The sequence below is a fragment of the Carcharodon carcharias genome, chromosome 19 (assembly GCF_017639515.1).
Source record: "Carcharodon carcharias isolate sCarCar2 chromosome 19, sCarCar2.pri, whole genome shotgun sequence".
Taxonomy (NCBI): Eukaryota; Metazoa; Chordata; class Chondrichthyes; order Lamniformes; family Lamnidae; genus Carcharodon; species Carcharodon carcharias.
The window spans coordinates 66349636-66421724 of NC_054485.1; positions in this window are offsets into that span (position 1 = coordinate 66349636).

The following is a 72089-nucleotide window of genomic DNA, read 5'->3' on the forward strand; positions in this document are numbered from 1 at the left end:
GAACATACATCATTAGGTAAGAATGTTTGACAACCCCTTCCACAATCCAGCGTTCCCCAAAGCGTTGGACAGCCAATCACATCCATGTGGAAGTTCAGTCACTATTGCAATGTAGGAAATATAGTAGCCCATTTATACACAGTAAGCTCCCACAAACAGCAATGTGACATTGACCAGTTAGTCTGTTAGTTGAATGTGATTGAGTGATTGAATTTGAAAATCTCTGTTGACTAGATAGTTAGAGTATAATGCAGAATAAGACCAACTGCACAGGTTCCATCCCAATACTGGCCCAGGTAGCTTTTAAGGCCCACCTCCACACTTTGGGGCTTGTTAAACATTCACCTGAAAGAACAGATGTGGCTGCCATTTAAAAACCCTCCTGAAGAAAATGATCTCCGACTGCACCACTCCCTCAGTGCGACACTGGACTGTTAACTGACGGATTTAGTTCTGGAATGGGACTTTAAATCAGCACATTCTATCTTACAGGCCAAAGTGCTACCAGCTGAGCAGCAGATGCAACCTAACAGAGTTCATGTGTGTGTTACATTATACACAGAGGGGTGCCAAATACATATTAACACAATGTTTATGTTTTCTATAGTGTTCATAATATATCCAGGTGATCTCTCAAAACTCTGCTGCCTGTGTCTTAACCCAATCAAGTCCCGCTCACCCATCACCCTGTGCTCACGGATCAACATTGGCTCCCAGTTAAACAATGGATCAATTTTTAAATTCTCATCCATGTTTTCAAATCCCTCAATTGCCTTGCCCCTCCCTGTCTCTGTCACCTCCTCCAGCACTACAACCCTCCGAGATCTCTGCACTCTTCTAATTCTGTCCACTTGCACATCCCTGATTGGAATCTCTCCGGCCTTCAGCTGCCTGGATCCTAATTTCAGGAATTCTCCCCCTCTCCGTCTTTTGATCTACTTGTGAAAAACAGTCACCTGTCCTAATATCTCTGCAGGTGACCCCCTGTTAAGATTTAGTTGATAATATTCTTCTGAGTCATCTTGAGGAGTTTTACTATATTAAAGGTGCTATATAAATGTAAATTGTTGTTGTCCTCATCGTTCTGTTCACTTTCTCTACCTCTATCTCACATTCGCTCTGTCTATTCGTGTCTCAGGTTCCCTCTCAGTCTCTGTCCTGTTGTCTTTTTCTCTATCCCTCCCTCTGACTGTCTTTCTCTTTCACACTCTCTCTCAGTTTCTCTCTCTCTCATAACCTCTCTCCGCCTCTTTCATACTCTCTCCATCTGAGCCTTGATAATATTCTTCTGAATCATCTTGGGAAGTTTTACTATATTAAAGGTGCTATATAAATATAAATTGTTGTTGTACTCATTGTTCTGTTCGCTTTCTCTACCTCTATCTCAAATTCGCTCCATCTATTCCCGTGTCAGCCTCCCTCTCACCATTCCTCTGTGTTGCTCTCTTTTTCTCTATCCCTTCCTCTGTCTTTCTCTTTCACACTCTTTCTCAGTTTCTCTCTCTCTCATAACCTCTCTCCGCCTCTTTCATACTCTCTCAGTTTGAGCCTTCTTTTATTTGTCTCTCTAACATACTTTCTTTCTCACCATCTCTCTGCTCTTACTCTCTCACTCACTCTCTCTCCACATCTCCCTGTTGCAGTGTTTCTCTTACACTCTATCTTCATTTCTCAGTCTCTCTGGCTTTTTCCCTGTCTCGCTCTCTCAGTACAGAACATCCCCAGCTCCAGACACTGTTTTGCCTTAAAGCAGCCAGGACTTTATTTCTGGGGACATTGAGCCTCCTCCTGTCCCCGTGTTACATAACATTGTCCCCCCTCCGCCATAGTGTGAGCAGCTCACACCCACCCTGACACACTCAGTCTGTTAGAGCAGCTCAATCCAGCCCTGAAATAGACTAAAGAATCAGAATAAAGAGCTGACAGGGATCATCTGTTGTCGGGTAGAGTCTGACAATTCAGGTTTGTTCCAGTGCCACGAGCAGTGAAACAGCCTCTGCCGCCCCTTGTGGAGAAAGGAGGATCTGCAGCGGCTCCTTTCAGCAATGCTGGAGAATGGAGAGACTGGGCAGGGCTGGGAACAATGTCCTCACCGGGAGGCTAACTACTTGTTATGGACTTGATTTTCCAGACAGGTTTCTCAGAAGAAACAGTGAACTTTATTTACAGGGCTTCAGCAGCAGTTACATGCTTCCATCAAGATGCACGAGACACAAACTCCACTCCTCAGGTTCCCCATTCTTCAGGCAGTTTCATTCGCACTGTCTCATGATACCACATAGTACAAATGTCTTAAAGCTACAATCACTACATTCCTTAAAGTGATAGTCAGTACATTTCTTAAAGTGACAGTCACTACATTAAATTGGGCTAAATTGATTTGGCAAATGGAGAGGAATCCGAATGAAGCATCCGAGAGCAAGGAGAGGATTCGTAGAGGAATGAGAGAGACAGACAGTGCGAGAATAAAGAATAGTTCAGCAATAGGAGGGATCAGACAGGGAGGACAATCCAAAGGAGATTAATACAGTATTTAGATATGTTAATACACAGAGATAATTAAATAGGTTTGGAGATCTGCAGGCTGAGGGTGTCACATAGGTTTACCAAATCATAGAATCACACAGGACAGCGGGAGGACATTTGGCCCATCAAGCCTGTGCTGGCTCTCTGGTAGCCCACGCTGCACCCTGCTGCTGTTCCTCCTTAACCATATACATTCACCCAACAATTTATCCCAATTCCTATTTGGAAGCTATCATTCAATCTGCTTCTATCTCGGCCCGCATACTCCCTGACATTTCATCTTCCTATCCAGATATTCCCTGAGATTCCATCTCTCTTTCCAAATACTCACTGACATTCCAACTCTCCATTTGCACTCTCACTGATATTCTGTCTCTCTATCCAGACACTCCCTGACATTCCATCTCTCGATCCAGATACTCCCTGTCATTCCATTGCTTTATTCAGATAATCCCTGACATTCCATCTCTCCATCCAGATATCCTCTGCCATTCTATCTCTCTATCCATTTACTTCCTGACATTCCATCTCTCTGACCAGATATTCCCTCAAATTCCATCTCTCTATCCAGATATTCCCTGACATTCCATCTCCCTATCCGGACTCTCCCTGACATTCCATATCTCTAGCCAGACACTCCCTGACATTCCATCACTCTATCCATATATTTCCTGACATACCATCTCTCTATGCAGATACTCCCTCACATTCCATTTTTCTATCTAGGCTCTCCCTGACATTCCATCTCTCTATCCAGATACTCCCTGACATTCCACCTCTCTATCCGGAGACTCGCTGATATTCCATCTCTTTATCCAGAGACTACCTGACATTCCATCTCACTATCTGGATACTCCCTGACATTCCATCTCTCTATCCGGAGACATCCTGACATTTTATCTATCTATCCAGACATTCCATCTCTCTTTCCACACATTCCCTGACATTCCAGCTCCCTATCCCGATACTCCCTGACATGTCATCTCTGAATCCGGACATTCCTTGATATCCCATCTCTCTATCCAGATACTGCCTGGCGTTCCATTTCTCTATCCAGAGACTCCCTGACATTCCATCTCCCTATCCGGATACTCACTGACATTCAATCTCTCTATCCGGATACACCCTGACATTCCATCTATCTATCCAGACATTCCATCTCTCTTTCCACACATTCCCTGAAATTCCATCTCTCTATCGGAATACTCCCTGACATTCCATCTCTCTGTCCAGATACTCCCTGACATTCCATCTTTTTATCTAGACACTCCCTCATATTCCTTCTCTCTATGCAGAGACTCCCTGACATTCCATCTCTCTATCCAGAGACTCTCTGACATTCCATCTCCCTATCCGGATACTCCCTGACATTCCATCTCCCTATCCGGATACACCCTAACATTCCATCTATATAACCAGACATTCCATCTCTCTATCCAGATACTCCCTGAAATTCCATCTTTTTATCTAGACACTCCCTCATATTCCATCTCTCTATCGGGATTCTCCCTGACATTCCATCTCTCTATCTGGACTCTCCCTGAAATTCCTTCTCTCTATCCAGAGACTCCCTGACATTCCATCTCCCTATCTGGATACTCCCTGACATTCCATCTCTCTGTCCGGATACACCCTAACATTCCATCTATCTATCCAGACATTCCATCTCTCTTTCCATACATTCCCTGACATTCCATCTCTCAATCTGGATATTTCCTGACATTCCATCTCTCTATCCAGATACCCTCTGACATTCCATCTCTCTATCCGGATACACCCTAACATTCCATCTATGTAACCAGACATTCCATCTCTCTTTCCACACATTCCCTGACATTCCATCTCTCTATCTGGATACACCCTGACATGTCATCTCTCTATCCAGATACTCCCTAACATGTCATTTCTCTATCCGGACATTCCCTGACATTCCACCTATCTATCCAGACATTCCATCTCTCTTTCAACACATTCCCTGACAGTCCAGCTCTCTATCCGGATACTACCTGACATGTCATCTCTGAAGCCGGACATTCCCTGACATTCCATTTCTCTATCCATATACCGCCAGACTTTCCATCTCGCTATCCAGAGACTCCCGGACATTCCATCTCCCTATCCGGATACTCCCTGACATTCAATCTCTCTATCCGGATACACCCTGACATTCCATCTATCTATCCAGACATTCCATCTCTCTTTCCACACATTCCCTGAAATTCCATCCCTCTATCCGGATACTTCCTGACATTCCATCTCTCTATCCATATACTCCCTGACATTCCATACTTTTATCTAGACACTCCCTTATATTCCTTCTCTCTATGAGGAGACTCCCTGACATTCCATCTCTCTATCCGGATACACCCTAACATTCCATCTATGTATCCAGACATTCCATCTCTCTATCCAGATACTGCCTGACATTCCACCTTTTTATCTAGACACTCCCTCATATTCCATCTATCTATCCGGATTCTCCCTGACATTCCATCTCTCTATCTGGACTCTCCCTGACATTCCTTCTCTCTAGCCAGAGACTCCCTGACATTCCATCTCACTATCTGGATACTCCCTGACATTCCATCTCTCTATCTAGACACTCCTTGACATTCCATCTCTCTATCCGGAGACATCCTGACATTACATCTATCTATCCAGACATTCCATCTCTCTATCCAGACATTCCCTAATATTCCAGCTCCCTATCCAGATACTCCTTGACATGTCATCTCTGAATCCGGACATTCCCTGACATTCCATCTCTCTATCTGGACTCTCCCTGGCATTCCATCTCTCTGTCCGGATACACCCTGACATTCCATCTATCTATCCAGACGTTCCATCACACTTTCCACACATTCCCTGACATTCCATCTCTCTATCCGGATACTCCCTGGCATGTCATTTCTCTATCCAGATACTCCCTAACATGTCATCTCTCTATCCGGATATCCCCTGACATTCCATCTCTCTCTCCAGAGACTCCCTGACATTCCATCTCCCTCTCCGGATACTCCCTGACATTCAATCTCTCTATCCGGATACACCCTGACATTCATTCTATCTATCCAGACGTTCCATCTCTATTTCCACAGATTCGCTGAAATTCCATCTCTCTATCCAGATATTCCCTAATATGTCATCTCTCTAACCGGACGTTCCCTGTCATTCCATCTCTCTATCCGGACACTGACTGACTTTCCATCTTTCTATTCGGACACTTCCCGACATATCATCTATCTATCCAGATACACCCTGACATTCCAGCTCTATATTCGGACTCGCCCAGACATTCCGTGTCTCTATCAAGACACTCCCTGACATTTCATCTCTCTATCCAGAGACTCTCTGACATTCCATCTCCATATCCGGATACTTCCTGACATTCCATCTCTCTATCCGGATACACCCTAACATTCCATCTATGTATCCAGACATTCCATCTCTCTATCCAGATACTCCCTGACATTCCATCTTTTTATCTAGACACTCCCTCATATTCCATCTATCTATCCGGATTCTCCCTGACATTCCATCTCTCTATCCAGATACTCCCTAACATTCCATCTCTCTACCCGGAGACTCCCTGACGTTCCAACTCTCTATCCAGAGACTCCCGGACATTCCATCTCCCTATCCGGATACACCCTGACATTCCATCTATCTATCCAGACATTTCATCTCTCTTTCCACACATTCCCTGAAATTCCATCTCTCTATCCGAATACTTCCTGACATTCCATCTCCCTATCCAGATACTCCCTGACATTCCATCTTTTTATCTAGACACTCCCTCATATTCCTTCTCTCTATGAGGAGACTCCCTGACATTTCATCTCTCTATCCAGAGACTCTCTGACATTCCATCTCCCTATCCGGATACTCCCTGACATTCCATCTCTGTATCCGGATACACCCTAACATTCCATCTATGAATCCAGACATTCCATCTCTCTATCCAGATACTCCCTGAAATTCCATCTTTTTATCTAGACACTCCTTCATATTCCATCTATCTATCCGGATTCTCCCTGACATTCCATCTCTCTATCTGGACTCTCCCTGACATTCCTTCTCTCTATCCAAAGACTCCCTGACATTCCATCTCACTATCTGGATACTCCCTGACATTCCATCTCTCTATCCAGACACTCCTTGACATACCATCTCTCTACCCGGAGACATCCTGACATTCCATCTATCTATCCAGACATTCCATCTCTCTTTCCACACATTCCCTGACATTCCAGCTATCTATCCGGATACTCCCTGATATGTCATCTCTGAATCCAGACATTCCCTGACATTCCATCTCTCTATCCGGATACTGCCTGATGTTCCATCTCACTATCCGGATACTCCCTGACATTCAATCTCTCTATCCGGATACACCCTGACATTCCATCTATCTATCCAGACATTCCATCTCTCTTTCCACACATTCCCTGAAATTCCATCTCTCTATCCGGATACTCCCTGACATTCCATCTCTCTGTCCAGATACTCCCTGACATTCCATCTTTTTATCTAGACACTCCCTCATTTTCCTTGTCTCTATGCGGAGACTCCCTGACATTCCGTCTCTCTATCCAGAGACTCTCTGACATTCCATCTCCCTATCTGGATACTCCCTCACATTCCATCTCTCTATCCAGATACACCCTGACATTCCATCCATGTAAGCAGACATTCCATTTCTCTTTCCACACATTCGCTGAAATTCCATCTCTCTATCCAGATATTCCTTAACATGTCATCTCTCTAACCGGACGTTCCCTGGCATTCCATCTCTCTATCCGGAGACTGACTGATATTGCATCTTTCTATTCGGACACTTCCTGACATATCATCTATCTATCCAGATACACCCTGACATTCCAACTCTCTATTCGGACTCACCCTGATATTCCGTCTCTCTATCCAGACGCTCCCTGACATTCAGTCTCTCTATCCAGATGCTCCCTGACATTCCATCTCTCTATCCGGATACTGCCTGATGTTCCATCTCACTATCCAGATACTGCCTTACATTTCATCTCTCTATCCTGATACTCCCTGAAAAACCATCTCTCTATCCATGTAATTCTTGAAATTCCATTGCTCTATCCAAACACTACCTGACACTCCAGCTCTCTATCCAGATGCTCCCTGACAATCCATCTCTCTATCCGGAATATCCCTGATGTTCCATCTCTGTACCTGGACTCCCAATGACATTCCATCTCTATATCCGGACTCTCTCTGATATTCCATCTCTCTACCCGGACTCTCCGTGACATTCCAACGCTCTATCCAGAGACTCCCTGACATTGTATCTCTCTATCTGGAGACTCCCTGACATTTCATCTCTCTATCCAGACACTCCCTTACATTCTATCTCTCTATCCGGATGCTCCCTGACATTCCATCTCTCTATCCGGACTCTCCCTGATATTCCATCTCTCTAACCGGACTCTCCATGATATTCTATTATCTCTATCAGCACTCTCCCTGACATTCCAACTCTCTATCTTGACACTCCCTCACATTCCATCTCTCTATCTGGACTCTCCCTGACATTCCATCTCTCTATGCAGATACTCCCTGACATTTCATCTCTCTACCCAGAGACTCCCTGACATTCCATCTCTCTACTCGGAGACTCCCTGACATTCCATCTCTCTACCCGGAGACTCCGTGACATTCCATCTCTCTATCCAGATAATCCCTGACATTTCATCTCTCTACCCGGAGACTCCCTGACATTTCATCTCTCTACCCAGAGACTCCCTGACATTCCATCTCTCTACCCGGAGACTCTCTGACATTACATCCCTCTACCCGGAGACTCCCTGACATTCCATCTCTCTATCCAGATACTCCCTGACATTCCATCTCTCTACCCGGAGGCTCCCTGACGTTCCATCTCTCTATCCAGATACTCCCTGACATTCCAACTCTCCATCCGGTCACCTCCTGACATTCCATCTACATTCTCAGAAGCAACAGTGAACTTTATTTACAGGGCTTCAGCAGCAGTTACATGCTTCCATCAAGATGCACGAGACACAAACTCCACTCCGAAGGTTCCGCACGCCTCAGGCTGATTCATTCGCACTGTCTCATGATACCACACAGTACAATAAGTCTTAAAGCGACAGTCACTACATTCCTTAAAGAAACAGTCACTACATTCCTTAAAGCGACTGTCACTACATTCCTTAAAGTTACAGCTACTACACAAGTGCCGCTGGGCGATCGACTAAATTGATTTGACAGAGGGAGAGGAACCCGACTGAAGCGTCTGAAAGGAGAGAGAGGATTCATAGAGGCAGGATAGTTCAGAAATAAGAGGGATCACACATGGAGGACAATCCAAGGTAGATTAAGATAGTTTTTAAATATGTAAATACACAGAGAGCAGTAAATAGTTTCATTGAGCTAGAGGCTGAGGGTGTCACTTAGGATTACCAAAAAATAGAATCACACAGGACAGAGGGAGGAGATTGAACACATCAAGCCTGTGCTGGCTCTTTGTTAGCCCAATCCACTCTCTGCTGCTTTCGATTCCTTTACGCTGCACATTTACCCATGAATTTTACCCAATTCACAATTGAACATTATCATTCAATCTGCTTCTACCTCTGTCCACACACTCAGTGACATTCCATCTCTCTATCCAGACACTCCCTGACATTCATCTCTCTATCCAGACACTCCCTGACGTTCCATGTCTCTATCCAGACACTCACTGATGTTCCATCTCTCTATCCAGACACTCACTGACATCCAATTTCTCTATTTGGACTCTCCCTGACATTTCATCTTTCTATCCAGGCGTCGCTGATATTCGATCTCTCTGTCCACAAATTCTGAGCGTTTCATCTCTCTGTGCAGATACTCCCTGTTATCTCTCTATCCGAACACATCCTGATATTCCACCCCACTACCTGGACTCTCCTTTACATTGTATCTCTCTATTCAGACACTCCCTGACATTCCATCTCTCTATCCGGACACCTGCCTGACATTCCATCTCTCTATCCAGACAACTCCTGACATTACATCTCTCCATCGGACACTCCCTGACATAACAACTCTCTATCCGGAGTCTGCCTCAGGTTCCATTTTCCTGTCCGGACAAAACACTGTTGAACACCTAGAGCAGGAGTAAAACCTGTGAGTGTCTAATATTGGATTATATGTCGAATGTACAATAGAACTGGAATGCTGAATGTACAGTGTGTCTGTATGTTAGATATTATGTAGTGTGAACAGGAACACAGTGACATACAGAACATACATCATTAGAAAAGAATGTTTGACAACCCCTTCCACAATCCCAGCATGCCCCAAAGCGTTGGACAGCCAATCAAATCCGTGTGTAAGTTCAGTCACTATTGCAATGTAGGAAATGTAGCAGCCCATTTATACACAGGAAGCTCCCACAAACAGCAATGTGACATTGACCAGTTAGTCTGTTTGTGTGAATGGGATTTAGTGATTGAGATTGAATATCTCTGTTGAACAGATGGCTAAAGTATGGAGCAGAATAACACCAACAATACCCGTTCAATCCCCATACGTGCTCAGGTAACTCTTGAGGCCTACCTCCTCACTTTGCGATTATTTTAAACATTCATCTGAAAGAGCAGACAGCCCTCTGTTTTCATATTCTTTCTAAAAAAGAAAGCATCTCTGACTGCAGCACTCCCTCATTATGATGCTGGTGTGTTAAACAAGGGCTTTATGTTTAAGTCTTGGAGAGGAATTTGAACCCAGACCTTTCTGTTTCAGAGACTGGAGTGTTACCAGTTGAGCCACAGATCCAACATAACAGAGTTCATGTGTTAATGTTATCTACATCGTGTACAGTATACACAGAGGGGTGCCAAATACATATTAACACAATGTTTATGGGTTTCTATAGTGTTCACAATATAGACAGGTGTCTGAGTCTCTGTATCTCTCTCTTTCTCTCCCAGTTAGACTCTCTCTCTTATTCTCTCCAACTTGAGCTCTCTCAAAACTCTGCTGCCTGTGTTTTAACCCACACCAAGTCCGGTTCACCCATCACCCTGTGCTCACGGATTTACATTGGCTCCCAGTTAAACAATGGATCAATTTTAAAATTCTCATCCATGTTTTCAAATCCCTCAATGGCCTTGCCCCTCCCTGTCTCTGTCACCTCCTCCAGCACTACAACCCTCCGAGATCTCTGCACTCCTCTAATTCTGTCCACTTGCACATTCCTGATTGGAATTTTTCTGGCCTTCAGCTGCCTGGGTCCTAATTTCAGGAATTCTCCCCACTCCACCTTTTTGCCCTACCTCTGCTAAAGAGTCACCTGTCCTAATATCTCTGCAGGTGACTCATTGTCAAATTTTAGTTGATAATATTCTTCTGAATCATCTTGGGAAGTTTTACTATGTTAAAGGTGTTATATAAAAGTCAATTGTTGTTGTCCTCATCGTTTAGTTCGCTTGCTCTACCTCTATCTCACATTCGCTCCATCTATTGCTGTTTTAGCCTCCCTCTCACCATTTCTCTGTGTTGCTCTCTTTTTCTCTATCCCTCTCTCTGACTGGCTTTCTCTTTCACACTCTCTCTCAGTTTCTCTCTCTCTCATAACCTCTCTCCACCTCTTTCATACACTCTCCGTCTGAGCCTTGGTCTATTTGCCTCTCTAACACACTTTCTTTCTCACCATCTCTCTGCTCTTACTCTCTCACTCACTGTCTCTCCACCTCTCCCTGTTGCAGTGTTTCTCTTACACTCTATCCTCATTTCTCAGTCTCTGGCTTTTTTCCCTCAGTCTCTCTCCCTCTCTCTCCCAGCTCCAGACATTGTTTTGCCTTTAAGCAGCCAGGGCTTTATTTCTGGGGACATTCAGCCTCCTCCTGTCCCCCTGTTACACAGCATTGTCCCCCCTCCGCCACAGTGTGAGCAGCTCACACCCACCCTGACACACTCGGTCTGTTAGAGCAGCTCAATCCAGCCCTGAGAGAGACTAAAGAATCAGAATAAAGAGCTGACAGGGATCATCTGTTGCCGGGTAGAGTCTGACAATTCAGGTTTGTTCCAGTGCCATGAGCAGAGGAACAGCCTCTGCCGCCCCTTGTGGAGAAAGGAGGATCTGTATTGCTGGAGAATGGAGAGACTGGGCAGGGCTGGAAACAATGTCCTCACCGGGAGGCTAACTACTTGTTATGCACTTGATTTTCCAGACAGGTTTCTCAAAAGAAACAGTGAACTTTATTTACAGGGCTTCAGCAGCAGTTACATGCTTCCATTAAGATGCACGAGACACAAACTCCACTCCTAAGGTTCCCCACGCTTTAGGCTGATTCATTCGCACTATCTCATGATACCACACAGTACAATAAGTCTTAGAGCTACAGTCACTACATTCCTTAAAGCGACAGTCACTACATTAAATTGGGCTAAACTGATTTGGCAAATGGAGAGGAACCCGAATGAAGCATCTGAGAGGAAAGAGAGGATTCGTAGAGGAATGAGAGAGACAGACAGTGCGAGAATAACGAATAGTTCAGAAATAGGAGGGATCAGGCAGGGAGGACAATCCAAAGCAGATTATTATAGTATTTAGATACGTTAATAACAGAGAGAAGTGAATAGGTTTGGTGAGCTACAGGCTGAGGGTGTCACATAGGTTTACCGAATCATAGAATCACACAGGACAGATGGAGGACATTGGGCCCATCAAGCCTAAGCTGGCTCACTGGTAGCCCATGCTGTACCCTGCTGCTGTTCGTCCTTTAACCTGCACATTCACCCAACAATATATCCCAATTCCTATTTGGAAGCTATCATTCAATCTGCTTCAATCTCGGTCTGCACACTCCCTGACATTCCATCTCCCTATCCAGATACTCCCTGACATTCCATCTCCCTATCCAGATATTCCCTGACATTCCATCTCCCTATCCAGATACTCCCTGGCATTCTATCTCGCTATCCAGATACTCCCTGACATTGCAACTCTCCATTCGGACTCTCCCTGACATTCCATCTCTCTATCCAGATACTCCCTGACATTCCATCTCCCTATCCAGATACTCCCTGACATTCTATCTCGCTATCCAGATACTCCCTGACATTCCATCTCTCTATCCAGACACTCCCTGACATTCCATCACTCTATCTGGTCTCTCCCTGACATTCCATGTCCCTATCCGGACTCTCCCTGATGTAACAGCTGTCTATCCGGAGTATGCCATAGATTCCATTATCCTCTCCAGAGCCTTACTGAAGTTCCATCTCAGACATCGTAGAACAGAACACTGTTCAACATCTAGAGTAGGAGTAAAACCTGTGCAGTGGGTGTCTAGTATTGGATTATATGTCGAATATACAATAGAACTAGAATGCTGAATGTACAGTGAGTCTGTATGTTAGATAGTATGTATTGTGAACAGGAACACAGTGACATACAGAACATACATCATTAGGAAAGAATGTTTGACAATCCCTTCCATAATCCAGCGTTCCCCAAAGCATTGGACAGCCAATCACATCCTTGTGGAAGTTCAGTCACTATTGCAATGTAGGAAATGTAGCAGCCCATTTATACACAGGAAGCTCCCACAAACAGCAATGTGACATTGACCAGTTAGTCTGTGTGTTGAATGTGATTGAATTTGAATATCTCTGTTGACTTGATAGTTCGAGTATAATGCAGAATAAGAACAACTGCACAGGTTCAATCCCCATTTGGGCCCAGGTAACTCTTGAGGCCTACCGCCTCACTTTGGGGCTTGTTAAACATTCACATGAAAGAGCAGATGTAGCTGCCATTTTTCTCTTTTTCTCTAACCATCCCTCTCTATTGTCTTTCTCTTTCACACTCTGTCTCAGTTTCTCTCTCACTCATAACCTCTCTCCGCCTCTTTCATATTCTATCGGTCTGAGCCTTGTTCTATTTGTCTCTCTGACACACTTTCTTTCTCACCGTCTCTCTGCTCTTACTCTCTCACTCCCTCTCTCTCCATCTCTCCCTTTTGCAGTGTTTCTCTTACACTCTATCTTCATTTCTCAGTCTCTCTGGCTTTCACCCTGTCTCTCTCTCTCTCAGTACAGAACATCCCCAGCTCCAGACACTGTTTTGCTTTTAAGCAGCCAGGGCTTTATTTCTGGGGACATTGAGCCTCCCCCTGTCCCCCCTGTTATACAACATTGTCCCCCCTTCCCCACAGTGAGTGTGAGCAGCTCACACCCACCCTGACACACTAAGTCTGTTAGAGCAGCTCAATCCAGCCCTGAAATAGACTAAAGAATCAGAATAAAGAGCTGACAGGGATCATCTGTTGCCGGGTAGAGTCTGACAATTCAGGTTTGTTCCAATGCCATGAGCAGTGAAACAGCCTCTGCCGCCCCTTGTGGAGAACGGCGGATCTGCAGCGGCTACTTTCAGCAATGCTGGAGAATGGAGAGACTGGGCAGGGCTGGGAACAATGTCCTCACCGGGAGGCTAACTACTTGATTTGACTTGATTTTCCAGACAGGTTTCTCGGAAGAAACAGTGAACTTTATTTACAGGGCTTCAGCAGCAGTTACATGCTTCCATCAAGGTGCCCGAGACACAAACTCCTCTGTTAAGGTTCCCCACGCTCCAGGCTGATTCATTCACACTATCTCATGATACCACACAGTACAATAAGTCTTAGAGCTGCAGTCTCTACATTCCTTAAAGCTACAGTTACTACACTAAATTGAGCTAAATTGATTTGGCAGAGGGAGAGGAACCCGAATGAAGCATCTGAGAGGAGAGACAGGATTCACAGAGGAGTGAGAGAGACAGACAGTGCGAGAATAAAGAATATTTCAGAAATACGAAGGATGAGACAGGGAGGACAATCCAAGTCAGATTAAGAAAGTTTTTAAATATGTAAATACACCAAGAGCAGTAAATATGTTCGGTGAGCTAGAGGCTGAGGTTGTTACATAGGATCACCAAAAAATAGAACCTCACTGGACAGAGGGAGGACATTGGGCCCATCAAGCATGTGCTGGCTCTTTAGTAGCCCACTCCGCACTGTGCTGCCACTCCTCCTTTACCTTGCACATTTACCCAACAATTTATCTCAATTCCTATTTGGAAGCTATCATTCAATCTGCTTCTATCTCTGTCCGCAAACACCCTGATATTCCATTTCCCTATCCAGATACTCCGTGACATTCCAACTCTATATTCGGACTCTCCCAGACATTCCGTGTCTCTATTAAGACACTCCCTGACATTCCATCTCTCTATCCAGACACTCCCTGACATTCCATCTCTCTATCCAGACGCTCCCTGACATTCCATCTCTCTAACCAGACACTCCCTGACATTCCATCTCTCTATCCAGAGACTCCCCGACATTCCTCTCTCTATCTGGACAGCTCCTGACATTTCATCTCTCGATCCGGACACTCCTTGACATTCCATCTCTCTATCCGGACACCTACTGACATTCCATCTTTCCATCCGGACACTTCCTGACATTCCATCTCTCTATCCATACTTTCCCTGACTTTGGAACTCTCTTTCTGAAAACTTCCCGACATTCCATCACGCCAACTGGACACCTCCCAAAATTCCATCTCTCTATCCAGACACTTCCTGTCATTCCATCTCTCTATCCAGATACTCCCTGACAGTCCATCTCTCTACCCGGTGACTCCCTGACATTCCATCTCTCTATCTGGACTCTCCCTGACATTCCATCTCTCTATATGGATGCTCCCTGACATTCCTTCTCTTTATCCAGATACTCCCTGACATGCCATCCCTCTAACTGGAGACTCCCTGACATTCCATCTCTCTATCCAGGTACTCCCTGGCATTCCATCCCTCTATCTGGAGATTCCCTGACATTCCATCTTTTTATCCAGAAAATCCCTAACATTCCGTCTCCCTATCCGGATACACCCTGACATGTCATCTCTCAATCCGGACATTCCTTGACATTCCATCTCTCTATTTGGAATCTCCCTGACCTTCCATCTCTCTATCCAGATACTCCCTGGCATTCCATCCCTCTATCTGGAGATTCCCTGACATTCCATCTTTTTGTCCAGAAAATCCCTGACATTCCGTCTCCCTATCCGGATACACCCTGACATGTCATCTCTCAATCCGGACATTCCTTGACATTCCATCTCTCTATTTGGAATCTCCCTGACCTTCCATCTCTCTATCCGGAGACTCCCTGACATTCCATCTCTCTATCCGGAGACTCCTTGACATTCCATCTCTCTTTCCGGAGACTCCCTGACATTCCATCTTTCCATTCGGATACTCCCTGCCATTCCATCTATCTATCCGGACATTCCATATCTCTTTCCACACATTCCCTGAAATTCCATCTCTCTATCCAGATATTCCTTAACATGTCATCTCTCTAACCGGACGTTCCCTGTCATTCCATCTTTCTATTCGGACACTTCCTGTAATATCACCTATCTATCCAGATTCACCCTGACATTCCAACTCTCTATTCAGACTCTCCCTGATATTCCATCTCTCTATCCAGACACTCCCTGACATTCAATCTCTCTATCCAGATGCTCCCTGACATTGCATCTCTCTATCCAGATACTCCCTGACATGCCATATCTCTATCCAGATATTCCCTGACATTCCATTGCTCTATCCAGACACTCCCTGACACTCCATCTCTCTATCCAGATGCTCCCTGACATTCCATCTCTCTATCCGGACTATCCCTGATATTACATCTCTGCACCCGGACTCCCAATGACATTCCATCTCTCTATCCGGACTCTCCCTGATATTCCATCTCTCTACCCGGACTCTCCGTGACATTCCATCTCTCTATCCGGAGTCTCCCTGACATTACATCCCTCCAGGCGGAGACTCCCTGACATTCCAACTCTCTAACCAGAGACTCCCTGACATTGTATGTCTCTATCCGGAGATTCCCTGACATTCCATCTCTCTATCCAGATATCCTCTGACATTCCATCTCTCTATCCAGATACTCCCTCACATTCCATTTCTCTATCCAGATACTCCATGATATTCCATCTCTCTATCCGGACTCTCCCTGATATTCCATCTCTCTATCCGGATTCTCCCTAACATTCCTTCCCTCTATCCAGATACTCCCTTACATCCCATCCCTCTATCCAGAAACTCCCTTACATCCCATCTCTCTATCCTGATACTCCCTGACATTTCATCTCTCTATCCAGACACTTCCTTACATTCCATCTCTCTATCCAGATGCTCCCTGACATTCCATCTCCCTATCCAGATACTCCCTGACATTCCATCTCCCTATCCAGATACTCCCTGACATTCTATCTCGCTATCCAGATACTCCCTGACATTCTATCTCGCTATACAGATACTCCCTGACATTCCATCTCTCTATCCAAATACTCCCTGACATTGCAACTCTCCATTCGGACTCTCGCTCACATTCCATCTCTCTAACCAGACATTCCCTGACATTCCATCCCTCTATCCAGATACTCCCTGACATTGCAACTCTCCATTCGGACTCTGCTTGACATTCCATCTCTCTATCCAGACACTCCCTGACATTCCATCACTCTATCTGGTCTCTCCCTGACATTCCATGTCCCTATCCGGACTCTCCCTGATGTAACAGCTGTCTATCCGGAGTATGCCATAGATTCCATTATCCTCTCCAGAGCCTGACTGAAGTTCCATCTCAGACATCGTAGAACAGAACACTGTTCAACATCTAGAGTAGGAGTAAAACCTGTGCAGTGGGTGTCTAGTATTGGATTATATGTCGAATGTACAATAGAACTAGAATGCTGAATGTACAGTGAGTCTGTATGTTAGATAGTATGTATTGTGAACAGGAACACAGTGACATACAGAACATACATCATTAGGAAAGAATGTTTGACAATCCCTTCCACAATCCAGCGTTCCCCAAAGCATTGGACTGCCAATCACATCCTTGTGGAAGTTCAGTCACTATTGCAATGTAGGAAATGTAGCAGCCCATTTATACACAGGAAGCTCCCACAAACAGCAATGTGACATTGACCAGTTAGTCTGTGTGTTGAATGTGATTGAATTTGAATATCTCTGTTGACTTGATAGTTCGAGTATAATGCAGAATAAGAACAACTGCATAGGTTCAATCCCCATTTGGGCCCAGGTAACTCTTGAGGCCTACCGCCTCACTTTGGGGCTTGTTAAACATTCACATGAAAGAGCAGATGTAGCTGCCATTTTTCTCTTTTTCTCTAACCATCCCGCTCTACTGTCTTTCTCTTTCACACTCTCTCTCAGTTTCTCTCTCACTCATAACCTCTCTCCGCCTCTTTCATACTCTATCGGTCTGAGCCTTGTTCTATTTGTCTCTCTGACACACTTTCTTTCTCACCGTCTCTCTGCTCTTACTCTCTCACTCCCTCTCTCTCCATCTCTCCCTGTTGCAGTGTTTCTCTTACACTCTATCTTCATTTCTCAGTCTCTCTGGCTTTCACCCTGTCTCTCTCTCTCTCAGTACAGAACATCCCCAGCTCCAGACACCGTTTTGCTTTTAAGCTGCCAGGGCTTTATTTCTGGGGACATTGAGCCTCCCCCTGACCCCCCTGTTATACAACATTGTCCCCCCTCCCCCACAGTGAGTGTGAGCAGCTCACACCCACCCTGACACACTCAGTCTGTTAGAGCAGCTCAATCCAGCCCTGAGAGAGACCAATCAGAATAAAGAGCTGACAGGGATCATCTGTTGCCGGGTAGAGTCTGACAATTCAGGTTTGTTCCAGTGCCACCAGCAGTGAAACTGCCTCCGCCGCCCCTTGTGGAGAATGGCGGATCTGCAGTGGCTACTTTCAGCAATGCTGGAGAATGGAGAGACTGGGCAGGGCTGGGAACAATGTCCTCACCGGGAGGGGAACCACTTGATTTGACTTGATTTTCCAGGCAGCTTTCTCAGAAGAAACAGTGAACTTTATTTACAGGGCTTCAGCAGCATTTACATGCTTCCATCAAAGTGCCTGAGACACAAACTCCACTCCTAAGGTTCTCCACGCTTCAGACTGATTCATTCACACTTTCTCATGATACCACACAGTACAATAAGTCTTAAAGTGACAGTCACTACATTCCTTAAAGCTACAGTTACTACACTAAATTGAGCTAAATTGATTTGGCAGAGGGAGAGGAACCCGAATGAAGCATCTGAGAGGAGAGACAGGATTCACAGAGGAGTGAGAGAGACAGACAGTGCGAGAATAAAGAATATTTCAGAAATACGAAGGATGAGACAGGGAGGACAATCCAAGTCAGATTAAGAAAGTTTTTAAATATGTAAATACACCAAGAGCAGTAAATATGTTCGGTGAGCTAGAGGCTGAGGTTGTTCCATAGGATCACCAAAAAATAGAATCTCACTGGTCAGAGGGAGGACATTGGGCCCATCAAGCCCGTTCTGGCTCTTTGGTAGCCCACTCCGCACTGTGCTGCCATTCCTCCTTTACCTTGCACATTTACCCAACAATTTATCTCAATTCATATTTGGAAGCTATCATTCAATTTGCTTCTATCTCTGTCTGCAAACTCCCTGATATTCCATCTCCCTATCCAGCTACTCCCTGATATTCCATCTCCCTATCCAGATATTCCCTGACATTCCATCTCTCTATCCAGATACCACCTGACATTCCATTTCTATATCCAGATACTCCCTGACATTCCATCTCTCTATCCAGATACTCCCTGACATTCCAACTCTTGATTCGGACACTTCTGGAAATTCCATTTCTCTATCCAGACACCTCCTGACTTTCTCTCTGTGTATCCGGACACTTCTGGACATTCCCTCTCTCTATCTTGACAGCTCCCGACATTCCATCTGCCTATGCGTACTCTCGCTGACATTCCATCTCTCTATCCAGAGACTCCCTGACATTCCATCTCTCTTTGTGGAATCTCCCTGACATTCCATCTCTCTTTCCAGACACCTCCTGACATTCCATCTCTCTATCCAGACACATCCGGACATTGCATCTCTCTATCCAGACAACTTCCGACGTTCCATCTTTCTATCCGGTCAGCTCCTGACATTCCATCTCTCCATTCGGACACCTCACGACTTTCCATCTCTCTTTCTGGACACCTCCTGACATTCCATCTCTCTATCCGGACACTTCCTGACATTCCATCTCTCCATCCGGACACTTTCTGACATTCCATCTCTCTTTATGGAAACTTCCCGATATTCCATCACCCCAAACGGACGCCTTCCAACATTCCATCTCTCTATCCGGACACTTCCTGACATTCCATCTCTCTATCTGGACTCTCTATCCGGAGTCTGCCTCAAATTCCATTTTCCTGTCCGGTCCCCTTCTGAAGATCTATCTCAGACATTGCAGCAAAGAACACTGTTCAACATCCAGAGAGCAGGAATAAAACCTGTGCAGTGAGTGTCTAATATTGGATTATATGTCGAATATACAATAGAACTGGAATACTGAATGTACAGTGTGTCTGTATGTTAGATAGTATGTATTGTGAACAGGAACACAGTGACATACAGAACATACATCATTAGAAAGGAATGTTTGACAACCCCTTCCACAATCCCAGCGTTCCCCAAAGCGTTGGACAGCCAATCACATCCTTGTGGAAGTTCAGTCACTATTGCAATGTAGGAAATGTAGCAGCCAATTTATACACAGGAAGCTCCCACAAACAGCAATGTGACATTGACCAGTTAGTCTGTTTGTGTGAATGTGATTTAGTGATTGAGATTGAATATCTCTGTTGACTAGATAGTTAGAGTATAATGCAGAATAAGACCAACTGCACAGGTTCAATCCCTATTTGGGCCCAGGTAGCTCTTGAGGCCTACCTCCACACTTTGGGGCTTGTTAAACATTCACCTGAAAGAACACATGTGGCTGCCATTTAAAAACCCTCCTGAAGAAAATGATCTCCGACTGCACCACTCCCTCAGTGCGACACTGGACTGTTAACTGAGGGATTTAGTCCTGGAATGGGACTTTAAATCAGCACATTCTATCTTACAGGCCAGAGTGCTACCAGCTGAGCAGCAGATGCAACCTTACAGAGTTCATGTGTGTGTTACATTATACACAGAGGGGTGCCAAATACATATTAACACAATGTTTAAGTTTTCTATAGTGTTCATAATATATACAGGTGTCTGAGTCTCTGTATCTCTCTCTTTCTCTCCCAGTTAGACTCTCTCTCTTGTTCTCTTCGACTTGAGATCTCTCAAAACTCTGCTGCCTGTGTCTTAACCCACACCAAGTCCGGTTCACCCATCACCCTGTGCTCACGGATCTGCATTGGCTCCCAGTTAAACAACGGATCAATTTTAAAATTCTCATCCATGTTTTCAAATCCCTCAATGGCCTTGCCCCTCCCTGTCTCTGTCACCTCCTCCAGCACTACAACCCTCCGAGATCTCTGCACTCCTCTAATTCTGTCCACTTGCACATCCCTGATTTGAATCTTTTGATCTACCTGTGACACACAGTCACCTGTCCTAATATCTCTGCAGGTTTTAGTTGATAATATTCTTCTGAATCATCTTGGGGAGTTTTACTATGTGAAAGGTGCTATATAAATGTAAATTGTTGTTGTCATCACTCTGTTCTCTTTCTCCACCTTTATCCACACTTGCTCTGTCTATTCCTGTCTCAGGCTCCCTCTCACCATGTCCCTGCTCTCGCTGTCTTTTTCTCTATCCCTCTTGCTGACTGCTTTTCTCTTTCACACTCTCTCTGTCTCAGTTTCTCTATCTCTCTGTCTCTCTCCACCTGTTTCATACTTTCTCAGGATTAACCTTGTTCTATTTGTCTCTCTAACACACTTTCTTTCTCACTGTTTCTCTGCTTTTACTCTCTCACTCCCTCTCTCTCCACCTCTCCCAGTGTTTTTCTTACACTCTATCTTCATTTCTCAGTCTCTCTGGCTTTTTCCCTCAGTCTCTCTCTCTATCAGTACAGAACATCCCCAGCTCCAGACATTGTTTTGCCTTTAAGCATCCAGGGCTTTATTTCTGGGGACATTGTGACTCCCCCTGTCCCCCTGTTACACAACATTGTCCCCCCTCCCCCATAGTGTGAGCAGCTCACACCCACCCTGACACACTCGGTCTGTTAGAGCAGCTCAATCCAGCCCTGAGAGAGACCAATCAGAATAAAGAGCTGACAGGGATCATCATGTCCTCCTTCTTCCTTAACCGAGGTTTTCCACCCACGGTCGTTGACAGGGCCCTCAACCGTGTCCGGCCCATCTCCCGTGCATCCACCCTCACGCCTTCTCCTCCCTCCCAGAAACATGATAGGGTGCCCCTTGTCCTCACTTATCACCCCACCAGCCTCCACATTCAAAGGATCATCCTCTGCCATTTCCGCCAACTCCAGCACGATGCCACTACCAAACACATCTTCCCTTCACCCCCCACTGTTGGCATTCTGTAGGGATCGTTCCCTCCGGGACACCCTGGTCCACTCCTCCATCACCCCCTACTCCCCAACCCCCACCTATAGTACCACCCCATGCCCATGCAAAAGATGTAACACCTGCCCCTTCACTTCCACTCTCCTCACCGTCCAAGGGCCCAAACACTCCTTTCAAGTGAAGCAACATTTCACTTGCATTTCTCCCAACTTAGTCTACTGCATTCGTTGCTCCCAATGCGGTCTCCTCTACATCGGAGAGACCAAACGTAAACTGGGCGACCGCTTTGCAGAACACCTGCGGTCTGTCCGCAAGAAATGACCCAAACCTCCCTGTCGCTTGCCATTTTAACACTCCACCCTGCTCTCTTGCCCACATGTCTGTCCTTGGCTTGCTGCATTGTTCCAGTGAAGCCCAACGCAAACTGGAGGAACAACACCTCATCTTCCGACTAGGCACTTTACTGCCTTCCGGACTGAATATTGAATTCAACAACTTTAGGTCTTGACCTCCCCCCTCCATCCCGACCCCCTTTCTGTTTCTTCCCCCTTCCTTTTGTTTTTTTCCAATAAATTATATAGATTTTTCTTTTTCCCACCTATTTCCATTATTTTAAAATATTTTTAAATCTTTTATGCTCCCCCCACCCCCACTAGAGCTATACCTTGAGTGCCCTACCATCCATTTTTAATTAGCACATTCGTTTAGATAATATCACCAACTTCGACACCTATGTGTTCTTTTGTTCTGTTGTTTGTGACATCTTTTGATGATCTGCTTCTATCACTGCTTTTGCCTACAACCACACCCCCCCCTCCACTTCTCTCCCCCCACCCAACCCCACCCCCCCACCACCTTAAACCAGCTTATATTTCACCCCTTCCTTGGGTTCACCTAGTTCTGTCGAAGGGTCATGAGGACTCGAAACGTCAACTCTTTTCTTCTCCGCCGATGCTGCCAGACCTGCTGAGTTTTTCCAGGTAATTCTGTTTTTGTAGAGAATAGATAACCCTGCTTGACCTTATCTATGGTGCTAGGGGGTGAATATGCTAAAACACAAATGACCATTGCTTGATCCTGTCCCTTTGTGTTGGGGCAGACATCCCATCCTTGCGTTAAGGATTCCAGGCAGCTTGTTTATGATGCTCCTTTCCTCCTTTCCTGCTCAATGAGCTGGCAGCTGCAGGTGTGCCTGCGAGAACCAAGACGGAACTGTGCTGTAGTATTCCACTGTGATTTTAACCGTTTAACCCTTAGTTGTCCTGTAGATATATTTTATTCTTCCACAATCCCTCCTTGTTAATCTTTTAGATTAATACCAATGAGGAATGGTATCTTCATCATCATAAGGGGGCTCATAACCATAAGAAAAAGGCCGCTCCCTGGCAGGGTAAACATTTTCTCCCCACCAGTGGGTTTCACTGGGGCCGATGCATACCAATTGAGGGAGAATGGGAGCTCCTCCTAATCCAGTGGTGACTCCATTCATCGCTCCATTAATACACCGGATACAGCAAATCCTCAAAGTAGCACATGCACAACACCCTATAACACCTATTAAAACTAACCCGATTAAAACATACAGCAGCCAACTTCCCCAACCGGAGAACCACCCTGTTACTGTAGCCCACCAGGAATCCCTGTTATAAAAATTACTCAGTCTTTCCCCAACTTTCTTTATTTCTCGCACTTTATCCATAACATGTTGTCCTAAGTTAGTAATGTTCTCAGAAACATCAGGTACATAAGTGCAGCACTCTGAACCTATCATGGCACAAGTGCCACCTTTTTCAGCTAGGAGGAAATCAAGGGCCATTCTATTTTGCAGAGTGGTCAGGCGTAGGGCTATCATTTCAGTAGTGGTAGCTGAAATCTGTTTCTGTGTCTCAATCAAAGCATCAGCCGTTGAATTAGCGACTTTTTCAAGCGCAGCTGCCAGGTTGATAATCTCTCGGGAATTACGAGCAGCTACATAAGGGGATAGCAATCATCCAGAATCGTTCAGATTTCGAGATGTCACGGCGATGTAGATGCAGATGCGGGTGAATATCTGATGTTATTGGACTGCCGGACAATGTTCTTTTTTACAACGAGTGGCGTGGACCCAATCTTCCTTCCCTTTAATCTTCAGGGCCGTTCGAGTTGTTAGCAGCACAAGGTAGGGTCCTTTTCACTCTCGCATGCAATTCAGCTGCTGTTTTGCATAGAGGAAAATGAGTACAAATCCAACATTTAGTCCGATTAACTTGCGAGGCTATGGCCTGCATTCGTTGAACTGCAGAATTGGTCGTCCATGCCCCCCGCAATGACCACACAGGACAGGATCCAAATCAGAGTCAGCATTCCTACGGCTCAGTTAAAGTTCTTGCACAAGCACTTCTGTCCGAGGTCAGCGTCCGCTTGAAGTGCCTTGCGTGGATCCACGAGGGCGACCTTCAACCTTTACGACCATATGGGTGGTGAGCAGGACTTGGAAAGGTTCTTCCCATTGAGGTTCCAAACAGTTCTTTCTCCTGAAGGTCTTTACTAGGACTAGGTCCCCGGGCTGGTATTGATGGCAATCTTCAATGGTGGGCTTTTTCTGAGCTTCTACTACCTGTATATGCAAGATCTTGAGACAGTTAGGGTGAGGGTGCATAGTCATGAGCACCAAGGGTAGAGCTTCAGGCCCTTTCAAACTGGTTTCTTCACATAATTTAGCTAGTTTGTTTTTCAGAATACCAATTTGTCTTTCCACGGCTCCAGTAGACTGGGGATGGTATGGACAGGAAAGGTGATGGTTGCATTGTAAGGCCTTCAACAGTTCCTTTATCACTTTAGCAGTAAAATGAACAACAATTTTACAACAATAACAGCATTATTTCGTCGGGTGGGATATGCCTCCACCCATCGCGAGAACAAACATACTAGAACTGAAACATAATTATATCCCATACATTTAGGCATTTGTATAAAGTCCATTTGTAGGTGTACAAACGAGCCCCATGGCTGGGGTCCCATACCAGCAGTCACTGTGGGCGTCTTGCCTGGGTTATGTCATTGACATAGGTATGACAGGTATTACTAATACAATGCCTATTAGCATATTACTATTCACTATACATTCAACATTCATTCTATATACACGTGTTAAACCCCTGAGCTGGCAACCGGTCAAGTCATGATTCTTGTGTCATGAGAGATTCAATAAATGCTCATTAGTTACCCATAAAGGGACTACCCTTTTTTTAATCTGTCTTAAATTTTCTCAGGCTTGTTCCAGTGCCCAAGATCCATAGGTGTTGCATACATCATTTCTGCTCACTTCTCACTTCGTCTGAAATATTTTTCCCTATTTCAATTAATTTATTGATAGTCCCCGCATGACTTTTGAGCACGGAAGCCAGACTTTAGATTAACCAATGATGTCCCTATATTGAATATCATAGGGGCATCATTTATCAGGCTGTGCTTAACGCGGTTCCCTCCAAAGCCTGATCGCATCTCACCGCTGAACTGAACTGCTTCAGTCATCAATTGGCGCGTCAGAGCTGTATAGAGTGCTTGGGTATGGGTTGAGCACCATTGGGGCAGGACGACACTGGATACATTCAAGACTATGTGTACCAGCTCACGGTGTACATTATCATACAAAACTTCTGATTAACCAGTACCAAACCATTCATCGGTCCTGGATGCATAGTCGGACAAGGTGGATCAGTCGGTGTGGTTTGAGGGGCTTCAATTATCTCTACTCGGACTGTGAAAGTAGAGGTGGGAGGTGGCTGGGTAGTGGTGGACCTCCCATGCCTGATCTGAAGCAAACCCTTACTACAATTTGAAAGCACTTGTTCTCTTACTGTTGCATTTATCATTCCCCGTTGCGTGTCGCATTCAGCACTGCAAGTGCTGTACCAAAGTTCTTCCTGCAGTGCAGGATGAGCAGTGATGATCCCCGACCTTGTTGCCAGTACTGTTAGGCCCACGACCAGGTCATAGATCTGTGGAGACATTAACATCGGCTCCCATTCTCTGGGTTACCGCTTGATCAATTGTCATGTATCTTTAACTGTGTGTAATGCCTCCATTTACTTCCCGTTCTTACATGTACAAGTGCGCATGTGCCACGTGTCATAATTAGCTGGTATGGTCCATTGTTGCTCTTTGGATTTGCCTGTTTCCATATCCTTAATCATCTGTCAGTCTTTAACTTCCTCTCTCAACTCATGTAATTGCCTCCTTAATTCCCTTACATTGTCCTGTATTTTTTCTTTCAGTGGCCCTACACCTCCTACTATAATGCCTTCAGGTAGTTGCATGACCCTTACTGTTATCATTTCAAATGGGGTGAACCTGTCGGTCCTGCTTGGGGTAGCCCACAGTGCATTAGAATATTGGGCTGTTCCCTGTCTCTTGATTGATGTTTTTTTTAGTTCATCCTTTCCACCATCCCTGGACTCTGGGGGTGGTAAGGAATATGGAATTTCTGTTTAATCTCCATAAAGTTACACACATCTTTAATGACTCTCCCTGCGAAATGAGTTCCCTGATCTGAATCCATTTGGGTAGGCAACCCCACTCCTTCCAGTTTACTCTCTCTTGCTGCTGTCTCATGTCAGACCTCAATTCCTTAAACAACTCTACAATGCACCTTCTTATCCTATCTTTCAATGGCTCAATATCTTCACTTCCAGTGATGGTTCTCTCTGGGAACCGCTTAACTCTGCCTGGCATCAAGGTGTTAATCCTATGGTTTTACTCTTTGTAGCTCGCGGGCATGTTAATATAATCAGTAATACATCTATTTAGCCTTTTTCCAGCTTTCTGTTTACCTGTATCCATCTTGTGGTAAATTGGTGTTAAGTATTATTTCTCCTTACATTTCAATTCCTGAACTACAGATTTCTCATAGTTTTACCTCTAAGTTTTCTTTCCTGACCATGATCATCCTAAGGTTCTCTTGAGTTCAGTTTCTCTATTGTCTTGATTGTTTAAAATGTTTCCTTACTCTTTAGGCCATATTAACTATTCCATTTCAACGGAGCTCTCTGTCTCTAGATATTTGCTTATTTCCCCCTGTGCAGTTCCAATGCCTCAGTTGATGGCCAGATTATCAAATTCATTTCCCTTAAAACAGTTTGTACATTATTTCCTCTTTCCCTAACTCATTCTCCTACTTGCCTCATACCAGTTTACACATGCAACAGCTACCATCTTATCTTGCTCAGGTTGCCTGGAGAGACTTTAAAATATTTTCATAACAGTTTTAAAAACAGAAATCAGGTATTGACATACTTTGCTTCCTTTTCTTCTTCTCAAAGATTTTATTGTCTTAAAAGTAACCCACTAAATTGTGTCTGACCTTTTTCTTTTAGAATTATCCCAGATTCATTAACTCGGCCAAAAATTGGATTCTGCCAAACTTTGCCAAGGTCTTGAGCTTAGCTTCATATTTTGGGAACAGACTTACAAACACGAAAGCTTGCAGCATTTGAATTAGTGCCAATTGTTGTCAGACCTTTTAAAATGAAAATTCCCTTTTTGAGAACTTTATCAAGAACCAAACCTCAAATTTTTAAACTTTGTAAGAACTATAATTTACACTATCAAAATTAAAACAACCTCTTTTCGTGTGTAATGATTTGTATCCAAGTTATAATTTCCGTATGTTTATCGACACATTCTTTATCTTAGATAGCATCCTAGTGATTCAAAAGTAACCTGTTAAATTACACTGCACTTTACATCGCAAGATTGTCCCAAATTCAAATTACAGTGCTTTTGGAATGCAGATTTCCTTTAATATTTAATTCCTCTCTTCATAAGAAACCCCTTTTTATCCACTGGAACTACCTAGACCTTGTGTTTATGTCTTTTTGTTTTCCTAGAATCCTTCTGAATTTCAAGTAATTTCTTTTTTCTCAGAATTTTAGAATACTAACTTGTATGTATTAATCCTAATCAGCTTGGAAGCTGATGATGAGGGTTAGTCCCTACTAGTCTACAAGGGGGTGGTACAAGGGTTGGTTCATCTCAAACAAAGGCAAGCCCTGTTTTATCTTTACACTACCTTCAAATTACAATTTTTGCCAGAAATCTCAACTCAAACCTTATACTCAAAACTTTGGAATGTTTGAATGAACTTTTCCTTTAATCTAATATGGGGCTTTTGACTCTAAAGTGCTCAACTACACACACAAAAGACAATTCAGGGAAGAAAACACATTAAAGCTAACATACAAATGCTTCATTGCACACAAACAAACACAAAGATTAAAGGTATGTGTCGATACTCCTATAATATTGAACTTAACTCTGAACGAAGCTTCGAGTAGCAGTGGGGGGAGTAAAGGGATCTTGAAGGCTCCACCTATAGGGACCTTCAAATTGACAAAAGCTCACATTTTCTCTGCTGCTGTTTGTCAATTGCTCATTAACCCCCTAGGGGTACCTTTCTCTCTCTCGCTCTCTCTCTCTCTGTCTCCAGCACAAACAGCTCTTGTAACTTAGATCAATTCATTTTTTTTTAAGTTATAGAAAATTCAGTAGCGGACTATCTACTTCCCTTAAAACATATTATAAGTGCTCAAATCTGTTCCGATTAAAAGTTCCAGCTGGTGGGAAGCTCTCTCATTTACTTTGAGTCCATTTAACCCAATCAGAAATATATTGGACAATTTCAGGATCGTAATGGACATACATATACGCATTTGGGGTTCCCTTCAAAGGGGGAACCTGGGGTTTCTTTGATGTCATATTTCCCATTTTACTTAATAATAACACAAAAGAAAACACAGAAATTACTCACTTTTCACCTCCAGGGGACTAGAACCCCTGGGTATACTACTACTTCTTTCGTTTTCTTACCCATCTTCAAAGTTCCTAATTTAAGCTCCAGTTTCGCTGGTTTCAGTTTGTTCTCAGTACTTTGAGAAGCAGGGAGAGTGGCAGAGCACGTTCTGCTGTTGCGACCTCCCATTTTTCTGAAAAGAAAACACAATTAACAGCGTGGCGCGTTTCCTACCCTATGCGCTCACCGGTGTTTAAGAGTTCCTTAACAAGTCCTCCGATTCTTTGGGTCACTTAAGTCTCTTTGGTCGGTAGCTACCCTTTTTCAAGCACTCCCCCTTTCAGCTGGGATGCTTTATGTCCCCCTTTCACCTCTCCAACTTAAGAGGTAGCTGGGACACTATTTAACTGCACTCCCCCTTTCAGCTAGGATGCAGTCCGTACTCTCCCCAACTTAGGAGAGTCTCTCCCTTTCTCTGCAAGGGTTCATTTTCAGAGATCCGATGGTCCAGGTTTTCAATCACCCCTCCAACTTAATAGGGCACAGGACTTCATTCGGATCCCATCCTTGTCGCCAATTTGTCGCGGAAATCGGAGTGGACACTCAGACCCAGGAGGTTTGTCTCAGAAGCCTTTTATTAAAATCGTGATATCACGGAGAGCCCAGCAGCTTACAACGGAGCTAGCTGACACTCTGAAGAAGCATCAGAGTACACACATAGTTATAGTAAAAGTTGGACATATCAAAGAGCCTGAAGGTGATAAAACTGTCTAACCTTCAATAATTAATTACATTGAGAATCATTATTTACGGCATGCAGTATACAATTGATCTATTCTAGTTTACGACGACCCAGGATCTTAGGAGGAGCCCATCTGGTGATAAGAAGTGAGACAGAGAATAGATAACCCTGCTTGACCTTATCTATGGTGCTAGAGGGTGAATATGCTAAAGCACAAATGACCAAATGATCCTGTCCCTTTGTGTTGGGGCAGACATCCCACCCTTGCGTCAAGGATTCCAGGCAGCCGTTTATGATACTCCTTTCCTCCTTTCCTGCTCAATGAGCTGGCAGCTTCAGGTGTGCCTGCGAGAACAAAATAGAGAACTGTGCTGTAGTATTCCACTATGATTTTAACTGTTTAGCCCTTAGTTGTCCTGTAGATGTATTTTATTGTTCCACAGGGTCCAACAGCAGCGTCCTCTCCCAGGCCAACTTGTCCAACATCAAGGCTCTAATCACTCAAAAACAGCTCCGCTGGCTGGGACATGTCGTTCGTATGCCTGACACCAGACTCCCGAAGCAACTGCTCTACTCGGAACTCAGTCACGGCAGGAGACTCCCAGGCAGATAGTGAAAAAGCTTTTGGGAAGTCCTCAAAGCATTCCTGAAGAGGTCAAACATCCCCACTGACTCTGGGAGACCCTGGCTTGTGACTGACCAAAGTGGAGAAGGCTCATTCGGGAAGGCACAGAACACATTGAGAGATTTTGTCAGGAATGTGCAGAGGTGAAGCCGAGGCATTGGAGGGAACACACAAACTTCCAAACAACCCATTTACTCAACCCTTCAAGCACTGCCTGCCCCACAGGTGGCAGAGTCAGCAGATCCTACAATGGGCTTATCAGCCATCTGAAAACATATCAGACTGGAGTGGAAGCCAGTCATCCACAAACCTGAGGGACTGAGAGCGGGGTAAATCAGGGTGGTGAACAGGGTGCTGCAGATAGTCACATGGTAATATAATACCAGGTCGATCATGGACACCTGGTTCAAAAAGAAACAGGACCGGGCACTAATTATTCCTGGGTTCCAGAAACTTACTGTTTAAATTCTAAATTTCATTCAGGCTTAAGCAGGAATATGCAAGCTCTCCATTGGAGAGCAGTTGACATTAGTTAATTAATGAAACCAGCTTAAACTGTTTTTTCTACTTGGGGCTGAGGTAACTCTTAGTTTCAGAGCATATAAACACAGGCCCCTCAGTGCGACTTTGAACAAGAATGCTGGGAGTTGGGTGAGTCATGGAGTTAGGGGAAGAAGGTCCTCCTTTGCTTTTTCTAACTTCCCTCACCCTGTAGGAACTGGTTCTTACTCTAGTACATGGGAAGAAGCTGGCTGTTTGGTGAGTATCTGCTGAGTCTCTGATAAGTAGCTAAAGTCTATTCTATTCCTAAGGTTTAAAATAGTTAATAATAAGTTAATAGTAAGGTTAATAAAATATGTTTTAAAAAATGAAAATACTTAATTATTAAAATAATTAAGTAGTTAATTAAAACACATTAAGGATGGTAGGGCAGGTGATGTGTCATAAGAACATAAGAAAATAAGAAACAGGAGGAGTAGGTCATTCGGCCCTTCGAGCCAGCTTCGCCATCAATAAGATCATGGCTGATCTTGTGTTTCAATTTCCACGTTCCTAACTAACCCTAATAATCTTTGATTCCCTTGCCTAACAAGAATCTATCTACCTCTGCCTTCAAAACATTCAATGACCCTGCCTCCACCACCTTCTGAGACAGAGAGTTGCAAAGCCACACAACCCTCTGAGAAAAATATTCTCCTCATCTCTGTCCTAAAAGGATGACCCCTAATTTTAAAACAGTGCCCCCTAGTTCTGGACTCACCCACAACTCATCCACCTTGTCAAGGCTGTTCAGGATCTTGTATACTTCAATTAAATCACCCCTCACTCTTCTAACCTCCAGTGGAAACAAGCCCAGTCTGTCCAATCTTTCCTCATAAGACTGATTCCAGGTATCAATCTAGTAAACCTCCTTTGAACTGCCTCCAATGCATTTACATCCTTCCTTAAATAAGGAGACCAAAACGGCACACAGTATTCGACTGCAGTCTCACCCAAACCCTGTATAACTGAAACATAACATCCTTACTTTTATGTTCAATCCCTCTCATAATAAAGGATAGCATTCCATTAGCCTTCTTAATTACTTGCTGCACCTGCATACTAACTTTTTGTGACTCATGTACTAGAACACCTAGATCCCTCTGTACCTCAGAATTATGCAGCCGTTCTCCATTTAAGTAGTACTGTGCTTTTTTGTTTTTCCTGCCAAAGTGAACAATTTCACATTTTCCCACATTAAACTCCATTTGTCAGATCTTCACCCACTCACTCAACCTATCTATATCCAGCTGCAACCTCCTCATGTCCTCTTCACATCATACTGTCATAACTATCTTTGTGTCATCTGCAAATTTAGTCACCATGTCTTCACTCCCCTCATCTAAGTCATTGGTATAAACCGTAAAAGGTTGAGGCCCCTGTGGGGCTCCACTCATCACATCCTGCCAATCAGAAAAAGACCCATTTATGCATACTCTCTGCTTTCTGCTAGCCAGCCAATATTCTATCCATGCTAACATGTTACTGTTGCCGGAGGTCCACCAGTAACAGTTGTTGGCTTAGTACAAAGAGGAGAAGAGTCAATTCTCTCTTAACTCTAAGTTCGCTTTGTTCACGTTGTTAGATCATCTACATATAGCTTATACATCTGGTTAAATATAGACATGCAGTTTACAACAGGTTATACAGTTTTATACCCAAAACTAGGATCTAAACGCATACCCACTAGTTTTCTCTGACACTCTCTGAGTGGTCACAGAATATAAAATCTAATACCTGAAAAGGAGAGCTGACGCTGGCCAGGCGTTCCATTCTCTCTCTCTTGTATCTCTACATTGCTGACATAGGTTCTTCCGCTTCTGCGATGGTTGGTCTCTGGAGTTCTCACTGCTTCCATGCCCGAAATTCCCCATTCTTCTGCTGAATCTTATCTCTTCAAGCTGTGCTGTCTCTCTCCCGTTGCTTTAGGCTTGCTCGCCTAGTCTGTGGCATCTTCTCATTGCCTCGGTCCCGAGGACTTAGGTAGCATTATCTCATTACTCCTTTCCTAAATAAGGACTTGTGTCTTATCACATTCCCTTTGTTTTCCAAGAAACTCAGCTACTTCAAACCGGTTCCAGCCAGCTCAGGCCAGTGACTGGACTCAGGTTACTTCAGGTCAAAAGTTGCTTTTGCCTGTGTCAGCAGTTCGGCTGCAGCCCCTGGCTAACATCTCCCCCCTATTGATCCAAAGATACTTATCTTAGGATCGTTATTCTCCCTTTCTGTGTACCACTCCTGAGGTTGTCATTGTCCCCCAATCAATATATTACATCCGCCATATCATATGGTTATATTAAAATATAAAAGAGAAACGTATATAAAATATACTTCACACAGTGTCCTTATATTGATAATCGTTTCTTCTGTTTCATTATAGCACTAACATTCAATCGATGTAAAATTTCAATTTTCCACCTTCTAAGCTGATATATGTTAAATATGACAAGTATTAAAGCACATATGATTACAACTACAGCAGCACGTGATAAAATCCTGACCCATGGATGTATTTGAAGATTAGATCCCCAATTCCAAAACTTATCCCAGAACCCGGGGTCCCGTAGCAGTTCCTCTGCTTTATCAGCCTGAGTTCTGATTATTTTAATATGTTTAGTCCATTGATGAATTATCTCATTGGCTTCCTCCGCTATTTGCATCCAATCTGCAGTCAGGTGCGGAATGGGTGGTAGTTCGGTAAGAACATATTTCTGCAGATCTTGGTCTATATCAGTACTTTGGTGTGTGAGGTTTTAATTTATCACCATCCTCATTATTGGCTTAGGCAGAACTTGTCCACTGATAACCAGGTCTAAGGTCACATTGTTAATGACCACATTGTGTCCTTCCAGAGGGCACTGTTTCCATCCTTTGTTATAGTTCATAGCCACTGTAGCTATGTAAGACGTTTGTCCCACAAGGGCGTATTGTAAAAAGGACTGGCTTTTAACAGGCAGAATGGACAATGAACAATTTTCATAAGTACTGAACCTGCAATTAGTGAGTTTCTGTCTCATTATCTCTTCTGGACAGGCCCAGTGATTCCCTCCTTGGTGACACTTTGACAAATCTACCCCTTTCTCAGCACTGTCCATTACGATAGCATGAGATGGTGGGTTGCTCAAAGATATCCAAGTACCCTCATGATACTTGCCCACGTTATGAACTCTTTTTAAAGGGTAGGTCAAATTGTTTCCATGCCGGGGAATATGAATCATCGCCCCAACATAATATATCTCTGGTATGAGTCGCTACCCCAGTCAATATTCACATAGGTGTGGTCCCAGTGGACCATAATTTTACCTCGACCGTTGCTCCCCGATGGTCGCTCAATAAATGGACCCACAAATTGACTAATGATTTTTTTTTCCTCTGGGATTACCGACAATGTCACCTCTAGAACTATGTTGCATGAAAACTGTACTCCTGCTCCCTCCGGTATACCCAAAGTCTTTACCGCACACACTAACCCATCCACTCCCGTATAATAGAAATTTAAGTCCTCTCTTTTCCCTTTGTTGGTTCGGACTGTCTTATTCTGCAGAGCAAAGTTGTTCCTGGTCTTGGGATATCCCTCCGCTGTCGACACTGCTTCAGGCACGTTTATTCGTTGCGACGGCTCCGAGGCAGGTTCAACCGCAGTTCTGATGATGGTCAATCGGATAGCAACAAAATGCATTATCCCCTTCATTTTAGGCTGGACCTGTAATGAACAAGTGTAATTTCTGTCCTTATTTACAGTTTCTTCTGAGTACTATTTTAAGTCCAGTCTCTCCATATACTGAGCCAGACTGTCCATATCCTGTTCCCAATTTGTTTCAGATTCTAACCGTCCGTTTTTTCTAACCCACTTATTCCCCCTCTTTGTTTTATTTTTCTTTCATTTTCTCCCTGGATTCACCTTTGCATGTGAGCTGACAGTATCAAATTTGTTTTCAATCACGTCCTCTTTGATCTGTAGCTGGCCCTGTTCTTGATCTCCCTGACCTTCGGGATTCGGAACATCATTAGCATTGAGCAGTACATGCCAAAGGTGATTATCTTGTTTTTCTCCCATTAACTTTAGCTGATTAATGTGATACCAGCCACTCTTATCTGGTGTCATTAATATCTTGTATACAGATGGGCTAGCTTTATCTACTATCTCATAGTGGCCAGCAAACTTTGGACTCAAGATTGAGGTGGGCTGATGTATTCCAATCATTACTCTTTGTCTGGGGCTCAACTCTATCGGGCTGGCTTTTGCGTTGAAATAAGCCTTGCCTTGCTGTTTCTTCTTTCCCTGTTGGTGAGCAGCTACATAATTTGCTTCTTTTACTGTTTTTACTAGCTGTTGTACCCATTTTTCTGATATAATGTGGTCTACCTCAGGTTTGGACAAATCTAAACCTACCAACCCCTCCATTCCCCTCATGTCCCTTCCTGTCATGAGTCTATAAGGACTGTAGCCTGTTGATGAAGCCACGGTATTTCTGATTATCATCAGCACATAGGGCAGAACAACCTACCAGGTTGTCTTGTGCTGCTGCACCATTTTGTCTATCATGTTTTTCAATGTCCGATTCATTCTTTCCACAATTCCAATAGACTGTTGTCTATAGGGAATGTGGAATCTCTGTCTGACTCCAAAAAGGGTCATAACATCTTGCATTACTTGGGCTGTAAAATGTGTTCCCTTATCTGATTCTATGCTTCAGGGTAAACCCCAATGGGCAAACACCTTTTCTAATAGAATTTTCGCAGTAATTTTGGCTGTGTTTGTTCCGGTCGGAAAAGCTTCCACCCATTTAGTGAAAGTATTCACTATTACTAGAATATACTTGTATCCTTCTGGAGTGGGGGGAAGGGGTCCTACATAGTCTATCTGTAAATTAGTTCAAGGCCCTTCTCCTGGTCTAGTATGTCAGAGGGCCCCTTTCTTAACACTGCTATCAGGATTGTGTTGTGCACAGATCAAACAATTCTTGACATATTGTTCCACGTCACCTTTCATTCCGGGCTACCAGCACACCTCCTTTACCTGATCCAGGGTGCTCTCTGTCCCTTTATATCCCCATAAGTCATGGTACCAGTGGATAATTTGGTTTTGTCCCCCCTCTGCCATCACAAATTTCCCCTCACATAAAACCACTCTGTCTTGAATACAGACCCCCTCGGGCCTTTTGTATATGTCTGACTCTGCTCCATCTATTAGTTTTTTCAATTCTCCGTCTTTCTTTTGCTCCTCCATTAAATCCATTACTTTGACCTGCTTCTCTTTCTGGCTCCCAATTTCCCCAATCGGTGGCTGCCATTCCTGTCCACTTACAGCACCTCGTTTGGCTAGTTCATCAGCTTTCCTGTTCCCTTCAGGAGATAGTTTTGAATGAGCTTTCACTTTTGTGACCCCAAATCCTTTCCCCTGCGCTTCTTCAAAGATGTACCGTAATAGCAGGGCCGAAGGAAGGGGCCTTCCATCCGCTGAGACAAATCTTCTTGCTTCCCATTAGGGGCAAATGTTCTGTGAGGCTATTACAAACATATATGCTATCAGAATATATGACTGAGCTAGGCGGAAAATATTCCGGGTGGCCAACCACATATGTGTTGGCTGCTAGTTCTGCTGCCTGCGCACTCATGGTTTTAGGTAATTTCAAAGCCGCACTATATCTTTCCTGTCCATGTTCATCCTCCATGTATATCCCACAGCCAGTTCTCCTATCCCCATCCTGTATTGATGAAGAGCCATCCACAAACATTTTAAAATAGGGTTCTTCCTTTCCTGTTTCCTTTGTTTTTCTGCTTTCAGACTCCGTCTTACTCCCTCCCTTTTTCTTTGATACAAATGGGCCCTTGGGGTCATTTGCTATCATCAATTGACATTCATGTTTTTCTCCCTGATAAACTAAGTTGTCTGCTAACATAGTGGTGGGTTTTTACCCCCTTTACGGTTATATTTCTCCCTTGCAGCAACAATGTCCATCTAGCGATTCTATTTTGGCTAACTGCACCATCCTTAATCCTTCCGTCTAACAGTAGCTGTACGGGGGTGTGTTCTGTTAATATTGTACGTGGGTTTAGTCCCACTATATAGGTAAAATGCTGCACTGCCCAAAAGACAGCTAGCAAATGTTTTTCACATATCGTAAACCCTTGCTCTACTGGTGAGAGCATGTGTGAGGCGTACGCTACTGGTCGTAATTTCCCGTGTGTCTCCTGTAATAAAACTGCTGAAAGGGTGGTGTCTGTGGTAGCCACCTCCAAAGAAAATGGCTCAGTTGGATTTAGGGTTTTCAGAGCAGGCGTGGCAGCTAGTGCTTGCTTTAGAATGGTCATGGCCTGGGTGTGTTCTGTTTTCCACTCCTAGGCCACATGTTTTTAATAATTCCATCAGCGGGGCTGCTTTTGTGGCGAATCCATCAATGTGGTCCCTGCAATATCCCTCCAAGCATAAGAAGGACCTTAACCCTTTTACATCCCGCGGAACAGGGATTCTGCCAACCATCTCTAACCTTCACTTGTCAATGTCCCTCTTCCCCGGTGTCAGAATCATTCCCAAGTAAGTAACTTTTTGTTTCATGATCTGTGCTTTTTTAGGGTTAATATTTAATCCCAAGTCATGTAACAACTGCAGTAATTCACTTAACAGTTGATAATGTTCCTTTTTGATTTTAGTTTGTAGGAATATGTCGTCTACATACTGCACTAGACATTCAGGCCTCGAGAATCCTTTTAACCCTTCCCTCAGCCGTTGGTGAAATATGGACAGGGAATTGTGAAATCCCTGCGGCAGGGCGGTCCATGTATATTGCTGTCCTTGGAAAGTAAACGTGAATTTATATTGACATTCTTTCTCCAATGGACTTGACCAAAAACCGTTAATTATGTCCAAAACTGTAAACCATTGCACATCCTCATTTTGTCAAACTACTGTTTCTGGGCTAGTTGCTACAGTAGGAGCTGTTAACGGGGTGACTTTATTTAATTCTCTGTAGTCTATCATTTGTGCCTCTACCAAGTTTTTGTTCCTCCGGTAGGGCGGAGTGTATATGTGGGTATAGGCAAATTAGGATTAATTTTCTTTCCTCAGCATCATCTAAGCCATGTAACCCTCTCTGTTGCCTGACCGCTAGGAACAACTCCCTAGGATCATCCCCGGGTGCACAAGTCTCAATATCTTCTGCAATATCCCTCAGTTCTTATGTTAATAGCTATGAATTAACCCAAACTCCTGTTCTCCGTTTACTTTGACAACTCAGTTCGGCTCGAGTTTCCCGCTGACTCAACGGAGAGATTTATTCTCGAGCCCACCCAGGGACACCAAATATGTTGCCAGAGGTCCACCGGTAATGGTTATTGGCTTAGTACAAAGAGGAGAAGAGTCAATTCTCTCTGAACTCTCAATTCGCTTTATTCACATTGTTAGATCATATACATACAACTTATACATCTGGTTAGATATAGACATGCAGTTTACAACAGGTTATACAGTTTTATACCCAAAACTAGGATCTAAACGCACACCCACTAGGTTTCTCTGACACTCTCTGAGTGGTCACAGAATATAAAAGCTAATACCTGAAAAGGAGAGCTGACGCTGGCCAGGCGTTCCATTCTCTCTCTCTTGTATCTCTACATTGCTGACATAGGTTCTTCCACTTCTGTGATGGTTGGTCTCCGGAGTTCTCGTGGCTTCCATGCCCGAAATTCCCCATTCTTCTACTGAATCTTATCTCTTCAAGCTGTGCTGTCTCTCTCCCGTTGCTTTAGGCTTGCTCGCCTAGTCTGTGGCATCTTCTCATTGCCTTGGTTCCAAGGACTTAGGTAGCATTACCTCGTTACTCCTTTCCTAAATAAGGACTTGTGTCTTATCACATTCCCTTTGTTTTCCAAGAAACTCAGCTACTTCAAACCGGTTCCAGCCAGCTCAGGCCAGTGACTGGACTCAGGTTACTTCAGGTCAAAAGTTGATTTTGCCTGTGTCAGCAGTTCGGCTGTAGCCCCTGGACAACATTATCCACTATACCATGTGCTTTTATTTTCCGTAATAACCTTTGATGTGGCACCTTATCAAACACCTTCTGGAAATCCAAGTACAATATGTCTACAGGCTCCTCTTTATCCACTGCGCATGTTACTCCTTCAAAAAACTCCAATAAATTGGTTTAACATTATTTTCCTTTTAAAAAACCATGCTGACTCTTCTCTATTGCCCTGAGCTCTTCTAAGTGCCCAACTATAACCTCCTTAATGATCGATTCTAACACCTTCCCCATGACAGATGTCAAGCTAACTGGCCTATAGTTCCTTGTTTTCTGCCTCCCTCCCTTCTTGAATAGAGGGGTTATATTTGCTAGTTTCCAATCTGATGGAAGCTTTCCAGAATCTAGCGAATTTTGGAAAATTAACACCAGCACAATGACTACCTCATTAGCCACCTCTTTTAAGACCCTGGATGTAGTCCATCGGGACCCGGAGACTTGCCAGCCCACAGCTCCATCAATTTGTTCAGTACTATTTCCCCAATGATTTCAATTTCACCAAGTTGCTTTCTCCCATTCACCTCCTGATTTGCAGCTATTACTGGAATGTTTTTTGTATCCTCTATAGTGGACACAGAAGCAAAATATTTGTTCATTTCTTCCACAATATCTTTATCTGCTATTAACTCCACACTGTCAGTCTCTAGAGGACCAACACTCACTTTACTTACTCTTTTCCCTTTTAAGCACCTGTAGAAACTCTTGCTATCCATTTTTACATTTCTAGCCAGCTTCCTCTCATACTCTAATTTCTGTCTCTTGATTAACCTTTTAGCCATTCTCTGCTATTCTTTATATTCTGTCCAATCATCTGTTCTGCCACTCATCTTTGCGGAGTTGTATACTTTTTTCTTCAGTTTGATGCTTTGCTTAAAATCTCTAGTTAACCATGGATAGTGGGTCCTCCCCTTAGAATTTTTCTTTATAGTAGGAATGTATTTATTCTGAATACTCTGAAATATCTCCTTAAAAGTCTGCCACTGCTTCTCTATTGATCTTTCCTCTAGCTTAGTTTCCCAGTTCACTTCAGCTAGCTCAGCTTTCATCCCCACATAGTTGCTCTTATTTAAGTTTAAGATACTAGTCAAGGCTGCAGCATGTGGAAGCTCCTGGATAACATTGTGATCCAGGGCAAGCACGTCTGCTGCAAGTGTTTGTGGCTCAAGGAGCCTCGGCTCAGAGTCATTGAGCTGGAGGCTGAGCTGCAGACACTGCAACGCATCAGGGAGGGTGAAAGTTACTGGGTCACTTTATATCAGAAAGTGGTCAAGGCCCTTAGGATAGGATCTTCTGATTTGATCAGTGGTCAGGGACAGGACAGTGTGACTGTGAGTGAGGCAGGTAAGGGGACCTAGAGGGCAGGAGTACAGGAGCCTCAGCCTTTGCTGTTGTTTGACAGGTTTGAAGTTCTTTCAGCTTGTTTGGCTACTTGTGGGAGCTGCAGGGTGGATAAGCTGACTGATCACGGCACCGTGGTTCAGGAAGCCATTCAAGTGGGTGGAGCAAAAGGGAATGTTGTGGTAGTCAGGAACAGTAGAAGGAGGGGGATTGGCACTATTCCCTGTAGCAAAGAGTGAGAAACCAAATGGCTGGGTTGCCTACCTAGTTACAGGTTTTGGGACACCTGCTCAGGGCTGGAGAGAAACTTGCAGTGGGAGGGAGAAGATCCAGTGGTCATGGTCCATGTTGGCACCAACGACATAGGCAGGACAAGGAAGGAAGTTCTGCGTAGTCAGTATGAGAAGCTACGCAGTAAATTAAGAAGCAGAACCTCTCTGGATTATTACCTGAGCCATGAGCAAATTGGCATAGGGTAAATAAGATTAGAGAAATGAAAGTGTGGCTCAAAGGCTGCTGTGGGAGAAATGGGTTGGTGGGTCCTTGGCACCAGTACTGGGAAAAGTGGGAGGTGATCCATTGGGACAGTCTACACCTGAACCGTGCTGGGGCTGGCATCCTCATGAGCTGCATAATTAGGGAAGGAGGTTTGACCTGACATGAAGCAAGTGCCATTCACGCTACACAAGTGTCAGGCAATGTCCATCACCAACAAGAGTTCTTTGCTCCTTGACATTCAATGGCATTACCATTACCAAATCCCCACCATCAACATTCCAGGGGTTGCCATTCACCAGAACTGAACTGGACTAGCCAAATAAATACTGTGGCTACAAAAGCAGGCCAGAGATTAGGAATTCTACAGTGAGTACCTCACCTGCTGACTCCCCAAAGCTTGTCCACCATCTACAAGACAAGTCCGGAGTGTGATGGAACACTCCCCATTTGCCTGGATGAGTGCAACTCCCAACAACACTCGAGGAGCTTGACACCAACCAGGATAAAGCAGCCCGCTTGATTGGCACCACATCTACAAACTTTCACTCCCTCCACCATTGACGCACAGTAGCAGCAGTGTGTACCATCTACAAGATGCACTGCAGGAACTCACCAAGGCTCCTTAGGCAGCACCTTCCAAACCCACGACCATGACCATCTAGAAATTCTGGCCCAGTTTTGCTTGGGCTCCTTGATGCCACACTCGGTCAAATGCTGCCTTGATGTCAAGGGCACTCAGTCTCACCTCACCTCGGGAGCTCAGCTCTTTTGTCCACTTTTGAACCAAGGCTGTAATGAGGTCAGGAGCTGAGTGACACTGGTGGAACACAAACTGGGCATCAGTGAGCAGGTTATTGCTAAGCAAGTGCTGCTTGATAGCACTGTTGATGACCCCTTCCATTACTTTACTGATGGTGAGTAGACTGATGGGCGGTAATTGGCCAGTTAGGATTTGTCCTGCTTGTTTGTGTACATGACATGCCTGGATAATTTTTCACATTTCCAGGAAGAAGCCAGTGTTGTAGCTGTACTGGAACAGCTTGGCTGGGGCGCAGCTCGTCTAAAGAGAATTTTCACTGAGGAAGATCTAGACACCATGGAGATGCTGCCTGTCATGGTAGAGCTGGATACAAAACCCTCAGTGGAGGAGATTAGCAAATCTATTCACTGATGGGAAATGCTCCAGTTGTTGATGTCATATTGCCTGAACTAATCAAGCTCGGGAAACTGGCATCTGCGTGAACTTTTCTGTATTCTGGAGGGAGGGGCAGTACCACAGGATGTGCGTGATACAAACATTGCCATCCTGTACAAGAACAAGGGCAACCACAGTGACTGCAACTATGATTGAGGCGTCTCCCTGCTGAGCGTCATGGGAAAAGTATTTGCCCATAGTGCCCTTGTCAGGCAAGAGATCTTGGCTGAACGCATCCACCCTGAAGTCCAGTGTGTTTCAGAATTGGAAGATTTACAATTGCCATGGTCTTCTAGCTGTAAGAGAAATGCCGTGAACCAAGAACCATATTTGGCCTTCATTGATCTTACAAAAAGGCAGACCACTGAGGCGTTCTATTTAAGCACCTGGAGAAAACTGGCTGCCTGCTGAAGCTGCTTAATCTAGCCTCCTCTTTCCATGAGAAGATGATGGGTAAGGTCAACTATGATGGGGCAAAATTGGAACCCTTTGAGGTCCGCAGTGGGGTCAAAAAGAGTTGTGTTCTGACATCAATGCCCTTTGGCATATTCTCTTTGCTGCTCTCATGTGCTTTCAGGTCACCTACAGAGGATCTCTACTAACATACCAGTGCCGATGGAAAGCTCTTCACCATTGCTCGCCTGGGAGCCAAGACAAAGAGGCACCAAGTTCTCATCAGAGGAGCTACTCTACATTGCAATGCTGAACTAATATTCCATACAGAGCAACACCTTCAGAGGCAAACAACCAGACTCTGTCACACCTAAAAAGAATTTAGTTTAACCAGCAGCATCAAGACGACAAATATCATGATCCAGGTGTTGCCATACCGCCATCTATCAGCATGGGCGATGTGGCACTGGAGGTTGTTGATAATCTAGGCTGTACGATTCCCGGCAATCTGTCACGTGATGCTGAAATCAATACCCGCAGTGCAAAAGTTACAGCTGTTATGTCCAAGCTGAGTAAGAGAGTGTGGAACAACAGCAATCTGACTGAGAACACCAAACTGTGAGTTTTACCAAGCCTGTGTCCAGGAGGTCAAAACTCTTTAAGGAAGTTTTCATCTATGATCCTCATCATGATTATGATCCTTATCAGAATATGATATTTGCAGTCGAGCAGAGGCATGTGAATACAGTGCTGCAATAAAGTGGAAGGTGTTGCACAACTGGGAAAATACGATTGCCACCCTTAAGTGAACAATCTGACCACTGAACGCTCTCCTTACTGGAAGAACAACAACAGCAAAACACTTTTTGAGAAACATCAGAAAATGTAACACTGAGTAGGATCCCTAAGAAATCTCTTTATTTTAACTCAGGAAAGATGAATTTTGAATGTGGTTTATCATGAAATATTCAATGTATCACCAAACACTGAAAATACAGACAATAACACTGAAAATATAGAAAGTGAGACTACAGATGTTGTCCATGACACTGATGATGAAACATTCAGTGTATTAACAAACATTGAGGAAATAGGTGTAGATATTGAACTGGAGGATTTTGAGAGTGACGCTGAGGAAGGAGAGAATGATTACTACTGTACTAATCAAATTGTGATCATTGTAAATCTCATTAACCTAGAGCCAAGCTAAGTAAAGCAAATGAAAGTAAATTCATTGTGAAAAGAAAAAATATTTGACAAATAATGTTTTTGAGTATAATAATTTTGTGTATTTAGACATTTGATTTTCACTTTTGTGAGATTAAAATTGTTAATTAAAATCGTTGTGTGAAAGTAGGTAAATAAGCGAATTGTGGAATGAAATCTGTTGGATATTTAGTCCACATGCCAGAAGGGTGAATAAATCAGCTCATTACTACATAAAACATATTTTCTTTATCATATTCTTTAAATCTTAGTTTTAACTTTCATCACTTTATTTCGCTGATGTAGCTCGGATAGCTCAGCTTGCAAACCCTAATTTTTGGATGTCATTTCACCTAACATGGTTGAAGATTTGGGGCTGGTGGGAAGGACCTTCTTCGGAAACACTCCAGACAATTTCAATGTAGTTCCAGATTGGGAGAGGGAGGAAGGGAGATCTGTATGTTACTGGCATGTGAGAGGAGGCCTGAATTTGATTCATGGAAGCACCCTTGGCCTTTTCTCTGATTGAAATAAGGTCCATCATGGATTCACAGATGCTTCTGAAAAGCAAACCTGTTTGTTCAAGACAACAAAAACAGAAAACGCTGGAAAAACTCAGCAGCATCTGTGGAGAGAGAAAGAGTTACTGTTTCGAGTCCGGATGCCCCTTCTACAGAGCTGAAGAGAAGTGGAAATGTGATGATATTTATACTGTTTAAGGGGGGTGGGGCAGGTGAAGCTGGATAGAAGGCCAGCGAAAGGTGGGGACAAAAGAGAGATTGACAAAGATGTCATGAACTAAAGGACAAAGGGAGTGTTAATGGTAGTGGTAAGGACTAAAGGAGGTGCTGATAGTGGCATAAAGGTAAGAAGGCAGAATGTGATAATAGCAGGACAAGGGTAGCATTGTGTGAAATAACAACATGGAACAAGTAACAGATGGCCCTTTTGGGGATGGGGTGTGGGGAGGGACAGCAGGGGGAAAAGATAGAAAATGGGATAGAAGGGGAGATAAATAACGGGGATAAAACCATGGCTAGTCCTACTCAAGCCCCCCTCCCACAACTCTATTTTCAGTACATCGATGACTGTTTCGGTTCCGCTTCATGCCCTTATCTGGACCTTGAAAAATTTCAATTTTGCTTCCAATTTCCACCCCTCCATCATTTTCACATGGTCCATCTCCGACACTTCCCTTCCCTTCCTTGGCCTGTCAGTCTCAATTTCTGGTGATAGAAGGGGATGGGGTGGCGGTTGGGGGGGGGGGGGGGGGGGGGGGGGGGGGGGGTGGTGGTTAGGGGGGGGGGTGGAGAGAAGGATAGAAAATAGGATAGAAGAGGGGATAAAAAGGCAATAAAACCATGCATAAATGAATAAAAATAAAAATAAGTGGATAAAAAATAAAAATGAATGTAGAAAAAAGGGGATTAAAAAAGGGGTAGGACTAGAGGAGAGAGTTCATGGTCTGATGTTGTTGAACTCAATGTTAAGTCTGGAAGGCTGCAAAGCGCCTAATCGGAAGATGCATTTAGAAATGCATAATATAATCAAGCAGAGTCAGCATGGCTTCATGAAGGGGAAATCATGCCTAACAAATTTATTAGAATTCTTTGAAGAGGTAACAAGCAGGATTGATAAAGGGGAACCAGGAGATGTAATATATTTTGATTTCCAAAAGGTGTTCGATAAGGTACCACACATAAGGCAAGAGCCCACTGTGTTGGGGATAGTATATTAGCATGGATAGAGGACTTGCTAACAAATAGAAGACAAAGAGTTGGGATATGGGGGGCATTTTCAGGATGGCAGCCTGTAACTAGTGGAGTGCCACAGGGATCGATGCTGGGGCCATAATTATTCACAAAATACATTGATGACTTGAATGAGGGAAATGAATGTACTATCACCAAGTTTGTGGATGACACAAAAATAGGTGGGAAGGCAAGTGGTGAGGATGGCACAAAGAGTCTGCAGAGGGATATAGACAGGTTAAGTGAGTGGGCAAAAATATGGCAGATGGAATATAATGTGGGAAAATTTGAGGTTCTGCACTTTGGCAGGAAGATCAGAGGAGCTGAATATTATTTAAATGGAGAATGACTGCAGAGAGCTGCAGCACAGAGGGATTTGGGAGTCCTCATGCATGAATCACAAAAAGCTAGCAAACAAGTTCAGCAGCTGATAGGGAAGGCAAATGGAATGTTGGCCTTCATTTCAAAGGGAATGGAGTATAAAATAGGGAAGCCTTGCTAAAACTGTGCAATGCACTAGTTAGACCACACCTAGAATACTATGAACAGTTTTGGTCCCCTTATCTGAGGAAAGATATACTGGCATTGGAGGCAGTCCAGAGAAGGTTCACTAAGTTGATCCTGAGGTTGGAGGAATTTTCTTATGAGGAGAGGTTGAGTCGGTTGGGCCTGTACTCACTGGAGTTTAGAAGAGTGAGAGGTGACCTTATCGAAACATATAAGATTCTTAAGGCACTTGACAGGGTAGATGCTGAGACGTTGTTTCCCCTTGTGGGAGAGTCTAGGGCCAGGGGGCATAATCTCAGAGTAAGGTGTCACCCACTTAAAACAGAGATGAGGAGGAATTTCTTCTCTCAGAGGGTAGTCAATCTGTGGGATTCTTTACCGCAGAGGCTGTAGAGGCTGGGTCATTAAGTAGATTCAAGAGTCAATCTGTGGGATTCTTTACCACAGAGGGCTGTAGAGGCTGGGTCATTAAGTATATTCAAGAGTCAGTCTGTGGGATTCTTTACCGCAGAGAGCTATAGAGGCTGGGTCATTAAGTATATTCAAGACTGAGATAGGCAGATTTTTAACCAATAAGGGAATCAAGGGTTATGGGGAAAAGGCAGGAAAGTGGAGTTGGGGATTATCAGATCAGCCAGGATCTCATTGAATGGTGGAGCAGACTCGATGGACTGTATGGCCTAGTTCTGTTCCTATGTCTTATGGTCTTATGAGGTGCTGTTCCTCCAGTTTGCGTTGAGCTTCACTGGAACAATGCAGCAGGTCAAGGACAGACATGTGGGCATGAGAACAGGGTGGTGTGTTGAAATGGCAAGCAACAGGGTCATGCTTGTGGACAGACCGAAGGTGTTCTGCAAAGCGGTCACCCAGTTTGCGTTTGGTCTCTCCAATTTAGAGGAGACCACATTGGGAGCAGCGAATGCAGTAGAACAAATTGAAGAAGGTGCAAGTGAAGTGCTGCTTCACCTGAAAGGAGCACTTGGGCCCTTGGACAGAGGGAGGAGGTAAAGGGGCAGGTGTTGCATCTTCTGTGATTGCATGGGAAGGTGCTATGGGTAGGGGATGAAGTGTTGGGGATGATGGAGGAGTGGAACAGGATGTCTCGGAGGGAATGGTCCCTATGGAAAGCTGACAGGGGAGGGGGGTGATGGTAAGGGGAAGATGAGTTTGGTGGTGGCATCATACTGGTGTTGGTGGAAATGGCGGAGGATGATCCTTTGAATGCAGAGGCTGGTGAGGTGAAAAGTGAGGACAAGGGGGACTGGGAGGGAGAGGAAGGCGTGAGGGCAGAGGCACAGGAGATGGGTCGGACACGGTTGATGGCCTTGTCAACCACTGTGGGTAGGAAACCTTGGCTGAGGAAGAAGGAAGACATGTCAGAAGAGCCATTTTGGAAAGTGGCGTCATCAGAACAGATGCTACGGAGGTGAAGGAACTGAGAGAATGGGATGGAGTCCTTACAGGAAGCGGGGTGTGAGGAGCTGTAGTCGAGGTAGCTGTGGGAGTCGGTAGGTTTGTAATGGATATTGGTGGACAGTCTGTCACCAGAAATTGAGACTGAGAGGCCAAGGAAGGGAAGGGAAGTGTCGGAGATGGACCATGTGAAAATGATGGAGGGGTGGAGATTGAAATTTTTCCGAGTCCAGATAAGGGCATGAAGCGGCACTGAAACAGTCATCGATGTACTGAAAATAGAGTTGTGGGAGGGGGGCTTGAGTAGGACTAGCCATGGTTTTATCCCCTTTTTTATCTCCCCTTCTATCCCATTTTCTATCTTTTCCCCCTGCTGTCCCTCCCCACACCCCATCCCCAAAAGGGCCAACTGTTACTTGTTCCATGTTGTTATTTCACACAATGCTACCCTTGTCCTGCTATTATCACATTCTGCCTTCTTACCTTTATACCACTATCAGCACCTTTTTTTTACCTCTTACCACTACCATTAACACGCCCTTTGTGCTTTAGTTCATGACATCTTCGTCAATCTCTCCTTTGCCTCCACCTCTTGCTGACCTTCTATCCAACTTCACCTGCCCCACCCCCACCCCCACCCCCACCCCCACACCCCCCCAACCCTTTAACAGTATAAATCTTCACATTTCCATTTCTCTTCAGCCCTGAAGAAGGGTTATACGGAGCCGAAATGTTAACTCTGTTTCTCTCTGCACAGATGCTGTTAGCTCTGCTGAGTTTTTACAGCATTTCTTGTTTTTATTTCAGATTTCCAGCGTCCGCAATATTTTGCTTTTATCTGTTTGTTCAAGGTGTTATCTGAGCAGTCACTGTGTGTTCAAACATGGTTAAAGTATTGAAAAACTAATAATACGTCTCCAAAGTTTATACATGTATTTTTTTTTAAATATGTAAAAGCTTACAAGAACTTGGGGGTATAGGAGCCGGAGTAGGCCATTCGGCCCTTTGAGCTTGCTCTACCATTCGGTAAGATCATGGCTGATCAGGTTGTGGTCTCAACTCCACTTTCCTGCCTACCCCCCTTAACCTCTTGTATAACAAAAATCTGTCTAACTCCACTTTGAAAATATTCAAAGACCCAGCCTCCACGACTTTCTGGGGAAGATAATTCCAACGACCCTTTGGGGGAAACGTTTCTCCTCATCTCTGTCTTAAAAGGGAGACCTCGAACTTTTAAAGCATGTTGCCTAGTTTTAGTCTCCCTCATGTTATAATAGTGTTTAAATGCTTTATAAAGTGTTCATTTTTAAGAAGGGCTTACAAATATTTAAATGTGTTAAGCACTATTTCTAACAGTGCCTAAAAGAATGTAACAGTTTTTTAAAAGTGCTCAGGGTTTAAAAAAGTGTTTAATTTCATAACAAAACACTTAGACTGATATTAAGCTGAAGAATGGTGCCATGGAGCTATGGCTCCTTCAGAGCTGAAGAAGAGTCATATGGACTCGAAACGTTAACTCTGTTTCTCTTTCCACAGATGCTGCCAGACCTGCTGAGCTTTTCCGGTATTTTCTGTTCTTAATTCAATTTTATCTCTTGTTCTCTTGCACTGTCTCTCTCCCTGCACTCTCACCAAACTTACCTTCTCCCCTGTGAGCCAATGGAGCCCACCTCAACTGCCATCAGAACCCCCAAGCCCAATCGTAGGCTTTTCTCTAGGACCTGGGATGAGGCTCCAACCCCTAGCCAGATTTCCTCCCCACCCCACCCCCAACCCATCAACCCATAGTGGGATTTGGTTTCCAACCCTTGGGATTCAATTCCCTCTCACGCTCCCTCTAGTGGGGCTGTGGTCACCCTGCCTGGTCCAGGGCAGTATTCACGGCCCGACAGTCAGGCCAAGTCTATCAATTAGCGTGACTTTTGGGTGGGAAATCTGGTTGTAAAAAAACACATGTCCTGCAGCCTAACTCGGACTTCTGGGTCCTGCCTCCCTACCCAAAAACAACAACAGAAAGAAGAAAGAATCCTCTCCTCTGCTCACGGAAGCTGTCCCAGTCAATATCGGGGCCATTGTGTTAGACACCGGGAGGTTATTGGAAACTGACACAGTTTTTGATCTTCAGCACGTGATTGGACATTGAGATAAATATACAACATCTTGCAGATGTTGGAAATAGGTAATAAAAAAAAACAGAAAGTGCTGGAATTCCTCAGCAGGTGTGGCCTCATTTGTAGAGACAGAAGCAGAGTTTACATTTCAGGTCAGCGGCCTTTCATCAGAATCAAATTAGGCTTTTCTCAAGCAAGGTCATCGACCTGAAAGTTGAACTCTGTTTCTCTCTCTATAGATGCTGCCTGGCCTGTTGAGGATTTCCAGCAGTTTTTTTGTTTTATTTTAATCCTGAGAAATTATGTTGGGGATGGGCTGGTGAACTTAGATTCTGTTTGACATGGACCAGTGAATGCAGAGTGAACACTGGGGTTGAACATGGGCTGGTGAGTGGAGGGTTATCAATGGTTTTGGACCTGAGTTGATGATGGGAGACTGACTGTCAGTATTGGATAAGGCAGATGAATGTACCCTGGCCATCGATGTGGAATATAATCTGCTGGACGAGGACTGACTGCTTGTCTTGCCCATGGGCTGATGAATGGAAACTGACCAAATATCTTAAGTATGTGCTGGGGAATGCACACTAACTCACAGTAACTCAGTGTTGCATATAGGATGATGATTGGAGACTGACCTCTTATATTGGCCATGGGCTGGCGAATGAAAACTGACTGTTTGTCTTGCACACATGCCAGTGAATGGAGACTGACTGCTTGCACTGAATATGTGGCGAGGAGTGAAAATTGACCACTTGCCTGGGAATGTGTCAGTGAATGCTGTCTTACTGCTGGTGTTGGACATGGCTGGTAAACAGGATGACTTACTGCACTCCCTCACCTGACGAATCAGTGCTCATCCATGTTGAACACAATTCTAACCTGCTGATAGCAAGGACATGGAATATACTGTCGATGAGCGACTTCAGTGTCCTTCACCAAGAGTGGCACAGCGGCATTGCTGATCGAGCTGGTGGAATCTGAAGGAACGTAAGTGCTAGACTGAGCTTTTGGCAGGTGGTGAGGGAACCAATAAGGACAAAAACCTACTCGACCTTGTTCTTGCCAATCTACCTGTAGCAGATGCATCTGTCCATAACAGGAAAGAGTGATCACCACACCACAAGGTCCCATCTTCACACTGAGCGTACTATCCATCATGTTGTGTGGCATGACCACTGTGCTAAATTCCAGAACTAGCTGCTCAACATTGGGTATCCATGAGATGCTGTGGGCCATCAGCAGCAACGGAATTGTACTCGAGCAAAATCTGTAAACTCATGGCCTGGCATATCCCCCACTCAGCGGGAAAGAGTCGCATTGTGGTAATGTTACTGCACAAGCAATCCAAAGACCAGGCCAATGCTCTTGGGCAAGGTTACAAATGCCACAGCGGCAGCTGGTGAAATTTGAAGTTATTTAATTAATTTTAAAATATGTAGGAGTGAAAGCTTGTAACAGTAATGGTAACCCTGAAACACACATCGATCGACATAGAAATGCATCGGGTTCACCTGATGGCCTTCAGGAAAGGAGGTTCGTTGCACTTACCCATCCTGGCCCTTATATAACTCCAGACCCAAATCAAATGGTTGACTATTGACTGCTCTGAAGGGCAATTAGTGATGAACAAAATGCTAGCATTGCCAGTGATGCCCAGATCCAATGAACGAATAAAAATACTCAAACCTCACTATCAACCCTGGCTCAAAGAAGAGTGTAGGATAGCATGCCAGGATTAACACCAGGCATAGCTAAAAGTGAGTTCACAGCCTCATAAAGATAACCGCAGGACTATTTGCATGCTAAACGGTGGGATCAGCATGTGATAAATAGAGCTAAGCAATCTCTTAACTGGAGACAATGGGAATCGAGGGAAAACTCTCCACTGGTTAGAGTCATACCGAGCACAAAGGAAGATGGTTATAGTTGTTGGAGGTCAATCATCTCAGTTCCAGGACATCACTGCAGGAGTTCTTTAGGGTAGTGTCCTTGGCCCAACCATCTTCAGCTGCTTCATCAATAACCATAACTTCATCATAGTGTCAGGAGTGGGGATGATTGCACAATGTTCAGCACCATTTGCGACTCCTCAGATACTGAAGCAGTCAATGTCCTTTGCAGCAAGGCCTGGACAACATTTGGACTGACAATTGGCAAGTAACATTTGCACCACACAAGTGTCAGGCAATGACCATCTCCAACAAGAGAGAATCCAACTGTCTCTCCTTGACATTCAATGGCATTACCCTCACTGAATCCCCTGGTATCAACATCCTGGGGGTTACCATTGACCAGAAACTGAACTGGACTAGCCATATAAATACAGTGGCTACAAGAGCAGGTTAGAGGCTGGGAATTCTATAGAGAGTAACTCACCTTCTGACTCCCCAAAGCCTGTCCACCACCTACAAGGCACAAGTCAGGAGTGCGATGGAATACTCTCCATTTGCCTGGATGAGTTCAGCTCCAAGCTTGACACTGTCCAGGCAAAGCAGCCTGCTTGATTGGCACCCCATGCACCACCTTCAACATCCCTCCCTCCACGAACAACACACAGTAGCAGCAGTGTGTACCATCTACAAGATGCACTGCAGAAACTCACCAAAGCTCCTTAGACCACCATCCAAACCCACAATCACTACCATCTAGAAGGACAGGGCAGCAGATAGATGGGAACACCACCACCTGGAAGTTCTCCTCCAAGTCACTCACCATCCTGACTTGGAAATATATCGCCGTTACTTCACTATCGCTGAGTCAAAATCCTGGAACTCCCTCCCTAACAGCACTGTGGGTGTACCTGCACCACATGGACTGCAGCGGTTCAAGAAGGCAGCTCATCATCACCTTCTCAAGGGCAATTAGGGATGGGCAATAAATGCTGGCCCAGCCAGCGAAGCCAACATCCCATAAATGAATTTTTAAAAATCTTTCTTGGCCTCCTCCTCAGGGCCTCAGCCTCACAGATGTCAATCTTCAGATAATTCAATTCACACCACATGATATCAGGAAAAGGCTGAAGTCACTAGCTACAGCAAAGCCTATGGACCATGACAACATCTTGGTACTGCAGCCTTGTACTCCAAAACCAGCTGCACCCCCATCTATACTGTTCCAGTACAGCTGCAAACCTTGCATCTTCCTGACAATGTGAAAATTTTCCCAGGTATGTCCTGTCCACAAAAAGCAGGACAAATCCGATCTGGCCAGTTATCAACCCATTAGTCTCCTCTTGATCCTCAGCAAAGTTATGTAAGGGGTTGTGGACAGTGCTATGAAGTGGCAAAGCACAGCAATAATTTGCACTCTGGGTTCCCCAGCATCATTCACCCTCTAACCTCATTATAGCTTTGCTAACATGGACAAAAGAGCTGAACTCCAGAGGTGAGGTGACAGCAACTGCACTTGGCATCAAGGTAGCATTTGACTGAGTGTAGGATGAAGGAGCCCTGGAAAAATTGCAGTCATTGCAAATCGGGAGAAAACTGTACACAAGTTGGAGTCACATCCAGCACATAGAAAGAAGGTTATAGTGTTGGAGATCAATCATCCCTAATTGCCCTTGAGAAGGTGGTGGTGAGCTGCCTTCTTGAACCGCTGCAGTCCATGTGATGTAGGTACACCCACAGTGCTGTTAGGGAGGGAGTTCCAGGATTTTGACCCAGCGACAGTGAAGGAACGGTGATGTATTTCCAAGTCAGGATGGTGAGTGACTTGGAGAGGAACTTCCAGGTGGTGGTGTTCCATCTATCTGCTGCCCTTGTCCTTCTAGATGGTAGTGATTGTGGGCATCTCTATAGTATTTCTTCAGAGTAGCATCCCCAGCTTGAACTGATTCATCAATGATGCTCATTCCATCATAAGGCCAGAAGTGGGGATGTTCGCTGATGATTGCTCAATGTTTAGTACCATTCGCAACCCCTAAGATACTGAAACAGTCCATGTCCAGATGGAACAAGACCTGGGGCGACATTCAGGCTTAGGATAATAAGAAGCAAGTAACAGTTGTGCCACACAGGTGCCAGGCAATGACTATCTCCAACAAGAGAGAATCTAACCATCGCCCCTTGACATTCAATAGTATTACCATTGCTGATCCCCGCTATGAACATCCTGGGGCTACCATTGAGCAGAATCTGAACTGGAACAGCTAGATAAATACTATAGCTGCAAGACCAGGTCAGCTGCTGGGAATTCTGAGTTGAATAACTCACCTGCTGACTTCCCAAAAACTGTCCACTATCTAGAAGACACATGTAAGTAGTGTGATGGAATACTCTCCACTTGCCCAGATGAGTGCAGCTCCCACAACACTCAAGGTGCTGGACAACATTCAGGACAAAGCAGCCTGCTTGATTGGCACTCCATCCACCAGCTTAATGATTCACCCCCTCCACTGTTGGTGCACTGTGGCAGCACAGTATACCTTATACAAGGTGCACTGCAGTAACTCACCAAGGCATCTTTGACAGCTCCTTTCAAACCCGCGATCTCTACTACTTCAAAAGAGAAGGCAGCAGATGCATGGGAACACCACCACCTGGAAGTTCCCCTCCAAGCTACACACGATCCTGATTTGGAAATATATCACCGTTCCTTCACTGTCGCAGAATCAAAATGCTGGAACTCCCTTCCCAGAAGCCCTGTGGGAGTACCTGCACCTGATGCACCACCACCACTTTCTCAAGGGTATTCAGTGATGTACAACAAATGTTGTCCTTACCAGTGCCACCTACATCCCTGAAAGATTAAAAACAACACGACCTGTTTAATGGACATATCAGACTGATTGTTTTGGACATTGGTGGCCATTGTAAACTAATGACCTATATTGGAGATGGGCTGATGAATGTAGACTAATGAGATTTGTTGGATATGAGCTGGTGAATGGCGAATGCAACTACCCACAGAGCAGTGAGTTGAGACTGACTGCTTGCTCGCATCACAGTCATTGGAAATGAACATCTTTAGTTGGATCTGATCCTGTGAATGGAGACTGAAACATAGTATTAGACATTGGTCAGTGATTGGAAACTGTTTCACTGGGTTGGATGAGGAGTATATATTGAAGCATTATAGTTTATGTTGTACATGAGCTGGTGAATGGTGCCTGACAGGTTATTTTAGACATTGGTCCACAAGCAGTTCTGGTCACCACATTACAGGAAGGATGTAATAGCTCTGGAGAGAGTGCAGAGGAGCTTTACAAGAATGTTGCCAAGGTTAGAAAAGTGTAGCTACGAGGAGCAATTGGATAGGTTGGGATTATTCTCCTTAGAACAAAGAAGGCTGAGAGGTGACTTGACTGAGGTGTACAAAATTATGAGGGGAATAGATAGAGAGGACAGGATAAAATTGTTTCCCATGATGAAGACTTCTAGAACCAGGGGACATAGATTCAAGATAAGTGGCAGAAGGTGCAGGGGGGACATGAGGAAGAACTTTTTTACGCAGAGGGTAGTGGGTGTCTGGAATTCGCTGCCCAAGTTGGTGGTAGAGGCAGAAACTTTAAACTCTTTTAAAAAGTACCTGGATCTGCACCTAAAGTGCTGTAAGCTGCAGGGCTATGGGCCGGGTGCAGGTAGGTGGGATTAGAAAGGGTGTCCTCAGGCTGGCATGGACAAGATGGGCCGAATGGCCTCCTTCTGTGCTGTAACTTTTCTACGGTTCTATGGTTCTAAATGCAGATTGACCTCTGAGGTTCAATATGATTAATTAAAACTGACCACTAAAGTTGGACATGGGTTAGTGAGTGTAGATAAATTGTGTGTGTTAGACATTGACAGAAAATGTAGACTAACAATCCACATTGGACAGGACAGTGAATGGAGATTGTTCCATTGTGGTGGACACTGGTGCTTGTATGGAGACTGCCTGTCAGTGTTGGAAATGGGCCGGTGATTTGAGATTGACCAGTTGTGGTGGACACTGGAGGTTGTACTGAGATTGATTAATTACCCTGGGCATGGGCCTTTGAATGGAGACTGTCTGATTTTGTTTCACTTGGGCTGTGATTGGTGTCTGGCCTATTTTGTTTGACATGAGCCTCTGAATGTGGACAGATACCTGTGGAAGGGCATGGCATGGAAAATGTAGACTGACAGATCATGTTGGCCATGGGCTAGTGAACAAAGACTGACAGTGTACTGGATAGAGGCCAGTGAAAGGAAACTGAGAGTTTGTGTTGGAAATGGGCCAATGAGTTAAAACTGAGCACTTACAATGGGCATGAGTAGAGAGTGACTGATTGCGTAGGGCACCGACAGTGAATGTTGACTGTCCACTTTGCAATTGGGGCATTGCATGAAGAGTGCCTGATTGCATTAAACAAAAATCACTAAATACAGGTTGACATCTATGGTTGGATATGGGCTGGAAAATGAAAATTTCATTTATCAGCCATGACTCAGTGGGTCAAGTACTTGCCTTTAAGTCCAGTAATTGTGGGTTTAAGTCCTACATAAGAGACTTGAGCACAGAAATCAAGGTGAGCAGTTCAGCATAGTAGTGAGGGGTGCTTCTTTGTTGGTGCTGCTGCCTTTCAGATGAAGTGTTAAGCAGAAGCTACATTTTCTCTCAGGTAAATGGAAAATTCCCATTCCATTCTCAATGATATTGAAGAAGAGCAGGGGAGTTATTGCCTACATCCGAACAATTGTTGATCCCTCAATCAACATCACTAAAAGGGAAAGAAATGATCATATTGCTGATTGTGGGACTTGCGATTTGTAAATTGCTTGCCCTGCTTCCTTCAAGACAACATTGAGCACACTTCAAAAGTACTTAATTGGCTGTAAAATGCTTTGAGATGTCTGCTGGCTGTGGAAGATGCTATATAAATGCAAATCTTTCTTTCCAAATACTTGTATTGGGGAAGGGGCTGTGAATGGATAGTTATCCTTTGTGATGGACATGCACTGGGGATTGGAGACTGACACTTTTTGTCAGACCTGGACTTGCAAATAGAGACAGAAACATATTGTTAGCCATGGGCTGGTGAATGGAGACTGACCCATTGTGTTGACATGGGCTGCAAAATAAAAGCTTCATGCATCACCTGTGGTGGGATTTGAACTCATAACCCTAGAGCATTAGCCTGGGGTCTCTACAATTAACCAGTCCAGTGACATTACCACTTTGCCACCACCTCCCCAGTTCAAAGTTTGGACTGAACAGTTATGTTGAACTCAGATCTGTTAATCCAGCTTGATTGATTACTTTGGACATGGGTCTGTAAGCACCACATAACTATTGTGTTGGGCACAGGTCTAATGAATACATCTGATTGTATTGGGCATGGACCTGTAAATAACTAATCTCAGGGATGGAGAGATTATCCTATGAGGAAATATGAAATAGGTTGGGGCTTCACTCTGCAGTTAAGAAGAATGAGAGGTGATCTCATTTAGGCATGCAAAATTCTTACAGGCTTCAACAGGACAGATGCAAGAAGGATGTTTCCCCTGGTTGCAAGGTGGGGGTGAGGGTGGGTGTGGGGGTGCATCGGGAACCAGGGGACACAGTATCAGAATAAGGGTCTGCCAATTAAGACTGAGATGGAGAGAAATTTCTTCACTCAGAGGATGGTGAATCTTTGGAATTCTCTGCCCCAGAAGGCAGTGATGGCTCAGTTGTTGACTATGTGCACAACTGATATAGATTTCTAGGTATTAAAAACATTATGGGATACAAAGGTGGTGCAGGAAAATGGTATTGAAGTAGAAGGTCATCCATGATCTCTTTTAATGGTGGAGTGGGCTCGAAGGGCTGAATGGGCTTCTGTTCCCATTTATTATGTTCTTTTGTTCTGACCGATTGTGCTGGACATCGGTCTACGAATGTATAGTGTGTGTAGTTGGTCACCTTGTACCTGGGCCTGCGAATATACATTGACTGATGTTGTTGGACATGGGCATGTCAATACACTGACTAATTGTGTCAGGCGTGGGGCTATGAATGATGGATGCTCATCGGCTGATTGTGTTGGACATGGGATGTTGCTTTGAGATTGAAACATTTTGTCATACGTGTGAAATGAGGCATCTGACATGCATTGATAAATGGACACTACCCAACCTCGATGCGAAGGGCTTTTGAGCATAAGCTGACAGTGTTTTGCATAAAGGCTTGTGACTGGAGACTGACAGTTTCTGTTGGATATAGGGGTGTGAATGAAGGCTGCGAGTTTGTGTTGGATAGATACCCCTCGGAAATCCCTGGTCCCATTAAGTAGCTGGTGTAACAGCAAGACAGCAGAAGGCAAGTGTCTGTGTAACAAACACTTGAAAATGGCTTGATTGTGGCATGGGTTTGGAAAGACATCATAGTTTCTCATTATTCAAATAATTCTACAATGAAACAAAATGGATATAGCAGCATTTTCTTCAACTCTTCTCTGAATTTCGTCTGGGTTATGGCATAGATGCCAGTGTTTGTGCAGCAACTCAGGAGTTGTATCATGAATCCCAACTCTTTGATAAATTGGGGATTGAAACCACTAAGGGATCCCATATTCAATACTCGTTCCCATACTGAAATCACTAGATACAGCACCCACAACAGGATGAAGTTCCCCGAAATAACAAATAGCATAATGAGGGATTTCCTTCGGCTCTTCATCTCTGGGTCACTGGGACTCTCCCCACTGCTGTGAGCCCGGAGTCTCCTGCGGGCTCAGCTGGCCAATAAAACATGTCTGACTGTTAAAGCATTGAGTAGTAGAGCCAGAAAAAATGGGACAAAGGGAGTGAGGAAATAATGAAATAACTCAAATGCTGACATAAGTGATGAAAAAGTAAGACCCCCAACATGTTCAACACAAAAGTAAGGATAATTTCCCCCCCAATATTGACCTGTGACCATGAAGTATCAGAAAATATGTTTTAAAGTAAACAGCACAGTCACTGTTTAAAGTAAGCACCACAGCTGCTGTTTTTGCAGTGCAATATTTAGCCTTCAGCTTCTGGCAGCAAATGGCCACATATCGATCAAAGGTGAAAGTGATAGTGAACCAGACAGGACAGTCCGTGACTGCATAAAGCAGTATGGCGTGGATATTACACACACGGAGAGAATCAATAAAATCATTGAGGGGGAAGTGCCCCTGAAGAGAAATGGGAATGTGTCTCATTATCAGATCAATGATAACAAACAGCAAATCCACTGATGCCATCGCAACCAGGTAATGAGTGATACATGTTGAGAAACCACATTTTCCCTGAGAGAGGATTATAATCGCCAGTAGGTTCACTGTGAAGAAGGGAAATAAACAGGGAAGTATTAGACCCAAGTAAGAGCAGAACTAGAAAGTGCTTTTTCCAATCAGCTCTTCATCAAACTGTGAAGCAAAAACCTCATCAAATTCTCCACATTAAAACAGGAGAAGGTAGTAATATCCTGGGATGATACCCCATTCAAAGTAGGAATATGTGAGGTATGTGAAATACCAGAGGGCCAGCTTATCCATTTACTGAATTCCAGTCATGCTCATCAGTAGAGACAATTTCTGAGGTGCGAAAAAAGTGTGTGCACACCTGCATTGCACTCCAAGAAAGAAGAACTGGCACAGAAGTGGAACAGAAAACAGGTCTGGTATGAGAGGACATCCCCCTTCACTGTTTCCCAGCAAGGGCCTGAGACGTCATGGAAGGAACTGGAGAACCGTGATTTTACCAAGGAGGATACACATACATTCAGTGTACCCACATTATAGTCAGAACCTCATAGGAAAGATAACATTAGGGAGGTGGTGACATAATGGTATTGTCACCAGGCTAGCAATCCAGAGACTCAGGATAATACTCTGGGGACCTGGGTTTGAATCCCACCACAGCAGAGGGTGGAATTTGATTTCAATAAAAATCTGAAATTAAAAGTCTGATGATGACCACTCAACCATTACCAATTGTCATAAAACCCCATTTGGCTCACTAATGTCCTTCAGGGAAGGAAGTCTGCTGTCCTTACCTGGTCTGAACTACATGTGACTCCAGACCCACAGCAGTACAGTTGATTCTTAAATGTCCCCTGAACAAGGGCAGTTAGGGATGGGAAATAAATGCTGGCCTAGCCAGTGATGCCCGCATCCCATGAATGAATACAAAAAATTATGCCAGAGGACTGTTTGACTCTTCAATAATGCTCAGCACATTCACCGCCAAATGGAAAGAATAGCATTTTATTTTACCAGCGTGGCCACATCTTGCAGCCGGGAGGTTAGAAGAGGGAAAAGAGAGGAAAGGGAGAGGAAGAGATGAGTTTTGATCAGAAGATTTGAATGGGGGAGAGATAATAGGAAGATATCAGGCTAGGAAGAGGTGGAAGATGGGTAGTCAGGTGTAACTGAGGGGAGAAGATGTGAGGAAAAGGAAACAAATGAAAGGAGAGGAGAAAAATGGAGAAACTCTGAAGGAGAGGAAAGGCAAATGCTACTTAATGAAAAAAAAATATTGTAGTGATGAAAATGGGTTTGAATGAGGTCATGGTTTCTTTTCACAATATTGCATCTTGCTCTGTATTTTTGCTGCAGCATCACTGAGGTTTAGTTGGATTTACTGGAACGCGATCATGAAGCTCAAGGAAAACTTTCCAAGACGGGCCACTCCACTAAGGATATGAACAGCAGGTGGAGCATGGCAAGAGAGAATACAAAAGAGATTAGGAGGGAAGTCACAATAGAATTACAAAGGCAAAGAGGAACTATGAAATAAAAGGAACACAAAGCAAAATAGTGATTTTTTTTTTTAAATAAAGGATGTTGGGGTTGGAATGGGGCTACCAGCTGACGGCCAGGATAAAACCACAGGCAGCCATAGTGAGATGGTAGGGGGACAATAGCATAATGGAAATGTTACTGGTTAGGAAGCCAGAGATGCAGACTTATGCTTTGGAGTCATGAGTTTCACCACAGCAACTGGGGAGTATCAATTTAATTAATGAATATAGAATAAATTACGTGTCTCATTAATAATGGTCATGAAACTACCAGATTATTCTGAAAAAAAAACATCTGGTTAACTAATGCCTTCATGTCAGCACGGTTTTATACAGGAGGCAGTGAGTGTCACTGGAAGTCCTCGATATTGAGTGTGGGCTCCATGAAGTCTTATGGCATCAGTTCAAATATGGACAAGGAAATCTCATGCTGATTACCACCTACTGCCCACAACTCAGTTAATGAAGAGTCCTCCTCCTCTTGGAAGAAGCATTGTGGGTTGCAAAGGCACATAATGTGTTCTGTATGGGGGACTTCAATGTCCATCACCAAGAATGGCTCAGTAGTTCCACCAGTGATTAAGCTGTCCGAGTCCTAAAGGACATAGCTGCGAGACTGGGCCTGCAGCAGGTGGTGAGAGAACCAAAAAGAGGAAAAAACATACTTGGTCTTGCCCTCACCAATCTACCTGTCCCAGATGTATCTGTGCATGACTATATTAGAAGGTGTTTGTGACCACAGTCTATGTGGAGACAAAATCTAATTTTCCAAATGAGAGCACCCACGATCACATTATGTACTACCCTGGTTCTAGGTAGGAAAGACTAAAAATAGACCTAGCAACTTAAAACTGGGCATCCACAAAGTGTGGTGGCCAATCAGCAGCAGTAGAATTGTATTCAAGTACAATCTACGACAACCCTCACTCTACCATTACTATCAAGTCAAGGAATCAGCCTGGGTTCACTGAAGAATGCAGCATAATATGATAGGAGCAGCACAAGCAGCATACTTGAAAACAAGCTGTAACATGGCGGTGCTCCAATGCAAATGAGTTGCACACCAAATAGCAAGACCAGCATGTGATTGATGGAGCTACCCCACAGCCAACAGATCAGATCAAAGCTCTGCAGTTCTGACACTTCCAGTCGTGAATGGTGGAGGGCATTTAAACAGCTCACTGGAGGAAGGTGCTGCACAAACATCCTTATATTAAACAATGCTGGTTACCAGCACATCAGTGCAATAAACAAGGCAAAAAGCATTTGAAAACATCTTCAGCTAGAAGTACTGAGTGGATGAATCATCTTGTCCTCCTCTTGGGGCCCTCAGCCTTATAAATGTCAATCCTCAGCCAATTTGATTCACTCCATGTGATATCAAGAAACAGCTGAAGGCACTGGATACAGAAAAGGCTAAGAACCTTTCCAACATATGGGCTATAGTACTGAAGACTGGTGCTCCAGAACGATTTGTGCCCCAACCAAAGTTGTTCCAGTACAGCGACAACTCTGGTCTCTATTCGGCAATATGGAAAATGTCCAGGTTTGTCCTGTCCACAAAAATCTAGAGGAATCAAATCCAGCCAATTACTGTGCAATCAATTCACACTCATTAATTGGAAAAGTGACAGAAACTGTCGACAACAGTGCTATCAAACAGCACTCACTCAGCAACAGTAACCTTAGAGCTATGTACACATGGGTAGAATGAGAGAATGGAACCTATGCTGCCACAAAAAATGTGTACAAACAGACTGTTGGGATGCTTAAACAATACTTCTGTTGAGCAAGCCTAGAGGAAGAGTGATGTATTTATCCAAGCAAGTGTCAAGGTTTGTCATTGTCTGTTACTGGCTGTACCACCTTGCCATCATGATGACACCACCCTTGCCACCAGTTATATGGTGAGCAGATGAGGAGGAGAAGGGGGAGAAAGGGATGAGGCAGCCAATGCATTGGCCCTTCTGAGTGGGTTGTCCATGATCGACTCATCTGACTCTGGTACCAGTGACCACCATCCCATTTTCCCATTCATCAACGGTCCCACAAGTTATCATTCTCCTGTTGCTGATTGTCACAACAACATTTTGAACATAATAATAAAATAAACACCATCACAAAACAGACATTCTAAACCAAATTCAAAAAATGTAGTTTCCAATTTTAAATACAATAATCAACTGGACACCCATGCCCATTGACTTGCTGCCTGTCCTTTGTGTGTCTTTCTCTGTTCCTACACAGTGCCAATCTGATGGCTGCAATATGTTGGTGTAAAGCTTCTGATTTTCAGTGGGGAAGACTTGCTGTTGACTTTCCAGGGTGAACAATGCTCGTTCCAGAAAGCCCTGGTTCAGGCTATACTACCTTGTCATGGGTTGCAGCAGCAGCCTGGGCTGATTGGCTGATAGGAAACATCAAGGTCACAGAATGAAGTAGCTAGTTGTAATGACATTGGACTAGGAATGCAGAGGCCCAGACTAATGTTCTGGGGATATGGGTTCAAATCCCACCATGGAAGCTGGTGGGATTTGATTGCAGTTAATAAACTCTGCAACTAAAAGCTAGTTAACCCATTGTCGATTGTCATAAAAACACATCCGGTTTGCTAATGTCCTTTAGGGAAGGAAATCTGTCTCTCCTTTCCTGGTCTGGCCTACATGTGACTCCAGACCACCTCAGAACCATAAGCACAAGCGTAGAGGTTCCCATAGGATCAGGAATGGGACTCCAATCCCTTATATCAGATTCCCACAGTGGGAATCAATTTCTGACTCCTATTCAATACCATCTCATGCTCTCACTAGTGCAGCTGCAAGCTCCCTATCTTGGGTGCAGGCTCCTGCAGAGTATTCACTGCCCAATAGTGGGGCCAAGCCTGTCAATTACTGTGGCTTCTGGGTAAGGAAATCTGGTGGAAACAACACACACTCTGGCTATTTCCTGCTTCCTATCAACCCCCTCCCCACACATAAAAAACCCAAAGCAGACCTCTCCTCTTCTTATGGAAAGTGACACATTCTTTGATCTTGAGCACATGAAAGGACAACTGTACATCGGTGAAATATTGCCGATGTTGAAAATATGTGATAAGAAAATGCAAAAAATGCTGGAAATACTCAGCTGGTGTTGCCTCCTTTGTAGGGACAGAAACCGGGTTTATGTTTCTGTTCAATGGCCCTTCATCAGAACAAAATCAGACTTTTTTGATGCACGGTGATCGACTTGAAAATTTAAGTCTGTTCCTCTCTTTGTGTATGCTGCCTGGCCTGCTAAGGATTTCCAGCAGGCTCTGCTTTTTTATTGTTGAAAAATTGTGTTGAGGATGGGCTGGTAATCTTAGATGGACTTATTCTGTTTGACATGGTTCAGTGAATGGAGAGGGAACATTGGGGTTGAACATGGGCTGGTCAGTTGAGGGTTCTGTATTTCTTTGGACCTGAGCCAATGACTGTCATTATTGGACAAGGACTACAAGAATGTAGTCTGGTCATTGATGTGGGATATGATCTGCTAGATGAAGATTGATGGCTTATCTTGGCTGATGAATGGGGGCTGACCAAATATGTTAGCTATGGGCTAAGGAATGCAGACTAACTTATTGTCTTGGACATGTGCCAATAACTGGAGACTGATTGCTTGCTTTGAACATGTGGCGAGGGAAAATTGACCACTTGTGTGGGTCACGAGCCTACGAATGCACTCTGACTGATTGTACTGGTTACTGGTCTGTGAATGCACAGTGACTGAGTTGGAAACATGTCTGTGAATACAGATTGACTGTTGTGTTGGACACAGATCTGTGAATGCACATTAACTAATTATGTTGGGCACCAGCCTGTGAATGCAAACTTACTCACTGTGTTGGGCACACATCTGTGAATATATACTGGCTGATTTTTAAGCATATTGAATATGAAAGAACACAAGAAATAGGAGCAGGTGTAGATGATATGTCCCATGGTACCTGCTCTGCCATTCAATAGGATCATGGCAGATCCTGGGCTTCAACTCCACTTTTCTGGCCACTCCCCATATCCTCTGAGAAACCAAATATCTGCCTATCCCAGTCTTAAATATATTCAAAGATGGAACATTCACAACCCTTAGGGTTAGAGAATTCCATAGATTCACTAAATATTTATGTGAAGTAATTTTTACTCATCTCAATTCTAATTGATTGGCCCCTCATCCTGACATTGTGCCTGTGTTTTAGATTCCCTGACCAACGGAAACAATCTCTTAGCGTCTCCTTTTCAGTGCCCTTCAGAATCTTGTATGATTTAATGAAATTGCCTCTCATTCTTCTAAACAGCAGAACAAAAGCCCAGTTTACTCAGAATTCATCATAGGATAACCCCCTCATCCCAGGGACCAATCCAGTGAACCTTCACTTTACTGCCTCCAATGCAAATATTTGATTTATTAAATGTGGAGACCAAAGATGCACACAGTCTTCCAGATGTGGTCTCACCAAAACCTGTACAAATGCAGAAAAACTTTTCATTATTTCTATATTCCAATCCTCATGCCGTAAAGGCCAACCTGTCATTTCACTTCCTAATTGCTTGCTGCACCTGCATGCTAACTTCCTGCATTCTGTGTACAAGCACATCCAAGTCTCTTTATATACCAACATTTCTTTGTACACATTTCACATGTTTAAAGAAATATTCATTTTTATTCTTACAAACAACTTACAAAGGGCTTCACGTTTCCCCAAATTATACTCCATCTGCCATCCTGTTGCCCACTCACTTAACGTTTCCATATCTCTTTACAGCCTCTTTGTGTCCTCCCCCCAGCTTACCTTTCCACCAAGCATTGTATCATCAACAAACCTAGATATATTTCTCTCTGTCTCTTAATCCAAGTCATGAATATATATTGTAAATAGCTGCGCCCCAGCATTGCTCCTTGTGGCACTCAACTAGTCACAGAATGCCAACTTGAAAATTCTCTATTGATGTCCATTCTCTGCTTCCTTTCCAATAACCAATCTTCTATGCATGTTACTATATCACCCCCAACTGTATGGGCCCTTATTTTGCCTATTAACATTTTGTGTGGCACCTTATCAAAAGCCTTTTGGAAATATCAGTAATGTTTCCCCATCATCTACCCTATTAATTACATGCCCCCAAAAAACTAATACATTTTTCAAACAGTGTTACCCTTTAGAAAATAACATATTGACTTGTTCTAATCATACCATGATTTTCTAAGTGCATTTTTAAGACTACCTACATAATAGACTCCAGCATTTTTCCAATGACTGAATGTAGGCTAAGTGGCCTATAGTTCACTGTTTTCTCTCTCCTGTCTTTCTTGAAAAGCCATGTAACAATTCCCAACTTCCAATCTGAAGGATCATTCCCAAATCAAGGAAATTTTGGAAAATCATAGCCAGAGCCTACAGCGATCCGTTTCAGAACCCTAGGATATAGATCTGTCAGATTTTAGTCAATTAAGTTTCTCCGGGACTTTTTCTGTGCTGTCATTAACGTCCTTTCTTTTTTCCTCTCTTTTTATCACCTAAGTTACCATCTATTTCTGGTATGAAACTTATGTCTTTTACTATGAAGGCAGACCCAAAATATTTACTCAATGCTTCTGCTATTCCCTCATTCTCCATAATTTCTCCTTTCTCTGCTTCTAAGGAACCAATGTTTCTTTACTCTTGCTAGTCCCTTCCTTTTCATGTATTTATAAAAGATCTTACAGTTTGTTTCCATATTTCTGGCTAGTTTACTCTCATATTCTATCTCATCCCTTGTTATCAACTTAGCCCTCTGCTGGTTTCTAAAACACTCCAATTTCTCAGACTGCTACTGCTACTCGCTACTGCTTTTTGCAACATTATAAAAAATTCTTTTAATCTAATACCATCCTTCCCTTCCTATGTGAGCCACGGATGGGTCCTTCTTGTTGTGTTTTTGTTTCTCAATGGAATGAATTTTTGTTGAACATTTTGAATAGTTTCTTTAAATGGTTCCTGCTGTTCATTTATCACCATACCTTTTAGTCTATTGAGTGAATTTAACTTAACCAGTTCTTCCCTCATACCTTTGTTATTGAGTTTGTTTACATTTAAGACTCTTGCTTGTGATTGGAGTATGACACTTTCAAATTTAACATGGAATTCAATGATCACTATTTCCCAGTGGATCTTTTACTATGACGTTGCTAATTAACCCTGCTTCATTATGTAACACTAGATATAACATAGGTTTATCTCTAGTCAATTCCACAATTTTGTCCAAGAAATTGTCATGAAAACATTCTACAAACTCATCTTCCAGATCACCTTTGCCATTTCGATGATGCCAGACTATATGAAGATTAACGTCCCACAATTATTAAATTGTCTTTGTTACAAACTCCAATAATTTATTGTTTACTGCTCTGTCCAATGGCAAAACTATTGTTGGGGGCAGGTGGGGGCTGTGATCTGCACCTGGGAGTGCTTTCTGACTCTTGCTATTCCTATATGGAACAATTGTTTTGCATATGGGTCTGTGAACACAAAGTGACCTATTGTGTTGGACACAGGTCTATGAATATACTGTGAAAACTGTGTGGGACACAGATCAAAGAATACACCTTGACTAATTGTGTTGGATTTGGGACTGTAAATTCACACTGACTGACTGTGTTGGTCATGGGGTACAGTGTTTGGGATTGAGACGTTTTGATGGACATGTGAATGGAGTTGGGAACATTGCATTAAACATGGTCTGGCAAAGGGACACTGTTAAATCTTGTCGTCCATCAGCTTGTGCGCTGAAACTGACACATTGTGTTGTGCAGAGATCGATGATAGGAGGTTTGTGTTGCACATAGGCTGGTGAATGTGGATTGAACCAACGTGCTGGACATGGGCCAGAGAAGGAGGATGGACAGATTGTATTGAAGATGGCTAACGAATAGGGATTGTCTGATTGCATTGTACCTCCGTAGGTGAATGAAGACTGACAGTCCGTTTTGCGCATGTGTCACTGAATGAAAAACAGGCTGCTTGTGTTGGGCATGGACTAGCACAGCGTTTCCCAAACCTTTCCGGCCACAGAACTCTTTTGAAGTCCCAGGAGTATTGACGGAACCTTTAAGAAACATTCTTATCATTTTGAAGAGTTAAACCACAAAAAAAATGATTATTTTTGTGCAATAGGTACACACATACAAAAACAAATTTATAGAAGCCTTTTCTATTCCTTATATGTATACATTTATTATAAATAAAGTTATTTTATTCTAAGTACTTAAGTCTTACCTTTTTGTCATTTTGCTGCTTTTTTCCCTGGATTCTCACCTCAGGTGCAGCATTCAGCCTGCTCCCTGTTTTTTTGCTTTTGTTTCAGAGTATCGGGAAAAACCACTCACACACAAATATGCTGCACTGAAAGGAAAGAGCTCACGAACTGCTTTCTTTGCCACATTCGAGCTGCTCCAAAATCTCATCATAGGAAGTGTGGAGTCAGAAGTCACGTCGATCAGGCCCTCACAATCTTGCACTGATAAGCCGACTGACGTGGCTGTTGGCGCAATTGGGTTACGCACCCACATATCGTAATCATTTGACAGAGGAAAATATTCCAACAGGGAGGAGTGCAAGCCACGCAAGTGCTGTGTAATATCAAAACAAAAACAGAATTACCTGGAAAAACTCAGCAGGTCTGGCAGCATCGGCGGAGAAGAAAAGAGTTGACGTTTCGAGTCCTCATGACCCTTCGACAGAACTTGCGTTCGAGTCCAAGAAAGAGTTGAAATATAAGCTGATTTAAGGTGTGTGTGTGGGGGGCGGAGAGATAGAGAGACAGAGAGGTGGAGGGGGGGGTGGGGGTGTGTGGTTGTAGGGACAAACAAGCAGTGATAGAAGCAGATCATCAAAAGATGTCAACGACAATAGTACAATAGAACACATAGGTGTTAAAATTAAAGTTGGTGACATTATCTAAACGAATGTGCTAATTAAGAATGGATGGTAGGGCACTCAAGGTATAGCTCTAGTGGGTTTTTTTAATATATAATGGAAATAGGTGGGAAAAGGAAAATCTTTATAATTTATTGGAAAAAAAAAGGGAAGGGGGAAACAGAAAGGGGGTGGGGATGGGGGAGGGAGCTTACGACCTAAAGTTGTTGAATTCAATATTCAGTCCAGAAGGCTGTAAAGTCCCTAGTCGGAAGATGAGGTGTTGTTCCTCCAGTTTGCGTTGGGCTTCACTGGAACAATGCAGCAAGCCAAGGACAGACATGTGGGCAAGAGAGCAGGGTGGAGTGTTGAAATGGCAAGCGACAGGGAGGTTTGGGTCATTCTTGCGGACATTCTTGCTGTGTAATATCACCGTGAATTAATTTTGGTGAGAAAGCCATTCGGTGTTGGAAAGCAGGCGAAGTCACCCACAAGTACAAGGAATACTGCAAAGCCCAACTAGCTGTAATGAGTACGCATCGCAATTTCAGTCGACAGACCAGTTTACTCTCGATGTCAGCAGCAAGATTTTGAATTTGTCGGGTGACAGTATTGTTTGACAGCTGCCGGGCCACACCAGCATGCACCTTACCATGTCTTTAGCACAAGGCATTGATCAGGTTCTCTCCCATCGTGTGGGTCTGTCTCTCCTGCACGTGCGGTGAGGTAACTTATTTTGTAAGATGCCTCTGTCATTATCGATTTTGACAGTTTCTAACATCAAGGTTTTATTCTTTGTAAGTACGTTAACGTTTTCTCCTGAAGTCTTTATCTTTATATTTTGAATGATTTGTTTCCAAATGCCTTGGGAGTTTGGAAGGTGCCAAAGAACCGTTGGATAATATTTCGTAGCACACGACGCACTGTGCTTCAGGGGAATCTTTTTCTCCAACGCTCACCAATCCAAAAGAGAAATCGCTCCCATCATACTTCACATTTCTTACTTCCTGCTGCTGATGTGGGTAGCGATCGCTTCAGTTTGGAAAGATCATTTTCCGATTTTTCCGAAGAGATTGTCTTATCACTTTATCACCTGCTTTAAGCTTCTTCGAGGTCGCTTCTTTTAGCCACTGATCCATAGCTAAGTAACACAACTAGATTATCATTAACGATAAGCTATTAGCTCTGCCAACTGTTTGACTCAGTCGTTTTGTTAATCATTTTAAATTGTTAATCACTTTAAATCTGTGATCCCTGGGAGCAGTTTCTCTTCATTTACCCGAAATTTTCCCTTTCTGAATTTATACAGCTCTGTCAAATCTCTACTGTTTAAAGGAGAACACTGCTGGCTTCTCTGCTCTATCCACACAACTGTAATCTTAGCCCTGGGCCAATTCTGGTAAATCTATGTACTTTCTCCAAAGCTACTTTGCTCATGAGGGAGGATCTCACAGTCACAAATGTATACAGCTGCATTTGCCGACATGATACCGGTCCCACCAGCTAAAGCAAAATAAGCCTCGTGTCCTGGCCATTACTTGTAAAACCACTTCATTATCACAGCTGACTGCGTGAACAACCACTTGCTCAGCCGTGAACATGACCGTGTCAAGATGTGTCCAGTAGCCGACTGTGCATGCACAAACCATGTGTGCAGCCGTACAGGTGCTTGTGCCAAAATATGTATTCAATCTCGCACAGCGTGAGCACGGTAGGCCTAGTCCTACACTCCGCCCAAACTACACAATTGTTATCCGCAAAACCCCTTGATATATCATAGGAAACCCCAGGGTTCGACAGAATACAGTTTGGGGAAACCTGGGCTAGTATATAGAAACCGAATGCTTGTGTTGGAGGTGACGCATCAATGCGATCTGATTACTTGTGATGCACACGGGGCTGTATGATGGGTCTGACTGCTTGTATTGTACATGTGTCCATGAACGAAATCTAAACCCTTTGTGTGGGACCTGGGCCTTTGAATTGAGACTGGTAGCTTGTGTTGGAAACTGACTGATGAATGGAGACTGACTGGGTTGGACATTGGCAGAATATTTAGTGCGCTTACTTTTTATGTCGGAGGTGGGCCAGGAAATTCAGACTGGGATGCTGTGCTGCACCTCGGCTAGGGAATAGAAACTGACAGATTGTGTTGGATGTGGTAGGGACTGGAGAGTGGCCAAACGTGTTGGACTCGGACACTTTAATGGGAGCTAGACAATTGGGTTGGATATGAAGCTGTTAAAGGAGAGTAACGGCTTGTGTTGGACATGTGGCTGTGAATGGCAGCTGACCCATTATGGTGGGCAACGCCCATTGAACAAAGCCTGATCCACTATGCTAGACATTGGCCTTTGACTGTTGGAAAAGGGAGAGTGACTGCTTGTAACACAAAACCAGAAAATGCTGGAAAAACTCAGCAGGTCTGACAACATCTGACAGAGTTAACATTGAGTCCCTATGACTTCAGAGCAATGTGTTGGGCATGGGTCAGGGATTGCAGTCAGTTCCATTTTGTTGGACATCAGCTGGTTAAATATGACCAATTCAAGGTAAAGAGTGTGGGTCAGGGTTTGCAGGCTGTTGGCTTGCATTTTAAGTGGGTCAGTGAATGGAGACTGACCAATTTTGATGATCCTGGGCCAATGAATAGAGATTGATTGTCTGTGTTGGACATGCCTCAGTGAATGATTTCTGAATGCTTGCGTTGGACACCAGTCTTTGAACAGAGGCACTCAGGCTTTGACAAAGGCTGGTGAAGGCAGCCTGAATGGGTGCTTTGGAAATGGACTGGAGAGTGAGTCTTTGAAGAGCTGTGTTGGAGATGCACCTGTCAATAGAGACTGATTTACTGTATTCAACATGGGCCACAAAACACAGAGTAAACAATTTTCATTTTGGACATATGCTAATGTTGGGTGATTTACTGCTTAAGTTGGACATGGGATTTTGAGATGTGATCCATGCGTTGGGTGTGTTGGCAAATGAAGATTGACTAAATGACTTGATCTTGGGTCAGTGAATGGAGCCTGTATTAGACACCAGTGAATAGAAACAGATTTGTCTGTCAATGACAGTATTGGTAAGAATAGATTTAGTTGCTGAAAACTGGGCACTGATGAGAGGCTGAGAGTCAGCAGCAGCAACAGAGTTGTATCCTTTCAAAATCTGTAGCCTTCTGGCCAGGCACAGCACTCACCCTAACAAGCCAGAGGGTCGACCCTAGTTCAATGAGGAGTGCAGGCCAACTTAGTTAAGCTGCAGCAAATGAATACAAGCCTGCTAAACAGAGGATGCAGCCTGTTATAGACAGAGCTAAATGATACCACAACCAACTGATCAAATCATAGTTCTGCAATCCTGCCACTTCCACTCATGAATGATGGTGGAGAATGAAACAACAAACCAGTGGTGGAGACTCCACACACAATCCCATTCTCTTTGACGGTGGAACCCAGCACTTCAGTCCAAAAGTCAAGGCTGAAAGATTTTTAACCACCTGTAGCTGGAAGCAGATGATCCATGTTGGTCTCCTTCCGAGGTCAGCATCATCGCAAATGTCAGTGCTCAGTCAATTCAATTCACTCCAGGTGATGTCAAAAAATGGCGGAAGGCATTGTATACTGCAAAGGCTGTGGGCCCTGAGCACATTCCGGCAATAGTAACAAAGCGAGAACTAGCAGCACCCTGGCGAAGCTGTTCCAGTACAACGACAACACTGACATCTAACCGAGAAAGCGGAACATTGCCCAGGTATGTACAGTTCACAAAAAGCAGGACACATCCAATTATTGCCCCTTCAATCTACTTCCAATCATTAGCAAAGTGGTGGAGGATGTCATTTACAGTGTTATCCAGTGACACATATTCACCAATGGGTATCAGTCCTGCCTCAGTTAGTAGCACATTTGCCATTGAATCACCAGGTTACCCATTCCAAGGCTTGAGCACCAATGTCAGGGCTGACACTCAGTACTGAGCAAGTAATGTGCTACTGGAGGAACCAGCTCTAGACACAACTTAAAAAGAGCAGGAGAGATATCTCCGACGCCTGGCCAATATTTATCCATCAATCAACACCATTCAGAAAGACAGATCACCTGGTCAGTATCACAATGCTGTTTGTGGGTGTTTGCTGAGCACAAATTAGCTGCTGTGTTCCTTACACTGAAAAGTGGCTAGACATCAAAATGTGCTTCCTTTGTGATAAAACAGTTTGAGACATCTGGTGGTTGTGAAACGCGCTATATAAATACATATCTTTCTTTCTTCTTTATAATCTGCACACTGATGCTAAGTGAAGCTCCCATCATGGCCATTTGGTTCCAGACTGCATTACAGCCTTGGTCCAAACATTGACAGGATGGGTAGAAAGGCCTCCATCCCTG